The 72,089-nt window shown below is 41.6% G+C and overlaps 3 long non-coding RNA genes across 4 annotated transcripts; 2 read left to right on the plus strand and 1 right to left on the minus strand.

Moving 5' to 3' along the window:
• The first annotated feature begins 27,847 nt into the window (after positions 1-27,847).
• Positions 27,848-36,715, plus strand: LOC127060200 (uncharacterized). The gene is made up of 3 exons (XR_007778921.1): positions 27,848-27,937; positions 31,717-31,770; positions 36,601-36,715. It is a non-coding gene; the product is annotated as an uncharacterized LOC127060200 (long non-coding RNA).
• Positions 36,716-38,828: 2,113 nt separating this feature from the next.
• Positions 38,829-58,142, plus strand: LOC127060177 (uncharacterized). 2 transcript variants are annotated; one of them, XR_007778886.1, is made up of 7 exons: positions 38,829-38,935; positions 41,665-41,793; positions 41,998-42,110; positions 42,760-42,878; positions 50,259-50,456; positions 55,870-56,030; positions 57,245-58,142. It is a non-coding gene; the product is annotated as an uncharacterized LOC127060177 (long non-coding RNA). The 2 variants fall into 2 exon arrangements; XR_007778885.1 differs by having other exon boundaries at positions 42,765-42,878.
• An 8,744-nt stretch (positions 58,143-66,886) lies between these two features.
• Positions 66,887-68,143, minus strand: LOC108962413 (uncharacterized). Its single transcript, XR_001991032.3, has 2 exons — positions 67,680-68,143; positions 66,887-67,489 (listed from the first exon to the last, which is right to left on the minus strand). It is a non-coding gene; the product is annotated as an uncharacterized LOC108962413 (long non-coding RNA).
• Between the last annotated feature and the right edge of the window lie 3,946 nt (positions 68,144-72,089).

Below are 72,089 nucleotides of genomic sequence, written 5' to 3' on the forward strand. Positions count from 1 at the left end.
CTTTAAAGTCCTGAGATCCCATCAGTTTTGGGGAGGAATCTCTGCCAAGGTCGTTGTGTTTGCTGCATCAGTCACTCCCTTTCGTCGGGAGGACCCCGCGGCGCACGGCGGGGCCTCGAGATGCCAATTACTCTGATTTGGAACTTTGTGTACAGCAATTAAAGAGCCAGGTAGCAGCAGGCATGTGTTACCCCGAGATAACACGCTCCTTGGAAGGATCATGAGGCAGGAGGTGAAGTGAGTGCCTCCAGTGACCTGGGGAAGGCATTTATCTCAGCGCTGCACGGGCCTTGGGGGGCATTGCCGCTGTGCACCAGCTATCAGCACTATCAGCTGCTCAGTGATTGATTGCAGCATGTCAAACAGATGTTTAAAACATGTTCAGCCTTGTGCATCATGTGATAATTATGTCTGACTCTGAAGGAGCAGTGTATCAGGTGTGAGGAGATAGGAGCATGAAGTGTTTGGGTTTGGCTTTTTTTTTGTTTTCACTGGGGTATGCATGACTGGCAAAAGTTATCTTGAAAGGGACTTTGAGCTCCAGAGGGCCACAGCTTCAACACACCCAACATCCATAATGCAGGAGAGTGCTCCCATGGAACTGGCTCATCCAGAGCTGCTGTGTATTATTCCTTTTTTTCACAAATGCAGGCGTGTGAGAGCGTGTGTTTGCACACCCAGAGCGATCTCCAGGGTGTTGATTTTTAACCCATGATTATTTTTACCCCCAGCCCACTGCTGTGAATTGGTTCATTTTTCAGATGACTGACAGGGAACATTTCTCCAGGGGCACAGAGCAGCCTGGCACTGTCCCTGGGACGAGGGTTGGCTGCTCAGCACAGCCCTGGCAGACAAAGGGCTTTGTGCTGCCTGCTCTGCCCACAGGCACCGCATCACACCCAGGAGAAAGGTCTATCTTTAATCTAGGCTGCTTGGGAAATCAAAGGGGGGGGATATAAAACAAGAGCAGTGACTGATTTCCGTAGGAGATCACTTTCCTGTTTCATTTGATAGAATGAGCAGCAGAATCAAAGCAAGGTTAGAAGCCCCGTGTACCTTTTTTTTCCCCAGCAGTTTTTGTGATGTCAGTTCACAAGGTGTTATAATAATGGAACACATGTGCAATAACGATTTTAGAAATTTTCCTTATTATTTTTACCTTACAATAATTTACATCTAGCTGCTCTGACAAGGTGTGTGCTCTCTGAGTCATCAGGCTTGTAGTTAAACACTGAAGCTGATTGATTCTGCAGCTGTTTGTTTCTTTGCATTCTTTTGATCTCTGCTAAAAATAGCCCCAGTGCCTTCATAAGGACTAAATTTCAAAGGTATGGTGGGATGTTGCTTCAGCATTGGATTTGAAGAGCCAATAATGAACAGCAAAAATCTTGTCTGTGCTCAGAGGAAAGAGCAGTGAGAGGAAGGCAGGAGCTGTGGAAGAGTCCTCAAGCTTGGCTGGGCTGCCAAGTGCTTTAGCAAGGAGGGAAATGTTGTGCCCTTCGCTGGCAATGCCTCCCTACAAGGCAAATGTGCTTCTCTCTTGTGTTTCAAACTAGTGAATTATTTTCCCCCCTTTTATTTTTCTTCTTTAAAATGAGGTTAAGGTGGCAGTGCAGGATCTCAGCTTATTCTGTGCTGGCTTTCTTTGCACTTCAGTGGAATCCACATGGGATGGTGATATCCAGCTCTGCATTGCTGCTATTTCTCACTTTAATGACCCTGGTAAATCTTTAATGATTGCCATCACTGTCAGAAGGGCACAAAGGGCCCTCATCTGTCTTGATGCAACCTAAGAAAATATGCTCACAGATGTCAGTTAAAATAATGGCATTGCTGGTCGGTCGCTTGGATTTTTATGGGTACCCACCTCTTCCTGCAAAAAGCAGCACAGAAATCCCACTCCTAATCATTATAATAACTTAAAAAACCCTAAATGTCTATGTCTTAGGGTTTGGAGGTTTTTTATTAACTAGGACAGTACATTCCAGACAGAAAGAATTGAGACAGGCACTTCAGAGGAATGGGCCTCCTCATTTCTGTATTCCAGAGCAGCCAAGATATAAGATCTTATTTTAAATTAGGCATTTCCAAGTGGGAGATTTTCATCCAAAACTTGGTTGAAAGTCCATGTTAGAAGAATCCATTTCACATTAGAACAAAGCTCTTTGCAGCACTCAAGCATTGTTTCATCAGGAGTGATTCCCCTATCATACCATAGCCTTTAAGACATAATTCTCTGAAATTATGGGGTGTGCTGCCAACCCTGAGAGTCAGAAACTGGATATACACATCTCCTGCTCTCATTAGCAGCACTTGCCTGCCTAATTCACTGAGCAGCACAGAGGAGATGGAGCCCCATGGGTCAGCAGCAATGGATTCAATGAGGTCTTCACCTTCTAAAAATGTCATTAGTGGAGTAAGAGCTGGCTGTGGGCCCTGGTGTTTGCTACAGCCCTCTGGAGAGCATAAATCTGACACAGAGGTGCTCAGGATTGCCTGGGGAAGCTCCCACCCATTTCCAGTGCCTACCACTCTGGTTCACTCCATTTCTCCTATGCCACCAGCTCATCCAAGTGTAGGGACAGACACTGAGCCCTTTCCATCTGTCAGCACCCTTCTCAAAATTAAATGTTCATGCTAAGCCAACTCACGTCTTTAAATAAGTTCAGTTCCCACCAGAAGTTGTCCCCACATAGTTTTTCATGCCTGGTTCAGTTGCAAGGCTCAGCTGGGTTTGCAGTTTGATCTGAACAAGCAGAAGGTTTTTCTGGTCATCTCTAAAGCAGGGACTTGGTGGCACTTCTGCTTAGTGGTGATGGAGTGGAGGATCAGATTAATCTGTTTCCTGAAGCTGTGCATTTTTTTTTCCTTATTATAATGTACTCAACTACGTATTAAATTAAATTTTTCTTGCTTTCCACAGAAATTGCAAGGCACTCTCTCTCTGAACCTGATCAGTAAAATGTGTGTGTATTTAAGAACTCTCCTTCTTGGGCTGTTGTTCAAAACAAAAAACTTGAGAATTTTTCTGCTGTATGTGGTAGTTTATATTTGAATCCATTTAACATCCAGAGCATGAGATTAGGAAATTGTGGATGACCTAGAAAACCACAATGTAATCTTATTTAGAAAACTAAAGAAGTTTTCAAGCTCTAATAAATCATTATTTTATTCATAAGCCATATATTCATAGCAGATTTTTATTACACTTCTATGCTCACCTAACTTTGTAGTCTCTTTTGATTTTGTTTTTGTCTGCAGTTATTTTGCACTTCTAAGACATTTGATCTGTGTTTTCCTTTAGACCTCTGCCTCTTTGTATAGATTACTAGAAAGGAGCTCAATTACAATTTTGTCTCTGATGTGGATATTTCTTTATTGAAGGTTGTACAAAGGCATCCTTTCTCAAGCTCCATTTCAAACAGGCCTTCAAATATAAACTATAAAAAAATAAAAATAAATAAATAGCTAATCTGAGCAGGCCAAGACATGCTTAATTTCAACTTTCATGGCTGTGTGCTTGGTACAATGACAGCAGCAAGAGTTCATAATCTTCTGTGCTGCACAATTTGAGCAGTCTCAGGCCTTCCAATATTCTATTTGAGGATTTGATGTTCAGCTCCTTGAAAAAAATATAGGTTCTTGAAGAATGTATCACAGCACTGGGTTCAGTTGTAATTTGAGGGTGCAGAATTCCTCTGTTAAATATGCATTTTCCCCCCTTGAATATGGGATTTCCCGTTGGCATTTTGTGTTTTCCTCCTGCAAACAAACACAGCACAGAACTTTACAGTCTGGGATGAGGCCATGTGAGAGTGTTCTGCTGGGAATACATTATTTACATGTGTTAATATAAACGATGCAATGGTTCCTCAGATAAAATTTTCACTTAAATGTATTTTAACCCACTTTGGCAGATATGGATTTATAGAAAGACTGTTCACCCTACACTTACAGCACTTACTGTGATTGCTGGGTGAGTTCTGTGAGAATTTATGAGCAACGATATTAATTACCTGAGTTATGCATTTTATTAGGTACAATTTTCCAGCCATATAATTCTTGGAATCTGAAAGACAAAAATTGACCTACTTGGGGTTTATTCCACAGTCAAGGCTAGAGATTTTTAGTCTTTCTCTGTAGGCATATTTTTAAGTAATGATGTAATAGTTTGAATCCATTTCCATGTTGTGTTGTAATCTTTTCTTGATGCTATTTTGTCTTCAAACGTCTCTGAGATGAAAATTCAATTGATTTACTGCTGCTGGTTTAGGAAGAGAGAGATGCACAGCTGAGTTTCCCTGATGATCTAAAGACTAGATAAGAATATTTTTAGTTAAAGAAGGCTTGGATTTCAAGTTGCTAAACATAAAAATCTTTGAAAGTATTTGAACATTGATGGACTTGATGCTAAGGAGGTATTTCAGAGGCAGCTGGTATTTGTGTTTGAAGTTATGTCCTGACTGCTCTGCAGGATACAGGACTGATCTCTATAGACCTCTAACCTCAAAGGAACAATCTTGCTGCTAATATTTCCTTACTGAGATGGATGGAAAGCAAAACAAAAAACGTTGTGTCTTCCCAACCTCAGAGTGGCAGGGGATGATGGGAGCTGAGCTGTGCTGGTGGGAACAGGAATTGCCACACTTGGCAGGAAATGGCACCATTTTTCAAAGTATCAAATCCAGATCTGGCTGACAAAGTGAACGAGCTAAATGGTTGTTGGGCATGGGGGAGAGGATGCTTCAATAGAACACAGACTGAAGAGGAGCCAAATGTCATTTGTAAGCTGTGGGCTGAAGGTGCCTGGTGAGCCCAAAATCCCCCACACCCTGAGACCTCCATGGGGCCCAGGAAAAGACCCAGATGCTGCAGCCACCTCCCCAGCTGCCAACCCAAGCCCATGATTCTCCTCTAAGTTATAGTTCTTTATGTATCTTAGCTGTGTCATTTGAACTGAAGGTAGTGAGGGTCATGCCCACTTGCACAGGAGATGGATTTGGTTTTTCTGGTCATCTCTAAAGCAGGGACTTGGTGGCACTTCTGCTTAGCAGAAGCATCTTAGTAAGCATTAGTTCTGAAGAGAAGAGTGAAATTATCCTAATTACATTCTTTATTGTTTGGTTTGTGGGGTTCTAAATCAAGAAATATGTTAGGTCTTTCCTCTTTTCCCCCAGGTCTTGTTAATTGTTGGTTTTGTGCTTCCTAGAGGATAATTGCTGTTCTTGCTGCTCTTTTTTGTTAAAACAAGAAAAACTTTTCAGTATCTCACCTTGAAGACAGCTTGGGGAAATTTTTCCTTTTGATCTTCATTCATTTTTTTGCCCTTATGTAAACTTGAATTTATACTCCCTCTCTTGCTGGCAATCTGCCATGTCCTTCTGAGTTCTCATTTATTTGTCTCTCTTTCCCTGCTATCTTCTGTTTCCTTTCTCAGTAAAATTAACAAGCTCTTCCTTACACCCCAGCTCTGAATTTGATCCACTGACTGATCCAAATATGCTGCTTGTTTCTGCATTTTCTTTGTGTCTGGAGATAATTCTGATTTAGCACTGCAATTACCATTACAGCTGATTAGAAAATCAAATTTTTTCATTCGGAATGTTTCAAAAAAAGCAAGTTTCTAAAAATGCTTCCATTGAACATTGTAGGAATGTTCCCATTTTCTCTGTGAAAGACTGCAAGCAAATGTTGGGAGTTTTTTTAGCATTTTGTTGAGACTGGCACAAATGAAAAAAACCTACATTAGCTGGATTTTTTTAATTACAGAAGTCATAAGAATGTGGTCTCATACACTGAAATACCTTGTTTGTATATGTATTTTTTATGGTGCTGAAAGAAGTGACTGCAATTTAGAAGCCAGTATTATATTCTATGCTATCACAATGAGTGAGAGTAGTGTGTCTTGCTTACCACAGAGTGATTTTGGTTTTCCTAAAGAAATATGTCACATAAACTCATGTAAATAATGTCCTGCTCCTGTACTTCTGCTTTTAACAGTGACTCACTGGCCCTGCCAGACCTTACATTGTAGACCCCAAATACAGAGCAGTCTTTGAAAACACTGCATTTAAAATCTGCCTTGAAATTTGAAATCAGGAAGGATTTTGTTAGTCTAGATCCCTGCAGTGGTAGCAATGAAATAATGGCAATCATCTGGTGATCTGGCAGAGGGAGGAGGAAGTCCAAAGAGGAATTTGGTGTCAAACCCTGCTGGTGGTGCCAGAGCAAAGTCAGGAGAGGAGGGCACCTCATTCCTCCTGCTCACACCACACATTGCTCCTGTGACAGAAATAGCAGTGCTGCTCTCCCTGAGTCACCTGGGCATGTTCACTCTGTGCAGAAGATATGAAGGGTGATTATTGCCCCAGCTGATGAGAAGGAAGCCTTGCTGGGCCTGTGTTTGCTGAGTGCCCTGGCTGAGCAGAGAGATCTAAGCCAGAGCTCATGCACCTGAGCCTGATCTAAGCCTGGGGGATGAAAGCACTGATTTGATCATGAACCAGCCCTGGCACAGAGATAAACTCTGAAGAAAAAAACCCCAGGCCTAACAGCCTTGTACACTCTTCCTTTCTGTCTCTGATTCAAGCACATTTATGTGCACATTATGCAAACTGCCCTTACTGGTGCTGTTATTGAAACCTCTGTTTGCTGTTTCCATAAAATTTAATACATGTGGGAGTCCTCATAGCACAAACCCTGCCATGGTCAGCCCTCAGATGATGTTTTGTCTCCTCCTGGCCTTTGTCACATTCAGAAAGCTGTGCAAATATCCATCAGTTCTCACAGCAGAGGGAGGAATTTCTGGCCTCTTTCGCAGATGGGAAAATGAGGCAGGGTGGGAAAGGACCTGCTGAAGGTCATGTGCCCAGCAGTGTCAGAAACTGCATCAGAGCTCATGGCTCTTAAATGCCAGCTGGGTTTTGGGCTTTGTTTTTTGTTCTGTTTTTCTCCTTCAAAGTCAGGGTGGTTTTGGATGAGGTAGGTTGAAGTGACTGAGTTATCTTTAAAATAAATAACTGGGCATTCTGCTGTGCACTCGATACCAATTCATATTGGGTCATCCTGCTCCTTAATTTTTTCCAGTAGCCCAATATTGTGCATTTAGCCTTCATGCTGCAGTGGACTTTGTAACCAAACATTTCAGTGGGTTGTCCATGTCCTGGAACAGTGCAGTTCCAAAAGAATCCCGTGAAGAACTCCAGACATTCCAGTTTGGATCTGGAGAGCCCTGGGTGCTGCTTTCAGCTTTCCCTCAGATGTCCTGTGTGACCTCAGGGAAATTATTTATTGGCTCCTGTCTTGTTTCTCATATCTAAAAAAGGGCAATAATGATTCTCTCCTTTTGAGGGCCTGGGTGAGGGTATCAGATACTCTGACCAAGGGGTGAGTAACTAAAAAAATTCATTTAGAGTTCTTCAAGGAAAATAAGCCAGGAAGTGAAGAATATACTGCACAATATAATGACAGCACCTGTCAATGTCTGCTGTTTTCCCTCACTTTTATGTCACCCCACAGAGAATTGTGAAGACTTACCTCTACTTTATCTCCATTCAGGATGTTCTGGACCTCTGCTTGCATACTGGTATGTGACCCTTTAATGCTGAAGTTTTGAATTAATTACCATCTCTTTTTATTTTTTTTTAATGCAATTCAGACTGCTGAAATCCGCTTCTGTAGTGCAGCAACAAAAGCAAGATCTGCCAAATTATTCAAAAATAATTAGAACAGATGGCAAAATATGGCAACTCAAAGCTCCCAGAAACATTTAACATCCTGATTACATTTCACAGAATAAATGTTGACTGAGATAAGTGCAGTAAGGCACGTTTTATAACTGCATTGACAGTTTTTGTTTCCCACAGACAGAATTATGGTTTAGTTACATTAGTAGAGACACTGTGATGTAAATTTAAGGCAAATTAGGAATATACAAGTGGTAGCACCTGTATTCTTTATTTTCCAATTGTTTGCATGACCACCAAGAGAGAAGTAATCTGTCACAATTGTTCTTTTATGTGTTTTTTGGTTGTGTTTTGGGTTTTCTCCCCTGCTGAAATTAATTTTAGTTCTTTCAGTCCAAAAACCTGATGGAAATGTCTGGCCAAGTGAGTCTACCTGTAATGAGAAGGCTTGTGAGGAGCTGAATCACACCCTGCAATCTGAAGGAGCTCTTTGGTCCCTTTTCAGAGCTTTCCAACCTCCTGCTGTGAGGCGAAAGTCGATCAGCACCTGTGAAGAGGCTCTCCATCACTGCATGGCCAGAAATGGCCTTTTCCCTCCCAATTTGGGGGGCATTTCAGCTTGCCAGGAGTTAAAAGCTATAAAATAGTAGGAGGAGGGGAAGAAAAAGGGGTTTTTTTGTCATTTTAATGGCTTTAAAGCTCACTTCTGTAACTTTTTCAGGCTCACAGGGTGAGGTAGTGGTAAGGGTGAATGGTAAGTGAAAATGAGAAAGTGGAAGATGAGGTTTTTACTTCATGGCTAACTTTTAGGAACTGCAATTTTAGGGAAAGTAGATGACCCAAGATCCACCACAGAGGGGATTGGTGCAGTCAGCAACAGACAGATTCCATTCGTTTCAGTACGCTTTCAATCAGGGAGTGCAGAAGAAAGCCCACTGTATTTGTGGGATAGATGTAGGTGGAAAGATAAATTCTGCTTACTGCTGACTCCTGTTTGTAGAGTTGAAGAAATCAGGCCATCACCAACATTTCAACCTCAGAGACAGATTTCTGCTGTGAAGCCCCAGAGGCAAAGAAGAGGGGGGAAAAAAGAGTCAGAAATCAGCAGTTCAAAAATTGTTATGAGATCTCTGGTGTTTTGAAGAGATGGGCTGTGGAAAGCTGACACCATGGATGGAGACATCATCTACTTCCTTCTCATGATGGAAGCACTGAAAGTAGAGATTTCAGCACTTTGTTCTCTTTTTAAGGTGTCAGGAATCTTGAGTGTTGTTGATAAGTTGAATTCTGTAAGCTTAGTAAGCAGTTTAATTTCTCACCTTGATGCAAATAGATAACGTGAACCAAAGGGCTCAGGTGAACATTATCAACCTAAAGTTCAGACCTTCAGTGATGGAAGAGGTGGCAGTAATCAAATTTATGCAAATTTATGGAGGGGAGGAGAAGAAAATTTTAATTAATCTCAAGTTTTTCTCGTATTCTGGTGGCACTGGCACATTTGGGCTGATTCCTGAGGTGCTGTGCTGCTCCAGAGCTACCCTTTCCTGGAAAAAAGCCGTTTGGAAATGAAAAGTTGTCCAAAGGAAAGTTGTTGCAGGAATCTGTCACTTTGGGTGATATTTTTGGCCAGAAAATTTAGTTCATTTTGGCCTGGAAATGAACGTGGAGTGAGATGGGAACAAGGGAGAGTTAAATTTTCCTTAGGGGTGTTTCAAGGAGCTGCTTTGGACTCCGTGCACCTCCCCAGGAACTGCAGAGTGTGCACGTGGTAAATACAGTGCTAAATGCAGAAGAGCTGCTTGCAGGGATGGAGCAGCCAAGCTGATTTTGGCAGGGCAGGAAAGAACACATTTTGGGGTGTCAGAGGCCCCTGTGCTCCCAGTTTGCTCTGAATCCAGAACAGCTGGAAGCATAACCCAGATCCTCCCCGTGGCAGGCAGGTGCTTTATCACCAGAAAATCAAAAGCTGCTCTGTTGCTGTGAGATGACCTCTTGGTCAAATGTCAAAACTTTGAAATATTTTCTTAAGATGGCATCTTTCTCCTCTGACATTCTGGAAGATGTGGAGGCCAAAAAGAGCTGCTTGGGGCTGATTGTTTCATGGATTGACAGTTTGTGAAGGCACCTTTGGTGTCCCCCTGTACAACCACACACCTGGGAGGCGGCACAGGAGCTTTCAAAGCTCTCTGCTCCCCCGGCAGCAAAATCAGAGGGGTAAAGGTGGAAGCCTGGACTCAAACTGGAGCACACTGAGTAACTCAAGTAATGAACTGATTTCAGAAGCAAATACTTTAATGGAGAGCATATAATAGTACCTGAGCCTAATTTCTAGACTCTTGATTAGGAGGAGATTAGGAAATCTCTTGTGTTTTGAAGAGCTGGGTTGCAGGAAACTTGACACCATGGATAGATGCACAGCTACTTCCTTCTCATGATGTGAACAGACAGAGGAGATTATGGCAAATTATTATTATTTTTTTTTAAGGTTTCAGGAGCCTTAAATGTTGTTGGTAAATTGGATTCTATAAGCTTAATTAATAGTCATTACAAAATGTAGGGTTGGTTCTCTGAGGGACTGAGAGGCACCAAGGGAGAAACTGCACACCTTGGAGCTGCAGCAAGATTAACCTGACTGCATTGCATTTCCCTGTTATTTAACTTGAGGTGAGTAAATTGATGCTGAAATTGTACAATATGTGTGGCAGGAAAACTGACACCACTAATTGCATTTAAGGTTTGCAGTGTAACAGCTTGGTTACACTGAGCTTGGTCCCAGGGGTGAGTTTCAGGCTCTGGAGACACCATGGCTTGCTGTACACACAAAGAATGCTGTCAGGTTGGGTTATTATTGTTTTATGGTGTTTAATTATTGTGTTATCATGAAAACTGATCAAATTGTTTCCTAGAGTGAGTCAAGACAGCTGCCAAAGTAACATCACTTTTACATTTCACCAAGTCACCATAATAAAACTGCCTTGCCCTAAATACCTTTAAAGAGCAGCGAAAGGAAATTGAACTTCCAGAGAAGAGAGCAAGTGCAGGGTCCAAACAGGACAGGATTTTGTGCTGCTAAGTGGATTATACCTCTCTCAGGGTACTCCAGATTTTACAGACTCAAATCTGAATTTCACATATGGCCTCAGCCCTAGGCCAGGGTCCTACTTGAATTATTCCAGACTTGTACATAGAAAGCCGTGCTCCAAACATGAATCCAATTACCAGCTGCAGTCAGGCAATTGAATGGCTACAGAAAAAATAATCTGAGACACTGGGGGCTGGGAGGGAAGGGAAGCAGGGGGAGGAGTGGGGAGAGGACTGTGATTTGTGTGGTAATCAAGAGGAGAAGGTCAATTGTAATAGAACAGCCTGGTTTAGGAGACAAAGCTAATGCAGGGTGCCTTCCACTCTGTTGAGGGATGCTATCAATAGATCTGCTGCTTTCATTACAAAAGATGTCACTAACTGACAAGATGAATGTAGGCAGGGGAAGAAGGGCTTCTGATGGATCAGGTGATTAAAACCTAGACAATTAGCAAACGCCAGGCTTTTGACCTGGACAGGAGCTCCCAGGAAGGGAGGAGTGGAGAAGGTGCAGCAGTGCACACACACAGGCAGCTGCCTCTCACTGATGACACTGAATGGGATTTTCTGCCTCTCTTCTCCCACTGGGAGCCCCTGAATAGGAACCCCAAAATGCCTGCTGTCCCCAGACAGTAGTGGGTTTGCTAACAGCTTGATTGCAGTTTAAACAGCCAGCACTCTGCTTTTCTGGAGGCAGCAGGACTAGGAATTATCACCTATTGCAGCCTTTGAAGGGTGGCTGTGGCTACTCAGAGCCTGGTTTGAAGTGTCAGGGCACCCATGCACCCATTTAACATTTCCCTGCTCATTTGCTGACAGCAGCCCAGGCAGCTGACACCCACATTCCTCGAAAATTGCTTTACTTTTTTATCCCTTCTGCATCTCAGAAGATGAGGGCTTTTGAAAAATCTGAGGGCATGTTTTCTGCTAGGATTGCAAAATAGCAGTTAAGCCTTCAAGTGCATTCCCCCAGCCTACAGGTCAGCCTATAAATCAGAAAGAAAAAGGGTTTGGATATTTATGTTTGTTTTACTGCTGTTTGCATAATATCATATGTTATTCTTGAGATATGGCAAATCAGCTTATGCTTTCATCAGTTTAAAATACTGGCACTTATCAATTACAAGAATTGATTGTCACAAAGCTTGTAGAATACTGAATTTATGCTTGACAGAAATGCTATGGATTTCTTCAACTGCTTCTGAGCCTTTAATGGTGTCTTTTATAATAAAAGGTGCTGAGATGCAGCCCTTAAGGAGAACATAGAAAAACCTGCAGGCTTTGTTGGAAACATCTACGATTTCATTTCAAAAAAAAGAAAGAAAAAAAAAAACCCAACCCAGATTTTGAAAAATTGGGGCATCAGAAGTTATGAGGAGATGTCAGGAGCTATTTATTCCATAAAAGCTTATGGTGTTAATGTATCCATCAGTGCTGATAAATCCATCATGGCTTAATCTGTTGTGCTCAGTGTGGTAACAGGACAAGGAGCAGCCATCTGCTTACCGTATTTGATTGCTGTTCCTCTGCACAAATACAGTCCTGCTTCCAGCACTTAAGAGTGATTAGCTGTAACTTATGGAGCTCGCTGTGACATTCCCACTGAGTAATTACTGGGGAAAGCAATCGAGAGAGCGTCTGAACACGGGGGGGAAATGGTTAGCAACTACATTTGTGACAAGTTTAAGGTCTAACAAATCTCCCCCCACACGTGTGCCCATAAGGGAAAGGAAAAAGGGCAGAGCACAATCTGTAAAGGACGGGGATGTCTGCTACAGATATTTTCCAAAGCATTCTCTGCAGAAGCTTGAAAAGCCTGATTTCCTATCCCTCCAAGCCCCCGAGGCAAAACAGTCCTTGATTAAAAAAGGGGGGGAAAAATTTAATTGCTCTTTCTCTCACATTCCTAGCTTGGTAATTTGTTTTTCCAGTAGTTGCACAGGATCAGGGATGGGGGCTTTGGGCTCAGACTCCCTCATCAGGAGGTGGTGGGGGCTGAAGCACAGGCATGACAGAAGCTTCTGTCCCCCTGATTAATAGTTTATTTCATTTAGTGTGTTAGAAGGGGCTAGCTCTCCAAAGCCTGTCTTGAAATTACTGGTTTGGAGAGATCTGATCCCAAAACTGAAGCTTCCTGCAATCCCTACCCTGTCCTTGAACTTCACTCGCCCAAATGTTTGTTTGTAGAGGGGCAGATTGAATGTGCACTGAAAGAGAGTTGATTTAGAGCACAGACTAAGATATTCGGAACAACTCCAACCCCAGTTTTGTCCTATTTTAAGTTCTTAAGGGGGATTTGAGGTTTTCTTAGAACTACTTATGGTATTTCAAGCAATTTTCTTTTTGATGAGCTTTAGCTATTACCCTTCTACTTTTGTAGTATTTTATTACCTTCTTTCCCTCTGACCATAGATCCCAACTCTTCCCTTTTCCCCACATCCTCTCACTCTGAGAGGGAATTAAAATGAAACTTCATATTGGCTCCACTGGGCTTCCCACCAAAAAGAAAAGGCTTGACTGTGACTTTAGATCTGCATTGGCCTGACACAGAAATTAATTTCTCTGAAATAATGTAGCTTTTTGAAGGGGACATGGGAGAGATTCTACATGTCCTACAACTGATGTGAGTGTATTTTACCTGCCCTGATAATGGCCAGCTGTACCTCAGGATTGTGTTCTCAGCAGTCACTTACAGACTTCTCCTTCTGGGGAAGGAGGAACATCAACCAAACTTCAGAGCTCTTAGAGCTGCAGCTGTTTTTTTGGCTTTTGGAGAAGAAAACCTGTTCATTGTGCAGCTCTCCCCTTGCAAAGTGACTTGAACTTGATGGTCAAGATTCTCCCTGGTGCACTTGGGCTGTGAGCCAAATCTGGGTGACTGGCTGAGAAAGCAAAGACATTTTTGTATAGTTGTGGACTAATTATTTTTTTGTAATATTTTTTTTTGTAATTTTTTTGAAATATTTTTTTGTAATTTTTTTGAAAATTTGAAAATTTCAGAGCACAGCCTGTGTAAGGTCCTCCTTAATAACACAAAATACTGCCCAAAGCTCCTCATCCTGTACTGAACCCTGAGCATCCCTAATCCAAAAAACCCCATGCTTTGCCCTGACTAGAGCAGGGACTGAGGGGTTTGGGGGCCAGGCAGCAGATCCCAGAAAGGCATAAGAAATGTAGCACATGTTCAGACTGGGACAAAAGGCAACATGAAGGTGGCAGTGAATTTTGCCAGGAGAAAATTGATGGAGTTCTTCAAAATAGAGGAAACACTTGTGAAAGAAATCTTCCCTTCCTCACTTTATCTTCTGGAAGGGTTTGTGATCCCAAGTCTTATTCTGCCTTCTGGCCAGCTCTTTTCATCCTGAGTCGAATTGGGATGGGACAATTTTCTTTCCATGCCATAACTTGTTGCAGCACTAATTACATCTTTGCTTTGAAGCTGGAGTCACCAGTAGAGAGTGATTGGGCTCTTCCTTACCTTGAATGAGAAGTGGTGACTTTTGTTTGCTGCTGCTGCTGACTGGATTTGTGCCAGAGTCATACAGCAAATTGAATATTATATATCTCCCATATAACCCTGGCTAATTTAGCTCCAAAGTAATTGCTTCTGGAGTAATTGATTTACATCTATAGCCAATATTTCTGCGTGTCTTTTGTTGTTTTAATTATCTAATGATCTGATTGTGCAAGCAATACAGGATAAAGACTTCATGTTTCTTTCATTTTGCATTGCAGAAAGTCAACAATTTGAAAAGCAGAGGTTTGCAGTCCAAATTGCACAGGAACTTTTAACCTGGACATCTCTCTGACCTGTACAACTCAACGCTAATGATGTTTTTATGTACAAATATTAATTGTAAGAAGCATTCTGCATTGTGTTGCGAGGAAATACTTCATTCCCTCATTTTATATGTGCTATAGGACTTGCTTTTTGTCAAGGAATAAATTTATAGCTTATAAGCAAGACTGAGAAAAGACTGCCTGTGGGTTTTAGTTGGGTTATTTTATTAGAATTTTTTTTTTTCTTTTCCCAAGTATGGTAATGTTTTGATGTTGTTTGTGCCTGCTTTTGAAGGCTGATTACAGCATTTGAGGATATAGGATGCAATCACTCCTTAGCTAATTACTTTAGCTAGTTCTTTATTAATTTGCAATGCAACCTCTTCCAATCCAGCAAGTCACTGTCTATGCCATGCCAACGACAGTGAAAAGTGAAGCAGAAAGAGCTTAGGAGCTCTGGAAGGATGGGAGGTGAATTTTATTCCATCATTGCTGGCTGAGGATTTGTCAGGGGAAGGTTTCCTGCTTGCCATCAGAGGGGGACTGGAGGGTAGGAACCCAGCTGCAGGTCACTCACCAGAAATGGGGTCAGTCTGAAGATGAGAGGAAGGAATATTGATAATGCCTTTGTAGAAACCTCAGAATGAAGACCAGAAATCCATGGCATGGAGGAATAGAAGGTATGAAGGAGGAGACTTGGGATGAGAAATGGGTGGTGCTGATAACAAAAAAAAATTATGAAATGCATGAACAGAAAGCAAACCTCTGTGCTATCAAAGGGTTTGAAGAGAGTATGGACCCTTAAACACCCCATCAATAACCTTATCTGAAATAATCTAAATTCTCACTGTGTCAGGATTCATTGGAATCAAACACTTCTCAAAGGAATGGGGGAGGCATTTGCTCCTGTCAATATCCTAAATAATCTTTCTTATGTTGCTGCAAGGGGAAAATGAGAATAGAATGCTGAGAATTCTCCACCATTAGAGGATGTTTGCAGGAAAAATTAAGCATGAGGTTGTCAGAATCGCTGAATTTCATCAGATTCTTTCAGCTCATGTTTTGGTTAAAGAAGAGATTTGATATTATTTCACCCTTTGTGCCCTTCTCCCTCTCTCTCTTGCTGCAGGATTTTTGCTGTACCAATATTGGACTTTTCAAAATGTTTCCCAGAGATGTTCCATTGCCTTGCTGCTGTTTAATTTCTTTTAAGTAGGTGCTTTTAAGTTACTTTACTACCACCAGAACTTCCCTCTTTATCCAATACAGTTCCCCTGCCTGGTGATTACAACCATATTGTCACCTATTTTATTGATGCTGAATTAATCATAGTTTTTAGTGATGAGGATTATTATTATTTTGGCAAACACTAACTTTTTGTACTGTTTTCCATTGTTCTATATTGTTCACATTTTTTATAACCTTTACAAACTCTGCTTCCTGGGCTGTAAAATCCATGAAATGTGGAGATTGAAATAGAGTCATGTAGTGCTTGGAAAAAAAAAAGTTATTCTCATTTTATAGCCATTTGTTAGGTAATCAATTTAAAGGTCTTCTATACTGACCTTTAAATGTGTAGGTGTAATTCCTATACGCATTAATAGGATTTACATTTCCTGTTCACTGGAGCCCATATTCTTTAATTTGCTTCTCTTTCTTTCTAGACACAGGTAAAAAGAATTGTGTAGATAAAATACTACTGCATATTTACAATTATTTTCAACATTTGATTTTAACAACTTTGTCTTCAAAGGAGGAAGAGGAATAAAACCATAATAGCATTGTTTTTATTGCACCTCTTTCCTGATAATACAGCAATGGTTATTTCATAGCTAATACATTTAGAGGGACATAAATCTGACTCTCAGTATTGATCACCCACTCCAGAGAAAAAGACTCAGTGGATTAAAATTCTGAAGTGGGAGCTCAGGCTCACCCCTGAGGGAGTCTGAGCTTTACCACCCAGGTAAATTAGAAGGTGGCAGATTAAGAAGAAAAGTGAGGCAGGAAGCATCCAGAGAATGGTGGGCAAGCAAAGAACCTGCAAGCTAAACCTGTGGGCATACTGGAAACAAACCCCACGAGGTTCAAGAAGAAAAAAAAACCTTTGGAACACATTCTTAAAGAGAATTACTCCCCCCCTCCAGCAAGTTGGCTTGTTGGACATGTCTCTGCTGTCTTGAATTTGTGCTGAAATTGGCCCTGACATCTGGAAGCTACTGCAGTACCTAGAGTTTGGGATTTAAAAAAAAAAAGAGCAAAATCATGGTTTAGTCATGTTTTTCTGTAGTGGGAAAAATCTTTTGTGTTTGAGCTGCATAGGCAGGAGTTTCCTGAGGCAGATTGAATTTTGGCAGATATTTGAGATAGTGTGTGTGGCAGTAAACAGCACAGTGAAACTTAGGTGGTGTTAAAATTGTACAGAGAGAATGTTCAGGCTTCAGCAGCTTCATCAGAAATGAAATGTAACAACTGCAGGGATTTCCACAGACTCTGTTTAGTAAAATACACTTGTAATGTTCACCAGAACCTAGAACACAAAGTCACTGAAAGTTTTGTAGTGTAACAACTCCACAGTTATTCTCAAGCAATTTCACTCGATATCGTAAATGATTATTTAAAAGTAACTTTTCTTTTGGTGCACAGCAAAAAAAAAAAAAAAAAAAAAAAGAAAAAAAAAAAAAGAATGCATTTTCTAGCTGGTTTTCCATCCTTGCCTGAGAGCTTGACTGATTATTTCTTTCATCAGAGGTCATCTGTTCTTCTAAAAATGAAACCTGTGTGGCCACTGTTTGTTCAGTTGTTGCATATTAGCTCCTCAGTGGTTAAAAAGATCTGAACAAATAAGAGGGCTTACCCTACATTATATTACCCTTTATTAGTAGGAAATTGAAGTCTAGAGATTATTATTAAGCTTCAGCCACTGAAGGCTACCCAGGCTTGGATAAAGGCCCCTGGAGCTGACCCTTGATCAAGCTGCATTAGGAGGGTTTTACCCTGGCTGCTAATTCAATAAACAGTGCTGATGGTATTATTCCTCCTCAGAGGCATTCCATGACATCAGCTCCCCGTGGCACCCAGGGACAAAGGGAATCAGGTTCCTCCTGGTGACTCCAGCCTCTGGCCTGGGCCATCCTGCCCCGTTGTGTTGGACCACGGCTGGATGGCGTGTTGGGAGCTTCTCATTGAAGTTTGGGCAGAGCAGGGACAAGGTTTCCATTAAAATAGGAACTTTTGTGGGTTTTTGCTTTCCAAGTGCAAAAAAGGCAATTGAATTTCTGCCTTGGTGTGCCAGGAAATACAGGAGGAAACAGCTTGATGAGTCTGAGAAGCACAGAGATCTAAAGAGAGGGTGTTTGGGTAACTTTGGGGCCTTTCCAGTGCTTAACTCAGATTTTTACTAAGAATGTGTCTCTACAGACACATTGCTTCACTTCAAGGTAGGAAAAAGGTTAAGGTAAAGAACTCTTTAATTTTTTCAGTCTTTCATATGGAAATTTCAATCGAAGGGCAAAATCTCTCTGCCAACATCACCTAAAAGTAAATAAATTCCAAGAAGAATATTTATTCTTTTCTGGGAAAACAGTCACCTCTTCTTTAAACAGACAGAGTTCACTGGAAACAAAATAGAGATGGAACTGGGGTTTATTTTGTTTTTCTGATTTTGTCTGTGTGAAGGAAGTCCTGAGGTTTACACAGAGCTGTGGTGAGATCAAAAGGTCCAACCTGGATAACAGAAATTCTTGTCACTCAGGAGGACATAAAGGATCCCCTCATCCCTGTACTATGGACTGCACTGCCTCCCAGTCCTGAGTGTTGAGAACATAAGAGCAACAGCCAGAAAAATCAAAATAAACACTCAATTTTTCTTCCCAACAGAATCTGGGGGGTTTTTATCTTTGGTGCAGTGTGCTCTTGGAGAAAACACATGGGCCAGGGCCTTGGTTCTCCAACTCCAGCTCCAAGAAGAAAGAAAGAAAGGCAAAGAAATAAGAAAATACTAATTTAGCTAATTAAGAAAGTGCCATTACTTGTTTTTGTTTGGTTGTTTCACAAATCAAGTGTCTTATGACTTAAATGAATCTTTTTTGAATTAGAGTATTTTCAAATTTGAAAACTATTAAGTTCAAATAGGAAAATTTCTAACCATGAAAAAAATCTGCTTCCAGTTTTTTTGGGCAATTTGAATTATCATCACCATGAAAGAATTTGTTGCAGCTTTTCTTTCCCCATCAATTTTTTTTTTTTTTCAATAGACTTCACTAATTATTTTTCTTGCACTTTGGAAGTAATCAGTTAATGAACACCCTGATCAGCAGGGCACCATCCTGCACCAGGCTCACAAGGAAGTGCCACCGTGTCCCTTCAGGATGTCACTCAAGGATTTTGACCCAAGACTGTCCCAGCTGTTTGTCTGCCCTGTCTTTTCCTCTTTCCCACTGCTGTGAGACCCATCCTAACACCTTTTTTTTTTTTTTTTGCAATAATCCATGCTTAGAAAGAGGGCAGAAGCTCCCTGCCTTCTCTCCCTCTCCCAGAATCTGTATTTTATTAGCCTTTAAATTTAAAGGACCACAAAATGTGTTTTTCAAAGCAGCTGGCACTGCTTAGAAGTCTCAACGTTTCAAACTTCTCTGTGAAAGATGGATTTGTTGGAAAATTACTTACAATCTGTAAATCTTTGTAAAACCAAGATCAGTTCTGAAGTAACACTGTTTATTTTATTGCTCATCTGTGTCATGGTGGCTCTTGATGACACAGAAACCTGAGGTACGAGACAAATACTGTTTGTCAAACCCTATAAATTCCAAGCAGTACTTGAAAATTTTTTATTTGAAGTGTCTTCTACCAGGAAATGAAATCCTGTGATAAGCAAAGCATGTTGCAGAAAATTTAACTGAGATGGATATTTTTATTTTTTGCAGGAGAATGGCTAAAACCAGTAAGCTTCAAGATTTTTAATATTTCTATAGTACTTTTTTTCTTCATTTTTTCTTGCTGTTTTTATAGCATGTAGCTTTATTAAAGATGAAAAATTTCATAATGAAGTTTTAATTCCATAACAGCTAAAGTTTTATTTATTCTAAGCAGACTTTTAATTGTTTGGCAATTTTTTTCCATTTTGCAACAGAAAGTTCTAAAAACTGCATAAAATGCTCTTCTTGGAAGCCTTTATTCACTTGCATTGCTGACACCAACCCTTCCCTGGACACAAAATTACCTCTTTCAAACTTTCATTTGATCATTCACCTTTTTGTTTTCCTCCTTGTTCTTCCAGGCTAATGATTTCCACAGAAAAATCAGCTTTCCTTCACTGATAATGACCAGAACGTGGGATCAGAGGTAGAATTGTGATGATTTTTGTGAGTGCAAGCTGCCCTTTGAACAGCAACTGTCACAATTAGTGATAAAAGTGCCACAAGGCAGGAAATACCTTCTCCAGGGCCATCCCATCCAAACAAGGATCAGCAGTGTCTATTTTTCCCAGCTTAAATCCAAGCCCATCGATTATGTCAGACGAGGACATAAATTCTTGCTGCGTGCCACGGTGTGTCACAGAATAATGTCACACAGTTTATACTGACATCACATAAATGTCAGACTCTGTCACAGTGGAGAAAACAAGTGGCCTTGTCCCAGGGCAGCCTGGATTTTTAATTTTTTTCCCCCTCTCTTTGTTAGAGAAGCAGCCCCCCCTGCTCCTGGTGACCTTGCAGCACGAGTGGAATGTGCATGTGGGGCACATGAGAAATTTGGTGGCCTCTGTGCAAATCTCTGCTGGAAATGCAGCTGCAGCCTGAGCTGGTGTGACTGATGGAATGTTGGGAAGGCAGGATGAAACATAACAAGGCAGTTATGAGGGATGGGAGAGGGTAAATAAATCAAAGCAGAGATATGAAAGCAATCTTTTAACAGTAGCATTTTCAGGGAAAGTGGAGGAGGTGGGGAACTCTGCTGGAGTGGTATTTCTGAGTTTTCTGTTGAGCTGTGCTCCAAGAAATCCTCAGGTGTTAGCATGTGCTCTTTGAAAGAGCTCAGCAGTGCCATGTTCACACATTCAGCACAAAGCAACATGTGCTGTGCATCTCTGGAGTGGGAGAAATCTCTTTCCCTGAGAGTTTCTCATAAGAGCAGCACCTAAAGGAAAGAGGAATTAAAGGGCTGTGCATAAGTAAAGAGATTTTATTCAGTATAAATAGCTTGGTTTGAATGAATAGGTCTGGATGTGGATGCTTCAATTTGAAGGCATCTCTGATTCAGGAGAAATCTCCCTGCAACTCTTCAGAAGTCTTTGATTTACACTTTTGTGGTACTTTAGGTTAAGAACTCCTGTTTAAATGCTGTACTTGAAAAGCACAAGGTGTGGGAAAATGGGTAAGTGCAAAACTCCACATTTATAGCAGTTACCTGAATACATTTTTTACTTGATTGCATATCTCAAAAGCAGCAACAATTCTCACAATATCCTGTACTCTCATGCTGTGTTAGATCAATAAATGTCTTACATTTCCTCCTCTTTTTTAGCTGATTTGAGGACCTACATTCAGATATGACAGACTTAAAACTGTGAGACTTAGCTATAAAATCAGGTGTCTGTTGGTTTCTATATAAAATATAGATCTGCTGATATTTCTCTGGGCTGCATGCAGTGGGTGGTTGGCAGGGCCATTTCAATATCTTCCTTGATGTTTTCTCCTTATCCTTCACATACTGGACTTCTGCTTTTATCTGTTTGGTCCTGTGATGAGATTGGCTTTTGCCATCTGTTCATTTGAGTCTGCTCCCAGCTAAATCATTTGGGGAAAAATTTGGGTTTCCTCACCTTAGACTGTGGGAGAAATTCAAAGAGAGAAACTGCATTAGTTGCATTGCTGTTTATTTCTCTGCAGGGCTGTCCTTACGATTTCTTCTTTACAGAAAATTTTCAGTGATTCCATTATACTCTTTTAGCTCTTTAGTACAATCATGAAAAAAAAAAATTAAATACAAGTGAAAGACTTTCCAGAGAAGATGATTTAGGTTTCCTTTCCAAGATCAAATGTTGACTTTAGCCCAAGGGGCTTAAAAAGGCCTATGGATTTTATGTGACATTTTCAGGTGGGATGATTACCAAGATACTCAAATAACAGGAGAGAGGAAAGGCCTTGATGCATACACTCTGCACAAAAACTAAGAGTGACTTTATGATCATGAGGAAACCCATATGTTATGAGTTACTTTAGTTGCCCGTAACAGTTTGTACATTATTGGCTTCATTTTTTTATTGTGTTGGCCTCGGTGCATTAATACTTCATAGACCTGTAGAGTAAGTGATGATTGACAGATGTTTTAAAGCCCTGATTCAAGAACCTTTTTTTGGCTCATGTTGATGCCTATTCAGGTGAAAGTCAAGTGAGTTAAAGCCCTGCCTTGGATGGAGTGAAGCATGTGCATAAATGCCTCCATGAATCATGATCTGCATAATATTCCCTCAAGGCAAACCAAACACATTCCTTATTTTCTATTTTTTTTTTTTTTAGTGAAAAATGTAGCTCCCCAGACCTTGTCAGTCTGTTTCTGAGTGACTTCTTTGACTTGTACCACAAAAAAAAAAAAACAACCAAAACCTTTCCTGCAAATTACCACCACTGGAAGGAGGACTGAGCAGGAATTTGTGAACAAAACAAGCAGGAGAATTAAAATGGATGACTTCCTAATGAAGTTGCTATGGAAATGTCAATAAGCAGGGATGCAAATTAAATGATCTCGCTGGCACTTTTTGTTTCTGTTGTTCCTTCCTCTCTGGCTGTGGGAAGGAATTACATTCAGGATGTCTTAATGTTGCATCAGTGACTGTCACTTGGCTGTCTTATAAATGGCAATTAGATCAGTAGGATTGCCATGGAAGGGGCAATTTTCTCCCATTAAAGTGAGGGATGGAGGCACAGTGGTTTCCATTCAGAAGATAAACCCCAGAGGGAAGCATGCAGTGCTCTGGGATGGCACGGTGGCAGCCAGCCTTTGTTCTGGCCTGCCAGCCATGCCCAGCCCGGGGTGTTTTAATTGCTGGCAGGGGCTGCCCCTTTGTTTTGGTGTGTTCCCTCTCTCAGCATGCCTCCCATTATGGGTTGTTGGCAGCTCTGAGCAAACTGGGGGTTTCCAGCAGGGATTGCTTTCACCAGAGTCATGAGAGAGTGCACCTTTAATATCATCTGCACTGAGGAGAGCAGGAGTTATCCTTGGCAGAGAGCCAGGGAGCACAAAGTGACATTTCTAATGGCCACTACTGGAACTAAAGGGAGGCTTGAATGGAAGGCTGGGGTGGGAAAAGCCCAGCTCGAGTTTGTTGTTGACAGACAAACACACCTGGTGGGATGGGGACAGAGCTGATGGCGGGGCACAGTGGGAATAAGGAGCTGCTGCATGACAAGTGCAGCTCTCCCAGGGTGACATCAGCCACTCCTTGCCTGTGGACATGACAGGCTGAGCAGATTCTGAAGTGCCACCAGAAGTTCCTGGGGGTTCTTTGACCAGGGAAGAAATTTCTGCTGCTTCACGTATGGAAAACAGCTCATTTCCAGATGTTAGCAAAATCAAAAGAAAAATCTGCAGATGCACAGAGAGCAGAGTTGAAAGACAGATAAAATCAATCTGGCATCCTACCTTCACTGAAAAGGTAAAAAACAAAAAAATTCAGTCTTAAAATTCCAGTTAATCGTTTTACACAACTCAGAGCACTTGCTGCTGAATGCTAAAAGGAATTTCAGGAAAATGAATTGTCTTAAAAGTTTAAGGGATCATATGGGCATTTTAACAAAGTTGAGCCCTAGTCCCTGTGAAGTGAGTGGGGTTTCAAGTGTTGGCCTCTGTGTGACCATGAATTAAATCAAATGGATTCTTCAGTAAAATAGCTCTGCTTTCAGCAATAGCTTAGCTAGCACAGCAGCTTTAAATATTTTTACAAACATTCAATGAGATTTGATTTTGAGAAAAGTAATGCAGTTTCAATTATTTATTTAAAGGTTATTGCCCTTCTGCATTTATTTTTCTCAGCATTCTCAATTTATTGTTTTTTTTAATGCCTGCATTTGTATACAATCAGAGATCAGTGTTAAAACAGCAAGAAATACAGTCAGGATTTTCAATGCAAAGTTTCCAATGCACAGATCCAAGCTGGATCTGCAAAGGCATTTCCCAAATATTAGGAGTGAAGATTGGGTGTGTTCTGGCATATATGAATGCTAAAGCAAATACCAATCACAATCTTCTCCAGTTTCCTCAAACCTTTTAGGAAGTTGTGAGTTAAAAATTGACCTGTCTGTGAATATTTTGGTGAGTGAAATGTACATGAAATGTATTGAGAATCACACTAAGAGGACAGTTTTAGATGCACAGCTCTGCTTTTCCTTGGTGGGGTGGATTAAACCAGGTATTTGATTCAGCAGAGATGTTTTTGTTGACATAGGGTTGGTGCCTCCTTTGTGGAGCTGCAGGACCAGCAGATGTTGAGCTGTTGGGGGTCTGTGAGCTCCTAAAAAAATTGCTGAGAGAAGACCCATTCCCATGACATCCTAAGAATCCTGCATGGACATATTCACCATTGGTTTAGGCTTTGAATTTTAATCAGTGGCAACTTCAGGAAGCCACAAAAAAACCAACCAAACAAACAAAAAAACCCACCCTCCTGAAATACAGGTGTTGATAATAAAATTATGGTTTTGAGACAAGGTGTGAAAGCAATTGCAGGTATGTTCTTATTTTCAAGCAGCTTCATTCTTGCTAGTGAATTCGTTTAGGATCACGTGGTTGTGATTGAAGAGTTCAAAGTCAGAAACCAGGAGGCCAACAAAAAATGAGAAACTGGGGCTTCAGGATAAATGTGGATTTGAGACTGCAGTGGGTTCTTATCCTGTCTCTTCCCTTTGCTTGTGAAATGTCTGAGCATGGCTGGCACTTGGGAAGGCACTGCTGAGAGAGATGATTCAGGGTTTTTTGACCTTATGGCTGGCTCCTTTTGGAAAGGCCAGATGCTGAGACTGGGAGTCCCTGTCTGATGTTTATCTGAGGCACTGAGAGAAAATCCCTTCTTGATTTCCTTGTTCCCTGCAGAAGCTGGGGGAACTCAATTCAGCTTGGTCCCAGGGGAGGAAGGGGAACAATGCCAAATTCCTGCCCAATTTCTGAGCCATCTCCCTGCCAATGGCAAAGAAATGGCTGAAGGTTCTATCCCCAGGCTGCTGGAAAGGGGAAAGAGATCCCTGCCTTTGGGAAGGGAAGGCTGTAAGAGAAGGTTTAGGGATACATTTGTGGGGGAAGAAAAATGGGATGGAAAAACTCATTTGCTGCTGGTGCTTGGGGCAAGATGAATCAGCAAAGGCAAAATTTCACCCCTGGGTTATCTGAATTAATCACCATATCTTAATTGTGACTGTAACAAAGACTGAAAGCCTTCCTTAAGAAGGACAAGCTTCCCTTGCTGGTGCCTGGACTAAGATTCACACAATCCAGCTCTAGGATGTGTTTGAGGTTCAGGGTTCAAGTAATGATGCAGAGCAAAGCTCCATGGTACAAAATTTTGCCTCTGCCACACCTCAACTGTTGGATTGTTTTGAAATTCAGATTGATTTCTGGGACTGCTTTCTAATTACTTGACATTTTTAAGAGTGAACTGAAATATTTAACTCAAGCTTAAGGCAAACATGATTCTTCCTGATGCATGCCTTGGAACTTGGGAGCTCTGTAGGGGGAGATACCATTAATCCACAGTATTTCAGGAAATACAGAGACTGAAAATCTGAATGAAGATATTTTCACTGGTAGAAAACAGACTTGCAGTCACTGAAAAATGGTAATTTACGCTGCAAATTGCCAAAGGCATGCATATGTACCCACTCTCTCTGCAGTAGCATGGCTATTCCAACTGAAATTTGTAATGGATTAGGTAAATTTCTTAATGATGCAGAAACTCCAAGGCATTGAAAATGCTGTGAAAAGTTGGCAGATTGAAAACTCTTAGGAGAGAGATTGTTCAAATTTGGCTCTACGTAACTCACAGCACCAGAAGACAGAAATTTGTTTTCAGGCAAACCAGGTAGAAGTTGCCTTCCTTTGCAATGAAAGCAGAGATCCTTTCTCAGCACACAGAGCAAATTGAAGCTTTGCATGCTTATTTACAGGCTGAAAAGACTTCTGTTTCTATTCTAAGTCTATGAAGTGCTTCAATGTCTGTGAGTAGAAGGGAGCAGGAGAATAATTACCTGGGAAAAGTAACTTGAACCACCTACTCAGAGCACTTGAATTGCATTTCCTGTATTTTCCAGATGTGTGTCTTTCCTTGTGTGTGTTCACTTCTTCCTAAATCAGAAGTAATTTCATTCAGTGAGAGTGTGGGGGGTTTTTGATGACCAAACCCATATTTAAAACAAGAAGAAAAAAACCCACAAACCACCCTCTCTGAAAACAAAACTTTAAGTAATTCCACCTCATAAGCGAGTGGAAATATTATCTGGATTAAATCAGGGCAGCACAAGGAGCTGAACCCATGGGTTCCTCACAACATCCAGGAGCTGCAGAAAAGGAGTCAATAGGAATATTCAGTCTTGGAAAAGCACCTCAGGATTCCAAAAGCTGGGAAGGACCTGAGGGCAGCTAAACCTGTTCATATTTGTAGGACAGGGAAGGGGTGAGGATGCTTTCTCTGTGCTCCATGCACCACGTTCAGCCCATGTCCATCTGCAGAGCAGATCCAGGTTTCAGAAAAAGCCTGTGAGGAGGAGAGAGGAGAAGGGATCTGGTGATTCAGGGAATGGCAGCACAGAGAGCTGATGGCTCCCACAGAGGTCTGAGAGCTCCTGTGGGTGTCTGACTCTCTGTGAAAACAGTGGCAAAGGGGTGTCCTGCTGGTGTGAAGTGATCAGCACAAAATTAGCTGTTGGGGACCAAATGTCAGAGAAAAGCACCAAACCAATTTCTCCTCATTTGAGATTCCTCAGTGTCTCGGATTCAGGTGGAGTTTTTCTGGAAGGAGACCCAAGGAGAATGTCAGTCACAGCCTGATTAGCATGAACTCCTTAAACTAAGGCTTCATCTTTGACAAGTGTGATACAAACTCCTTCTTCCAAGAGTAACCAGAGGACAGGTACCTATAGATGCCATCCATCACCTTCAGATCTACTGACTTCCTTGCAACCTGCCTTCCTAGACTCACTTTGTATTCCTTGACCTTGGCTGGAATTGTTTTTTGGAGTTTGAATTCTGCTGGACAAGTTCTGGCCTGAATAAGAATTTTGTTCTCTTTACATGAAGCTGTGGAGGCCTCATAATTGAAGCAAAAGCTTCAGCCAGATGTGTAGTTTGTGTAAAAAAAAAAAAAAAAAAGGCAATAAAAATTTAGTGCTGATAATTTTTTCCATGCTCTGATGAAGGTAGCAGCTTTCCATGAAAGCTGAACAGAGCTAAATTGAGAATGCAGGAAGGAAAATGATTCTGAAAGCAAGGAGGTTTCTGAAATGGCAAGCTGGGCATGTCACAATGTCACTCCCTTTCTCCTTGGGACAATTTATTTCCTAAAAGTTTGGAGACAGCCTCCTTTATCCACAGTTTGGGTAAATATCTGATGGCAATCTTGCCTTGGGATAGGATTTTGCTGTCATTTTTGCAGTTGGGAAACATCCAGACCATGTAGTAAAAGCCTGATTTGTGGGGTTTGCCTGGTGCTCACCCACTTGGGTTTTGTTTTGGACTGCATTATTTCAGTCTTTAGTTTCAGAGCTCCAGGAGCTTCTGTAGTTCTGGCAATCCTCACATGATCTAATCCATTAAAATTCAGGGCACCCCAGAACAGTGAGGCTGTGGAAATCTGAGCTTGATTAATCTAAACCTCCAGATTGGGTAGGACCCAGAAACAGGATTGCAGTTCTGGGATTTCACGTTTCCTTTGTTCAGGGCCTTGCTCTAAGCAAAGTGATGAGTGGAAAAATTTGTGCCTCTTTTGTGGAGGGCTGAGACAAGTTGTTGCAATGCTGAAAACACAACACAGCTCTCAGCACCCTGCTCTCCAAAATTGCCTGCTAGCAGAAGTTCTCTGGCATTAAATCCTAACTCATAACATTATTCATTCTTTCAGCATTTCCACAAGTTATTGTGTGACACAGGAGTGTGACAGAGGGATGCTGCCAGGCTGGGGGTTTTGGCTGCTTCCTGTCCCAAACCCATCCAGCAGTTGGTGTGACTGGTGCTCTGTCCAGCTCATCTGAATTTCATAAACTCTTTATCCCATCGATAATATAAAAGTGCAGTCAAAATTAAAGTTATTTATTAACAGGGGGAGCTGAAGTGCCCTGCACTAGGACGTGGTGAAATCCAAGCTCTGTCAGCTGCTCAGGTGACTGAATCCTACAGACTTTCCCCAGGTATGTAAATAGGATTGGACAGTTTCAATTTCTTTTCTGAACAGCAAATTGCTGCATTGAAAATGTTTATTTCACATACACACCATGTAATTCTCCCCAAGACCCCGGCCTTTTTAGCTTGCTTCACCTCTCAGCCCCTCTTCTACTTTAAACACTGCCAGAAGTAGTCTGGATAGGAAAGAAAAATTAGTTGGAAAAGGAAAACAAGCATCTGTACACCATCATATACTCCTTCAGTGTGAATACAAGGCACCCGAGCCTTATACAAAGCTGTGAACATTATGTGCCAAATTTGTTGCAGATGTAGGCAGAAGCAAGCAAATATTGAAAAACAGAGAAAAGTCAGTTAAAACAGGCATACCAACTTTTATGAAGAAAATAATTACTATGAATGTGTTCCTTAATATTAAATTTGACACAGATCTTTTTTTTTTTCTGTCTGCTTATGAAGAATTTTGCAGCCAATATTTAGGAGAAAAGTAACACAAGAAGAAGTAGCTCAAATGCCTCCAATGATAGAGGTTTTTTCCAGATGTAATTTTTAAAAATGCATCTTTGCAGACATGAAAAGTCCTGGGGGCTCATTTTGAGAGAAGTGAGTTTCTCAGCATGTTCCAGTTTGCTGTGAGTAGTGAGAGTGGTCAGCTTGATTTTCTTTCTGTGATTAACGTGAGCTTGTTGTGTTATTTTATCAAACAACCTGTGCTAGATATAATTTCTGTACATTAAAAAATTCCTTAGAGGATCTGCTGACTTTAATGAAGAGAAGATTTAATATTACTGTCTGCAGACTGCCCAAATGACTCTTTATTTTTTAACCTAATTTTATTTTAAAATTACTTTTACATGGACCTTAACTCAATGAAAACAAAACAGAAAAACAAGAGGTTTCCCTCCACCTTTTTTTTTTTTTTTTAAATTAGACAGTTCTTATTTTAATGAAGACATTATTAGGGAGAGTTGGGTAGCAACCAGTGGTGAGGAATTAGTGTTTAACTATAAGGTCCTGCTCCTCTGGTTGACTTTTTTGTAACAGATTTGGACATGGAATCTCATGGAATCTGAAGGATGCAAACTCTAGAACAGCTTAAAATGAAACACCATTCATAAGAACAAATGGCAAAAAGTACTTTCAATCATTTTTATCTTTAACAGAGATATTGGCTAACACTTCCTTTTTTCAAACAAACAAAACCAAACAGTTTTGGGGCACAGGAGAAATCTGCTTTTCCCACGAGAAAAGTTAAATATTTTGCCTAATATGGCATGGCTTGTGTCCAAAAGCATGTAAATTTTATAGTGCATGATGGAATTTGTGCTTTGGTACTCCATGAATTCATCTTCCTCTCTTCATCAGGCTTCTCATGTCATGACATAGCTCAGCAAGAAGGGAGGTGATCCTGGTGAAGCCTGGGGAATGCTCACTCAGAATTCCAATATTTAAGGAAAAAAACTCTTCAGACCCTGAATTCTCCAAATTTCCATGCCAATCTTCACTAAACCAAATTTGAGAACAGATTGGTTCTTTCAAAATACCAACATTGGAACATTGATCCTAATTTTAGATATAAAGGTGGGATTTTTTTGGGTTATATGGCTATGAGATAGATGGAAAAATTATGGGATGGCAAGAATGGACCATCCTGGCAGGTAGACTTTGCCTTTCAGTTTGCAGCTTGTACAATTGACCAGAACAAGTTCCAGGAAGATCCATAAATATATTTAGGGGTGTAACCTGGGTCAGTCAAGACAGGTACAGTTTGAGGAACTTGCACTTTTTCCTTTGACAAGATTCCAGTGGTCAGAAAAAATCCGTGCAAGGGATATCTACAGACTCATGGAATTCTCAGTCTGATCTAGAGGGTGAAAATGGGAAAGGCTGGGATTGGCTGGTCTATCCTCAATATATTTAGTGCAAAGTCCACCCAAAAATACAGGGCATGTTAGCAAAATATTCCCTGTGGTTGTGGCTTTGGAAAAGCAGGTATTTCATATTTTCTCCCTTTTATCAAACTCATCAAAGTTGGAGTCACTCCAAGTTTTGGAACTTCCAAACAGTAATTCAAATAAGCAAGGGAAAAAATTAATAAGTGGGGGTTTTGGAGCTTAGAACTTTATGCAGGATGCACATCATATGTTGGAAAAGCAGCTTCCAGTGGAAGTTCAGTAATTCAGAGTATTTTCACATTAAACTACAGATATTCAGCACATGAAGAGTACAGAGAAAAAAAAATCATAATTTGTGCAAAGTGAAGCAAAGATTTCAGTTGGTGCATGATATTCTTTTATTCTCCTCCAAAACCTGTTATCACCTTCCCATTTCAATTCCCTTACAATTAAGGGCATTGACTCCACTAGAAATGACAAAAGTTACTCATTCACTATATTATTCATTTTCAGTAAGTTTGAACTTGTATCTCCAATTACTTTTTTTTTTTCCCCCATATCTTACTTTAAAGGTTTTTAATACTTCTGTTCCCACGTGGGCAGCTAAGAGAGTGGTTGGGACCTTCTGTGTGAACTGGAGAGGATGTGGCCTCTTTTTGGGCATTTCACTTGAGTTCTGTGACAGGAACACCACCCAGTCTTGGGTTGAGACTCAGGATTTTGGAGCTGCAGCTGGCTGCTCCATGTGAAAATAATTCAATGTATTTCTCTGCATATGCAGAACATGTGTAAGTATATACATGCAAACACATATGTATATTCTCATTCATACTCATAAATGCTTTAATTAAAGAACAGACATTCTTTTCTTGTTCTGTGTTTCACTGTTTCCATGCTCAAGAGTGTTAAAGCTTGGAAAAAAAAACCCCAAAAATAGTGATTCTCAAAGCTCTGCTGCAGTAATGGTCTTTTATGAACTAAATAAAAACATCAGGCCTCTCTGTTCCAAATAATTTTATTGCAGTTAACAACTCAGCCAGCTGTCAAATGTGTTGTCACCAAGGCTCCCTCTCTCCCTGTGAATAATGACACCAGTGAGTGCTGGATTTCTGGAGCATCTCAAACATATAGGCACTGTCTCAAAGATGCACAGAAGTTTTTCTCTACCACTTTGGAAGGAATGGTAGCTAAAAAAAAAACCCACCTCTGTTATTTTGTGCAAAAGCTATTTAGTGATGGCAAGGTTTCACAGGCTTCAAATTAGTTTACCTACATCAATTTGCATGAAAAATATGCAAAAAGCATTCCCTGAACATTGTCTGGATGGGGATTTATTTTTCTAACAGCAAATTTTTTCTAATTTTTAATAGTTTGAGTTCCTTCCAGGAATTGGTTCTGGCCTTGACCTCTCCAGTGCCTGCTCCATTCCTTGTGTTTACCAGGAATAACCTCCTTAATGCAAATACTTCCTGAAGCTATGGAGAATTTATAGGGACTTTTATTTGCCTCATGTATAATTCTTAAATTTATAAACTTGACATTTGTAGTGTTTCAGTTATTTCTTTTTTTTCTTTTAAAAGCTGATTGCAATTTATCCACTTGTAAATCTCTGCTTGAACTGTAATGCACTTTTATTGCACCTTTTTCAAGGATTTGCTACAGAAATGCTCTCTGTGCATCAGCTGAATGTGGAAAAGGTATTCAGTATTGTGCCAAAGTTGAGCTCCACATTTTTTATTTGTAAAAACAGTATTTCAGGAATAAGTTCTACATCTAAAAAACATAAAACTGGGAATTGTGACTTAGAAATAGTACAAAGAATTTTGTAACAAATTGCTCCCCAAATTTTATTCTTTAAATAATATATTGGTTCTTTGGAAATTTACCTTTAGGAAACACACCTGGTTGTGATTCATTGTGCCTCCTGGGAAGCAGGGATAGAAATGGTGAGTTTTTGCAAAATTTATTCTTGCTGATAATTTTTTTTCCTTTTATCTCCCCTCTGTCTCCCAAGACATGCTCAGTGCATGGTAAAGTCTATTTTTTCAGAGACCAGATGTAATAATTAAGAACTGAAATAAATTTCAAAAATTCATGAAAAAATAGATGCCAAGTTGACCATGAAATGTCTACCTGTACCCTTATTCTTTTCAACCCATGATATAATATTGCTACTTTATAAATATATATATATATAAATATCCCCAAGTTTCACCCATACAGCTCTAGTATTGCTTTCTACACTAACTGATCAAATGGTATAAACAGGAAGATTATTTTGATGGGAAAAAGAAGTGTAAATCAAATATAATAAGTTTTTGTGTGGTTGCTATAATGTTTTGTTGCCTGTACCATAGGTAGTCCTTTACCTAAGGAAAATTAGGGCTTGAAACTCAATTTCTTAGGTGAGGAGTGATTTATGATTGCAAACATACATTCAAAATAATAAACATTTGGTAAATTTGCACATTCCTCCCTTTGCTATATATAATTATTTCCTGTGTGTAGCATTAGTATCTTGTGAGTAAAAACTTCTCATACCATGTCCTCCTTCAGCATTGCTAAGCTCAGCTGTTGAATGCAATTTTTTGTGTGCTATAAGTTCTTTATCTAAAAGGCTTTATGGCCTTTCTGCTATGGCAGGGAAATTTACAAGTTGCCATTGTTTTACAGTGCAGTAAAAATATGTTGAGAATTACCAGTGTACATATAATGCATTCAGCATACTCAGATCCACAAAAAGCAGCTCCCCAGCTTGCTCTTGGTGAATGAAAAATTACTTGAACATGCAGTTATGCTGGGGTTTGGGTGTTTTCAGGTTTAGTGAGATGATTCTGAGCCTTTAGACACAGAATTCTTTACAAGAGTTTCTGCTCAGCTCTTTGTGGTGATGACCAAGTTCTCTGTAGGTGATGTAAAATAGTTCTAGTAACTCACAGTACAATACAGCATTAAGGATGTGCTTTGCTTCTTAATCTAAAAAAAAATTAAAGAATAAATAATAGTAATAAAAGTAGTAAGAATAATTTTATATATATATTTAAAAATGACTCCACTCCTTTCGAGCTCAGAGTGAGCACTAGGAAAAACTCCAGAAAAGAAAAACAGATCCTACTCTGATGCTTTGGTGTTTTAGGAGGAGTCCTAAAGTCTTTATTCCTTATATTGGTGCCTTGGTAAGACCAAAAGACAGGCAGAGGTACAAAAAAATTTGACAGGTATTAGGAGTCTCAGTTTTCAGGTGGTTTAATATTCAGAGTTTGACATGAAAACAGTGACCAAGCAAGAGAAGAGAGATCCTAACAGCATGTGTGAATATACAAAGATTGCAAATAATCCATTGTTTTACAAGATGGCAAAATTTAATAATTTAATAGGGCAGCACAGTGTTCTGTTCTAAGAAATTTTCCTTTTTATTACTGTGAGGTTTGCAAAACAGGAGAAAAACTGAAGTGTCCAAATTTTCAGTTATGAGAACATTTACTTTCATATATTGAGATTAAGTAAAATTCTCAACTGGAAAGTGCAAAATAAAGCATTTATTTTGAAAAATCTCCTGAGCTAGATGACCCATACCTATCCAGAGAATCACTGGGGGACACTTTAATGTATGAACTTTTCACTTTCCAACATGCTTTTAAAAGGAAAAAAAAAGGGATGGTGGAATGGAGAGGAGCTGGAAGCAAATATGGGAATGCAAACCTGAAGTTTCTGGTTCAGGCTGTGGATTATGTCTATAAATGAGAGATCACTGAGCTGCAGTGTTGGTATCCCAGCTGTTCACCTCCTGATCCTCCAGGCCAGGAGTTGCTGGGGGTTTCCCAGATTTTGCCTGTCCTCACAACCCCCCCAAACCCAGAGTGTCTCTCCATTCTGAGACTGCTTTGTGCTCCTGGGGTGAACCTGGTCTCCTGCTGCATGTCTCCTCAGACCACCTGCAACTCCTTTGGATTCTAACTCAACACCACCTCAGGTTCTTTTGCCAGCAAAAATACTGAGTTCAGCTGCAGCTGCATCAATTAGCTCCTCAAGCCTGCCAGCAGTGACACCAGTGACACTTTTTTGGGTGAATGTTGGACCTACTGGTGAGTCCATAAACGTTATGATCAATCTTCCCTTTCATGTTGCTGTGTTTAAACATTCTTTTACCACCATGGGCTTTGAAGGTGGCAATCCCCTGCCCTTCACTCATTAAAAACACACAAATATTTTGCATCTGTCACAACTGAGCTTCACAGATGTGCAGCAGCTGATCTGTGCAGATGAACAGATTTTTTTTAAATATAAAAAAAATTTATATATTTAATTATATATTTACATATTTCTGTTGCTCAGAGATAATTTTGATTTTGTGGTGCATCAGGACAAGACATACATTGAGGTGCTGGAACAAGTTCTGTGAGGAGCAGCAGAGTCACTTGGGGTTGTTTGGCATAGAGAAAAGGAGGTTCAAGGGAGACCTCACCCTCTCCTTTGGGAGAGAAGTGGGGATCAGATTCTTCTCTCAAGGAAGAAGTGTCAGGATGAGAGGAAACATCCTCAAGCTGCGCTACTGGAGGTTAGGATGGGATATTAGGTTAAAATTTTGTCACCAAGAGAGGGGTCAAGCACTTGAACAGGCTGCCCTGTCAGGGAAACATCCCTGGAGCTGTTCAAAAAGCAGTAGATGCAGTGCTTGCAGACATGACTTAGTGGTGAACTACGAAATATGAAGTTTAGGGTCAGACTTGATGATATTGAAGGTCTGTTTCAACCTAAAATATTCTCTGATCCTATGTAATGGGTATCTTGTGGTCAGTGAGTGTAACTGTGTTGTTGCTATCCTGTGCTTGTCCCCCAGTTATGTCTCTCATCCTGTATCAAGTGTGTGAGCTCTGCCAGGGGGGTTCTCTTCATCCTCCCAGGATACTGAGGTTTGAGCTTTTCTATATTTCAGGTTCTGTGCTGCTTTAGTGTGTGGGTCTGAGCTTCATATCAGGGGATGGTGAGCTCTGTGCCCAGAGCAGGGAGACAAAACAATTCCTGCTCCAGCTGGGCACCAAGGACAAATGAGCCAAATCTCAGCCCAGGAGCACAAACCCCGTGGGCTGGAGAGAGAAAAACAAGCAGGGTGGGAGTGCCTGGGCTAAAGCTGGGCTGGGACAATGAACTGCAAGGTGGGAATGGAGCAGAGCTGATCCCAGGGAGAGACCCCGTGCCCGGCCGTGCATTTTGGGGCCATTTTGGGTCATCTTGGGTGCAGCCCTGGCTGGGCTCTGGTGCTGCCCAAGGTGCATCCATGGAGGCCTTTTAATAAATCCCTGCTTTATTCTTTAACTCCATCTGATCTCTGTTCTAGGTCTGCCTTCACAAGGCATCATGGGCAGGATATGCTTTTATTTGGAGTATTTGCTGATAGTGCCTTCTAAAATATCAAACTCTGCTCTGTTGACTCTTCTGGCCCTACACCAGTCTGTTATTCTGAAAGAGGAGGTGCATTTTTTATTTCAGGGTTTAAGACTCCTTCTAATTTGTAATTTACCCAGGCCAGGCTTGTCTTTCCACTGAGATAAAATAGTTTTAAGCCTCTTTAGAAGGATGAAACCCTCTGCCTATGTCATTGGGGTTTTTTTTGTTTTGGTTTTTGGTTTTTTTAAACAAAATACAGATCTACTAGGATATGCTTGGTAAAAGAATTAAAAATTAATAGACTCTTTTGAACAAACTATTGAAGCTACTTGAACTCTTCCAGCAAAAATTAGGGTTTCATTCAGGTGAAACATGAAATAATTTTGTTCATTCCTCAATGAGCAGTTGAGGATAACTGTGCTGAGAAGGACTCAAAGGCTGTAGGGGGTTATTGGGATGATGGGGAGCACACCCATCAGCCAGATGAGGAAGAAATGGACCTCTGGAGCCCAGAGAAATGGGAGTCATTTCAAGGACTGAGCAGAGGGATTAGAGCTGCAAACACCAGGGGTTTATTGCTGACCCCATGGGCCACTCACCAGGGCAGGGATGACAGGTGGAAAGCAGCACCTGCCTTCAGAGCTTTCCAGGGGTTTGGTGTGGTTTTTTTCAGGTTGACAATGAAATGAAGTAAAATTTTTCTTTTTTTTCCTCCAGCTCTGGGAGACAGAAGAGTGCACATCAGGTGCACTCTTTATCTTGATGATTTCAGGCAATAATTTGTGATGGAAGAAATGCACACCTTAAGTCTTGTTCAGCTTGACTGAGGTTTTTAGTTCAGATCCCTTTTGGGCAGAGCTGGTGCTTGACATTTTCATTAAAAGTAAACACATGCAGCACTACTTGCTGAAGGAGTTGCAAACACCATTCTATTCTATTCTATTCTATTCTATTCTATTCTATTCTATTCTATTCTATTCTATTCTATTCTATTCTATTCTATTCTATTCTATTCTATTCTATTCTATTCTATTCTATTCTATTCTATTCTATTCTATTCTATTCTATTCTATTCTATTCTATTCTCAGGGGGAGGACCAGGCCCTAAAGTGCCTAAATACAGAGGAATGGTGCATGCCAGTGTGTGTGCATGTGTATCCATTTTCCTGTCCATACATTTAGGAATCGTAATGGGAAATATGTCCTGAAGTGGAAACACCAGAGGACTTATTTGTGACCCTGCAGTGATACAACTCTCTCAGTGTCACAGAGATGGTGCTGATTTATACCAGAGTGGAGTCAGAGAGCAGAGTCCCTCAGCACCCAGAGCAGCAGGGGTGGTAAAAACTCAACCTGAGGCTTTTCTCCTTTGCTGTTTGCTTTTTCAGATCTCTGCCATGGATGACTTCTGCCTCTTCTTCCAGCAGGACATGGATGTGGCAGCTGCTGAGGCTCTGCACAAGTGGGAAGGGTGAGCAGCTCTGTGGAGGGCCTGAGCTGACAGAAAACACATCTAATGCAACACAAATCAGGATGGATCCCTTCCCACAGGGTCCTTCCTCTCATGAAACCTGACAGAGAAGCACAACAGAGGCAGCTGGCTTTGCTGCTAATCTCCTGCCTTTCACCTGGGTTTGTGTTTCCTCTGCCCTAATGTCTCCTGTCAGCTTTTGCTGTGTCCATCCTTCCTTTTCTGCTGAGCCTCTACCATCAGGCAGAAGAGGGGATCTAATTTAGGGCTCAGCCATCAACAGAATCTGAATTTGGCAGCATGTCACGAGCATCCTTCAATATGCTGTGTAATTTATAGGGCAATGCATCCATTTTTAAGGCCAGCCCTGAGTCCCAGTATATCAAAAAGCAAAAGAATAGATTGCTGCTGCCACTTATAATAATGTGACCAGAAATACATTGTGTGAGGGGCCTTGTATCTATCAATGAAAGGGTTTTATTTCTCCTTTTAGTGGCTGTGGACCATGTATTTAGTAGAAGTTATGGCTAGGATGGCTTCACTGATAAAGCTCTATTTCATGTAGCACAAAGGGAGAACAAAAGATGTAATAATCTCTGGTGTGTCATGTGGATTCCCATTGTGTGGCATTGACTTCAGGGGACTGAAATTTCTCTAATTAGGGGTGTTTTTCTCTGTCCTGAGTTCCTGGAAGAATCAGAATTCAAAACTCAAGAATACAGCCTGACGTGGGTTGAACATGTTTGATAAAATGGAAGGGATGGAGAAGTTCTGGAGAGAGCTTTAAAATGCACCCATTGCTTTCACTGATATTTTATGGGGAGATTCTTCTCTCTGGGCAGAGCAAAGAGGGAAGTGGACAGGGATTTTCTTTCTGTCCATGGGGAGAGGAGATGGAAGGTGACCTTTGCATTTCCATTCCTTTCCTGTCCTAGTCTGGTGGCAAGCACTGAAGGGGAGAGCATGAGATTAATCCAATTGCTATAAAAACCTTGGCTTTGTTAGTTAATTATTTATTAAATTTTATCTATTCATTGTTTATCTAGTTATTTATCTGATATTCTGAACTGAGGAACTGCAACTACAGCTGAGGATTTTATTACCTGATGGACCTGGCAGGCATAATTTGATTTGGGTATTCATAACCTGAGTGGAGAAAAAGCAGTTTAAAACAAAAATAAAAAAGCATACAGCATAGAGACTCAGAAAAAACCCTAAGAATGTGAGCTACAGACCAGAATAATTGAAATTATAAGGAAAGACAGAAGATGGTTCCTCTCTCTCTGTGTCTCACTGCCTGCAGAGGAATGTCAGATCAGTGCAGAAGCCAGCACAGACACGAAAATGCAGCAGAGATTAAACACCAAATCAGGGCTGGGGGGCATCTGAGCCATCTCATTCCCTGCACAGCAGGTGCCAGAAAGGGAAGGGTTTGCAGGGCAGGAACTGACCATGGTATCAGGGAGCTGCATGCCAGGCTGGAGGACCAGAGTCAAGGTCAGCTCAGAGCTGTGCACTGGTGGGCTGCTGGTGGAGTCTGAGCACCCCCAAACTGCATGGAAACCAGAAAAATCTCCAGCTGTTCTGGGAGTTATTTTCTAGGAGCTTTTCCCTTAACTGATCCTGCTTACTCAGACAATGCCAGTGAAGGTTTTCCATGAGGAAAGGTTCCATGAACTCCAGGGTCCTCTCAGCCTCCTGAGGACCAGCACACAGCTGTGAGGACTGGTCACTTGTGGTGTGTTCACCCTCTTTTCCAGCAGCTCCCAGGGACTTCTGGGATGCCAGGGCTCTGTCTCCAGGGGAGAACAAGTCAGATACTGAGTCTGTGGGTATTGACTTCCTCCCTTCCAGCAGGATGTTGCTGTGTGTTCCATCTGACATTGCTGCAGAGGCAGAGAGTGCAGGGCCAGTGAGGGATGGAGAAGTATCTGGTAGACAATGATTCCTTTGGGATTGTACTGTCTAGAAGATGGAAGAGGGCCAGGGAAGATCAAAGGCACAATGTCTGCTAAAAAACAGTGATTACAGCTGTGTGCATGGTTGGTGTGGGAGGTATTCTGTTTTCTCTTCTGTTTTCTCTTTTGATTTAATTATTAATCTGGTAGGAAATATAGTTTCAGTTCCATTTCAAAGCAGATTTTTATTTTGTGAATTAAAAAATGTTGCAGATTCTTTTTTTTTCCCTCAGAAATAAATGTGGGGATGTATGTAGTTGCAGCTTCACAGGCTGCCATCGTGGCATTGTAAAGGTAAACTCAGTTTCTTGTGCAGTTACATTATAAAATTGTGTGTAAAACTGAAATGGTTCACTGAAAAGGAAACCATAAAATTGTATAAAGATTCATGATCCCTTACTGGTCTTATTTTAACAAGAAACTATAAAAGGAAACATTTATTTTCCATGCTAAAAGTAAAGGTCACTCAGTAGCTTTCAGTTTTCTTTCCTTCTTTCCCCCTTCTTGGCACTCATGCCGGTTCCTGAAAATATTTCATTCTTTTTTTCTTTCATTTCTCCCCTTTCAAGCTCACCATCTTTCACTCTAACAGCTTCTTTCTTCTCTATCCTTATTTCCCAGCAAACCAATATCCTTAGGGGTTCTCCTGCCTTTTATTACAAAGAGTTCATCTCATCTGGCCCCGTGAACTGCAGGGCAGATAAGGAACTATTTTCAGCACTCTAATGTTCTAGAGGTAGTCTGCAAACCACTTCAGAAGGACTCAGTCTTTAGTCATTCCTGAACTTTCTTTTCCTCAGAGCCTCTGTAGCATCTCAGAACAATGGTAGGGAACCAGTGGTCATTTGTAAAAAGTGCCAAGGAAACCTTAAAAATTTTGTGCCAGACTCCAAACACAGGAGGTGCTGACATTTTACTCCTGTGGGGAGACACAGGGTCAAGCAATTCTTATTTTCAAGAAGTCAGATACTCTGATTATTGAATATGTAGAGACTTGATGGACTAGAACTGTGCTCTCCCTTATCTCTGGGGCCTCTCCTGGGTCTGAACACTCCAGGAGTGTTCCCATTCAAAGAGTGCCTTCTGCTCCCTGGCCAAATTCTACTCAGTCAGGTCCTGGATTTACCAAATAATTTTGCCTTTTAATGTACCAAATTTCTGATGGATGTAGGTCATGGCACCTCCAGGGCCCTTCCATGGACTTTATTGCAGATGTTTGCCCTGTGTATTTTCAAGATGTTCTGTGCCATCCTGTACCATAGAAGTTCTCATGGGCTTTTCACCACCTTTTACCACTAAGATTTTTACTTTTCCATGGGCAGAAGAAGTCAGGGAACTACTGACTAATAAGGCATTACAAAAATCTTGAAACTCTACCAGTAGCACAAGATTATTGTTTCCTTTCTCTCTTAAGGTATACTTGCTTTTAGCTGCCTTTCTATTCGTCTTTCTATTTATTGTTCCTAAAAAACCTCTGTAAATAAAACAGTCTTTCTTATATTTCCTAGTCTGGTGAAATTTCCCCCCCTGTTTATTTTTTGGGCAAGAAATCTTTATTTGAAAGCAACACCATATTGACTTTTCTAATTTTCCTTCCCTGCTCTAGTAACTCTAGTTGAGTTTTAGTGGCAGCTACTCCAGAAACCAGACTTGTGACAGCTTCATGGATTTTACTCAGTAATTTATGTTGTGCTTTGTAAAGCTGCAGACCACTGGAGCTACTGCAGGTGCATGTTCTTTTGTTCTTTTCTTCTTTTCCCATTTGGAATTGAAAAGCTCTTCCTTATTTTTAGATCATTTTGGTTAATTTTATTCAAGCTCCCTCTAGTTAATATTCTTATCATCTCTTTCTAAATACCCAAGAATAAAAAATCTTCTATTTATTCCACTGTTTGCTTTTCTTTAATCACTTACTTCTATAAGAGAAATGTTTGGCTGGTAATATAGCAAAAAAGAAAGTATTTTTTTTTCCCCACTGAAAGGACTATAACAAATTTCAGGGTTATTTTAAAATTAGATATTTCAACCATCTCTAGAAAACCTTGAAATAGTGTAATTTTCCCCCTTTAATTAGCTTAAATGTTATGTTTAAAAATGTGACATGAGATAGAAATGAAATTCCAGCAGAATTCTATCTAGGGCAAAGTAGCAGCTGATAAATCTGAATTTCCAGGCAGATTTTCTCCAGAGTGCTTGCAAAGCAGTTGCTGGATTTTCTTCAGTGGGAGCTGTGTGTCACCAGTGTGAGACTGGGACATTTGAAAATGTCTTTTATCTGTGGGAGGTGATGTGCAGGGTTTGGCAGGGCATGGAGAACTCCCCTGGCACTGCCCAGCCCTTTCCTCCTCTCCCAGACACACTCCCAGAGGATGCTTTGCAAGGAGGAACCTTGGCACTGGCAGGGTGCTGGGGGTGCCCTTTTGGGTCCAAAAAAAGGGGAATGTCATGGCTGGTAAACGTTGGGGATGTCAATATTTCTGAACAGAAAACTGCATTTGCTCCCAGAGCTCATGAGGTGTTCAGGGTAACTGTGTGCACACTGAAGGGACACTCCATTGAATTATTAATCTTGATTAATAGAATTATTATGAAAGAAAAGTTCTCTCAGTGCAATCATCCCATTATTTGTTTGATGGGAGAGCCTGTTCTGTGCACAGAACTGGAAATAATGTAGAGGTAAGATCTGAATCTAAGGCTGGGTTTGCAGGAAAGGTTGAGCACCTGCATGGCAATGGATGAGATTTCTCCACATGGGGAGGGTGGGATGCTCCAAGAGGAGGACCAGGCACACAGACTCTCCTCATGCTGCTCTTTCTGCCCCTCCTGCACTGGATGGGGCATTGATGGGATCTGTTTTATGTAAGCCACTCCTCAAAGGCTCCAGTCTTAGGTTCAAGACTAGTTAAACATTTGCAAAAAGTTATGAAAGACTGGACTTACTATAATATAGCTTAGAGCAGAGTAATAAATCCAGTGCTTTTTATAGATCATAGATAATTTATAACATTTATTTATTTTCACAGACCATTTTTAACTCTTCCAAGTAGTGGAAATGTAAGATGTGAGCAATAGCAACACAAGGAATATGCTCCTCAAAACTCACATGGAGTAAATCCAGGAGAGCTGCAGCTCCAAACACTTGAGGAAATTGGGTAGGTGTGCTGAAGCAGAAAGCACTGACAATTTTGGCAACTCCTAAAATGCCACTGAGTGCAGCAGAAGAGAGCAGAGCAGCTTTCTTTCCAGCCAGCATGTCTTCAGTCTCTTTCTTTCTCAGAGCTGCCTTTGTCTACTGGCTATGCAAATCCCCACCCTACATGCCTCCTGAGTTCTCTGCCCTTTTGTGTTTTTCCCAGATACCTCATTATTCCAGGGAGCTTGTGGAAGTGTTTGTGTCTGTTTGTGTGCACAGTGAACAATGCCATGGACTATTCACTGGAGTGATAAATTGTGCTTACTCCCATGTCAGGTACCTCTCATTGACTTCAGTTCCTTTCCTATTGGATGTGTCTTAGATTAACCAGGCATTAGGCATTAATCAAGGAGGTATCTACAAATAAATTTTTCATCATAATGAGCTGTGCAGCTGAATTAATAGTATTTGCACTCTCATTATTTGTCATGATGTATGGGTGTGGTAGCAGTGCAGTGCACCCAGCTTGGCTGTTGGTGTTGCTGTGATCTCAACATATAAGTCAGCAACAAATAAAATGCTCATGTAATTATAGGTCAGGACATTTTTTTTTCCTGCCTGCAGAGTGTATTTCCAGTGTTTTAGACACTGCATTAGAGTTTTCTCATAGTAGATAAATATTTTTTAGTTAATTTCTTGTATAGCATTGATAATAGAGTGGTAGTTCAAGGCACCAATAGAACAAAAGCAGGGTTTGGAAACTTGCTATGATATGGATCTTACAAAACATCTCTTAGCAATAGGTGCAGGTGTTGTATTACACACATGCAGATTTAAAATTTCACTGAATTTTGACTCTGCAAATTTTAAGTCTAACTAGGAATTTAAAAAAACCCTTTTTGCTGCAATTTAGTTTTAAAACTTAGAGTGGCTTTTGAGAGTAACTGGGTTCAAGGCATTTTCATTTGTATTTTTTCTGCCTAAGAACAGGTAAGAGAACTGATGTTCTTCCTAAGATGGCAACTAATGTCTTTTGCAAGGGAATGTAATTTCCTTAATGACTATCTGAATTCTGGAAAAGAAGGATTTCTGTAAAGAACTGGGGTGAGTACAGCCCATAAAATAATTTTCTTGTGGATAGAAGTTTTTTATATATATTTAAAATTAATTGTAATAATTTATACCATTGAAAACGAAATTACTGCAAAAATTACCCAGGATATTTAGATCTTTTTGCTCTCAGTGTGCTGTCATAGATGTACTAGAGTTTTTTAATTATTTTTCATACTGTTTTCATTGAAGCCTCATAGGTAGTAAAAGGTAACCTCTGAAAAGGGATTTGCATTGAATCCTAGAATGGTTTGGATTGGAAGGGTCCTTGAAAGGTAATCTAGCTCCAAACCCTCTGCAGTGAGCAGGGACACCTTCCACTGGATTGGGCTGCTCAAAAAAATCCTGGGCTGGAATATGTCTGCCAAAGTTTATTCTGCCAGCATGGAGAGTGGAGGCATTTGGAAAAGTGAATCCTGATTTCAGAGATGCAGCCTGTTCCAGTTACCCCCTAAATAATGAATAATAAATGACAGCATATGACAAAACTGTCCTCTTTGTGAAAATAAGGGAAAAACAATAACACAGCCATCAAAGCAAAGCCCAAGCAACCATGGAGAGCTCTCCCATGTGCAGGAAAGGGGAGGAAAAGGTGCAGTTGCAGAACAAATTAACTGCAACCACTTTTCCCAGTCTTTGTGTTGCATTATTGGATGCAAGGCAAAACCTGTGGCTCTGTGTTCCTGTGGAGTTGTGTGGCCTCATGACCCATTTCAGAGTTTGAACATTTGCAGCAGTCTGACAGCACTGACCATCTTCAACCTCCTCAGAAATTGCATTTATCCCAGCACAGACATCACAGACAGTCTTTGTGGACATAAAGAAGAGCAATGTGATTGAGGAGAGCTCATCCTGGGACACATTCATGGCAGGATTTCAGTCCCATCGTGGCAGTGAAAGATCTTGGAGCTGTTGCAGATGAAGCAGGAATTCCTAGTGTGAGGCATGGCAATTTGAGGTGTTCTTTGAAAAATATCCCAGCTCTGGATGCATTCAGCAGAAACTGACCTGTGGCACAGGAGGAGATCAGTTGGCATTTCTAATTAGTTCCTGCAAATCCTGAAGCAGCTGGGCTTCCCAGAGCAATGTATGGGCTTTGCAGGATATCACCAAGTTGAAGTTGTCTCTCTGGATATGTAAAGATTAAATGCACAGAAAAGTGCTGTGTGATCAAGTTAGCTCAGCAAACACAGCTAGATACTTTGGGATGTAAATTAATCTCAACTTTCAGAGAGAATAATACGGCCCCTTAAAATTCACTGAATTAATTATCTGACAAATCTTTAGCTAAACACACAGAATGTACTATGCAGATCAGAGATCCCCCTTTCTCCTTGATTGCAGCGCAAAGTGGGAATGCAATGTCTGTTCTGGTTCTTCTGCAGTCATTCTCTGAGACTCTGAGCTGGTAAATTATTTTTTGTGGCACTTGTCAATTGAGGGCACTGGTGGTGTTGGAGCCTCACTGCTGATGGTGTGTTTTTATTCTGTGTGTGCTCGGGCTCTTTTCCTGGTGCACTGTAGCTCCCGTGCCCTCATGCAGCAGAACTGCCCAAATTTGCCCTGCCAGATCTGCTTGATGTGGAATGTGGAGCTCTGGAGCAGCAGGTATGTTCCTGGAATTCTGCTTACAGCAGTAAAAGCTCCAGTTCAGCAGAAGGAATAATAGTCACAATTGTCAGTGAAGTGTTTTGACACTTGTTCCTAAAGCTCCTTCAGAACGTACACAGAGTGGATCATTTATTTTAATGAAATTCTGCCTAACGCAGGCTATTACTCACTCTCCCTCCTCTGATTTCTGTGAAGTGCCAGCTCAGAGGATGCTCTTAATGATGAGCCTGAAGAGGCTGCCTGGGATTTGCAGCTATGAGCTTCTCCCAGCACGTTTGTGTTTTGAGAGAGAGATATTCCTGGAGTGGCAGAAATTCAGAGTGTAGAAGTTCACCAGCAGAGTGAAGCTCTCCCAAGGACATCCTTGTATTTTAGTTTTTTTTTTTTTTTTCAGGGAAAAACTGAAAAAGAGAGGTTTGTCCAATATGTACATCAAGTATGGGTGGGAGAATGACTTCTCCACATTCTTTCTGCATCCTTTGAATCCTCTTGGCTTTGGGAGAGAGCAGTGCCTCGGTTCCTGTGCTGTAGTTCAGCTCTGAGCTGCAGTGTGTGGGCAAGCCTAAGTGTGATAAATTCCTTTATGGCTCAGTCACCACAGCAGCCTGCAGACTTTTATCCACACAAGAACTCCTGCCCTAACAAAAGCAGCGTGCTGTGGTCATTCATACCAAGCAATCCCTCTGTCCATGGATAATAAATATTTGTCCATGCTGGAAAAATCCTGAGTGCAAAAAGCGTGTCCTCACTCTTTTGCCAGGGCATCTGGTCCCTGAAAAAAAATGTCACCTTGCTGAACAGCATTTAAATCAAAGTGAAGTTTAGATTCCAGCTCTGATTCAGATATTTATAAACCTGTCATCTGCATTTCTGTGGAAGGAATGGGTTGACTAATAGCCAAATTGCTCCAGGAAATGCAGAGGAAGACCATTTGGAGGTCAGATAATATTTAATCAGGAAACTTTTCAGCACATCTTTGATGTTCCTATTAATTTTATCTTTTCCCTGATTCATAAATAATATCCATCTGGAGAAACTTAGATGCATTTAGTTATGTTTTATGAAGCAGGAAGTAATCCACTGGTCACACATTTTTAGGAAACCACACTTTGCTTTATCTCCTCTTTCCGTGGAGAGTAGAATACACACGTGGCAAAATCCCCTCCCAGCAATGTCTCTGCTACAACCACAGATTTTTCTTGTATTTCTCTCTTGTTGGATCACCTGAGAATAAACCCAAGCACCAACAAAATTTCCTGTTTACCCTGGATGTCTTGAAATACCACGGCTCTCAGGAATTACCTTGTTGTTTTATTTAAAGGGTATGTACTGCAATTGATTCCAGCGCATCATGACATTTACAAAAGTGCTTTTTGACAGAAGGCTGCTAGTCTAGGTGAGGAAAGAAAGCATCCAGAATTTAAGGTGATTCCTGCTGTTCTGCAGGACATCTGTGTGTGCCAAAGGAGGGAGATGTGGAAGGCACAGGGGAGGGTCAGAGCAGACAGCCCACGGTGGGTGCACGGTCAAGCTCGTGTCCTGCCTTTGGGACAGATGGACACAGGGGTCCCAGAGGTGACACAGTGCCACCCATCCGAGGGGGGTGCCCTAGGTCAAAGCTGTTTCTCACCTCTGATCCCCACCATGAGGTCATGCCTGCCACATGCACAGTGGGAGGGCTCTGGGCACCCTCCAGAGTGTGGATTTGTGTGGGCAATGGCATGGGGTGACTCTGAGGTATTCTGCCACGTGCTGTGGGATGTCATTGTCACAGGGAACCAGCATTTTCCTTCTCTCACCAGAGTTCCTGTGGGAAGTGATGCTGTGATGTCTCATCACAGCTGAATTTATAAATTATTCCAGCCTCTGTAGTTGTTCATCGAGTACTTTGCTAAGATATCCAAACCAAAAAAAGGTAGGAAGTAAATGAAGAGAAGCTGTGATAATTCTCAAAATAAACTGAATAGGGGTTTTATACTTTGGTCTGACATCTTATGCAAGGCATTCTCCTCTTTCTGGTTGGTAGCAGAGGGAAGATTGTAAAAGCTTTTTAGCTTTTACATAAATGCCACTCAGCAATCCATGGCCTGAGGCTGAACTGAGCTACTTCTGAAACAAGAATGATCCACTGGATCAAATAATCTGAAGTTTTCTTTTTTTGTCTTTCCAGTTTAACTATTGTAACTGAAAGATAAATTCCAGATATGTTTCTAAAGTCTTTTGCCATCCCCAGGCATACTTTTTACATTGTACAATTACTAATTCTGTTGCAATTTCAAACCGGTAGGCCTTTAAAAACTCCTATATTGTAAAAATTCTGTGCAAGCAATATTGGGATACTTACACGTGTGATTTTTAAAAATAACTTTCACAGTGTGTAGCTCAGGACCTGTACAATCCTCCCCTGCTGAAGACTTGTAAAAGTACCTGCCCTTTTTCAGATTGCTTTGTTAAAGCAGCAACATTTATCTACATTGAATTTGTGATCCTCTTCTTCCTTCTGCCCTCCTCTACCTAAAATCTACAACATCTCTGACCAGTTTTTGGTCTGATATTACAAGAGGTGTGTCCAGGATATTGTGTTTATTTCTGGGAGAAATAGCTGAACAAAGGGAGAGATCCTATTAATGTCCCAGCAAACAGCATGAGCTCAACCTTTACAAAGTCCACAAAGGAGTTCACAGTGAGAACTGTAGGTACTGTAAAGAACACAGAAAAACATAATCATTTAGACAAATTGCAATTATGTTGGAATGGTACAAATTTAAATATAAGTGGTTTGTGGGGTTAGAGCCACTGTATGCTGTGAGTGCACACAGTGCTTTAAATTTGCTGATGAATAGCAAACAGTGCTCTTTGGGAAAACTGCTCTGTAAAATTGAAATTTAAATGATGGGGGTTTTTTCACTGAAGCCCATTTTTCAATTTTTTATTTTGTTTTTGTTTTTTTTTAGTGGGAGGTGGTTTGCCTGTATTCCCTTCCAGCTTTTCCAGATGATAATTCCCTGCTTCCACCTGGCTCTAGGAGTCATTAGTGGGTGACAGCTCTCTGAGGCATCCATAGAGCTCCTCTGCCCTGCCTGTTTGAACTGCCATGTTTCAGATGTGTTATCAAGACATTGCTATTGTGCAGATACAGATTAGTTCTTGAGACTGATTTTTCTGCTCCACCAGTTCTTTTGTAGCTGCCAGAACTAATTGCTTACATTACATTACCAGTCTGGGCCTCCATCACTCCCTGGATGATGCCATCCATTGGAATACAGCTGCATACTTAAATGCACTTTTTAACTATATTTTACCATTTCTGCTCATGTTTACAACTGACAGAATTGTCCCAGATTTTTTTTCTCTGACCCCCACTACGTGCCAGAAATTATATAACAGCTGAACTGATTCACTTGCCTTTTCTACCTCCAGAATTCCCAGAGTTTTCTGATTTAATGGGAGTTAAAAAAAAGCTATTTATAAATCCTGTGTACAAATAATCTTTCCCTTCTGAGACTGGGTAAAGTTGCTCAGAAGCAACATTCTAGGGACTGCTGATACTTAGCAAACTTAAAGCTTCAGGAGGGCAGAATGAAAATCTGGAAATGCATCAAAGCCCATAAGCCCATCCTTCTTACATTGTAAAAGGGGGGTTGTTGCTTTTTTTTTTTTTTTCCCAGCTGTATTGCATCTCCATTCCAAGACATAAAAACCTCTATATCCGCTGTGCTGTGCTGTGCCACCAGCACTGGCTGTCAATATAGATTCCTGGATGATGCCTGCACATTCAAATACTCATGGTAATTTTAGTTAAAAGTTTTCTTAAAACTCAAGAGACATATTTTGTACAATACTTCCATTCCTTCCTAATATGAATTTAGAATGAAAATTGTATTTTTGCTGAGCAGAAGTAAATAAATGTGTGTATGTTTATGCATTTGGCAAAACCCAAAAATTTTAATACATCTTTTTAGATTTACAGGGTGAAGACATTAATTTTTATCTGTTCTTTCTGTCACTGTTCTTAAATGTTGAAGATTAGCTATTATTAATACTGTTAATAATAATTATGATGCACTTTGACTCCACGTGAATAAAAGAAAGGTTTATAAATGGCATAAGAGTAAGATTGTGCTTTTGGGTGACTGGAGTTTTAAACCCTTCATACTCAAACCAACAAAAAGAGGTGTAACTGATGGGAAGATTCTCTCAAGATTTGTAGCAACTCTTTGAATATTGTTCATTTTTTGAGGGATAACGTTTTCCAACCCAAACAGAGCAATTTTTTTTCCATGAAAATTGATATGGAATAGATTTTAAATGTTAAATGTGACATTTGTTAGTAAGCCCAGTTTTCATCACTGCAGGTTATGTGGACATTTTATTTTGAAGAGAGAACATCACTCTTCCACATGCTAGCCAACAATTGTTAAACAACCTTAAAAGGCACTCAGGGTGATTTGTTCTAGCACTGGCTTCCTTCAGACACATGATGCAGATCAATTAGTGACTGGGCACACACAGCTGAAGGCATTTCACTGCTTTATTTCCTCTGCCTCTGAATCAGCAGACTTTGGAGCATGTACCTGTCATGTGGAACTGAATTTGTACTTGAGCAAGGGTTGAGTCCAAAGTGACAATTTTGGGTAACTCGCTTTTGTTCTTGATATTTTCAGTTCCAAAGGCTTTCAACTCTCTTCATCACTCCTTCAGCTTCTTCTCACCTGCCCCTTTCCTTATTTTGGCTTGTTAGTTGTTATTAAATGAAACCTGATGCTTTTCCTCAATAGCATTACACTTCTCCAAGCTGCAAAACCTTTAGAGAGTTGTGAGGTGAGGCACATCCTAAACTTCTCAGGACATTTTGCAGCCTGGTTCTACATCTCAGCTGGCAGGAGGAGCATTCCCAGACCTGCACAACTTCCAGAGTGGGATGTTGGAAACAGGGTCCAACATAAGAAGGGAGATTGGAAGTTTTATCTCTGCTACAGAGAATATGGGGCCAATGCAGAGGAGGAGAGGGGCTGAGCAGCAGAAAAGCTGCTGAAGTCATGAAGCAAAATAAGCATCACAAGCAAGTAGTACTGTGATTTCCTGCAGACTGTATCTCCTCTCAGATCACTGCAGCCCTTTCCTTCTGGGAGGGGGCAGCAGAATTTATTCCAGTGGTTTCAGAATTTGATTTCTCAAAGGGAGAAAGGAGTGGGGAGGAACACAAACCACTGTGGCTGTATGGGATGCTGATTTAATTTACATTTGTGGTGATTGGATTGCAGTAATTTCCCTGGAGAGCAGCTTCTGAGATAATAATTTCCAAAGACAAGCTTAGCCATGGTGAGCTGAGGACTTCCTGAAACGGGATGGCCTACTGAGAAAAGTCTTTTTAAACTTGTGTGGTTTCAGCCAAATTTAATAGGAATTCAAAGGATAGGAAAGCACAGAGAGACTGTCTTGCAGGCACAGCAAGTTCATTTGTGGAAAAAATTCTGTGCTGGTAAAATTGTTTGCTATAAAATTATCTTTCAGGCAATTACATTCAATATCCTTAAAAAAGACCTGTGGGGAGTTTGGGAGAGATTAATAAAGAGCCTGGTATATTTTCAGTTCTCCATGCCAAGTGTTCAAAAATCTTCACACCCATAAGATCCTTAGAGCACAAGAGTGGGCAGGGTTTAGCCATAATCACATGGCGTGACAGGAGAAGAATCTCAAGTTCTGACTGGTTTTGGTTCCTGTCCCACTTTTGTGCCAATGTTGTCACCTGTCTCCCTACAGAGAAAGAGTTTCAGCCCTTTTTAACCTGGAGGCCTTCAGCCCAGTCCACCATGGATCACCTCAAGAGATATTAGTTATTTTTTGTGAGGAAAAAGAGGGAAAGAGTGAAAACAATGAGTTCCGATTAGATGCTAGGATAAACAAAGAGTGAAGCCAAAACAAAACAAGAAAACCTTTTATCATCTGTCTTTGAGCATGGTAAGTTGGAGCATTTATGGGCCAGGTTTGGGGTATATTTGGGCTGCTTTTTCTGGTTGCTCAACACAAGAGAGCTGCAGACTCTGAAGGCCGAGCATAGTGGGGATTCTGGCTCTGTTGCAAAATCACCTTTGGTGTCTCTATTAATTAGGCAGCAGGGCTGTCATGCTGCCTTAGCCATGATCCATTTGTTAAACTCACTTTGATGCTAAAAATAGTTCCCTCTTGTTAGCTCTGGCTTCCATAGGACAGCTCTTGCTTGATTTGTGATGCTGTGTGAACAGGCAGAAAGGAGCTACTGGACAGGCTGGTAGAAAACCAAGCCAGAAGTGCTTGTAGCAAGGAAGGTGGGGGAAATTTGTGTCACACGAGAGAAAACCCTCAGGGAGACCTTGCTTCACCCCTTCCAAGCTGTTTGCTTCTCCTACATCCACTGCAGAATGATTGCTATCAGCACACATCAACACTTGTCATACCCTTAACCATCAAAAAATACCTCTAATTCACTCTGTAAAAACAGCATTTTTGGTGCTGTACACAAACAGTTTCATTTCAATTATGTCCATTTTAAAAGTGCCCCCTTGAAATTAAAAACATCAGAAGAAACATCAGGAAAACATCTTCTCTTTTCATTCTTCCAGAACTTTTTAAAACAAAGAATTAATGACAAAAAATGAACCTATAAAATATTTCTGTGGTGTTGAATCCATTCCTTTCAAGCTTATACCCCAAAGCAAAACAAATGAAAGTCTTAATATATAAAATTTCCCAGAACACTGTGGGTGAGACTTTCACAGGGTGCAGAAAAGTGAGCATCCAGGAAAGATTGTCAGATCAGCCATCATCCAGAGCTGGCCTTGCTTCTGACCTTTGGTGTAAGCCCTTAAAACCCAAGCTGATTTTGCCATAATGGAAATAAGGAAGAATTGGTGGGAAAATTCTGGAATGGTTGGAAGGGGTTTGTTCAACCAGGGAAGATAGTTTCAAGGCTTTAAAGTTTTCAAAAATGCTTTTGAATGCTTTGGTAACTCAGACCAAAAAAGGACAAATATTGTCCTTCATCCAGCCTGGGCTAGGACAGAATTTCTCAGTGTGGCAAACCCTCAGCTTTCCCTACATACAACCAAACTGGGACCAACCAAGTGGTACCAAACTAGGACCAGGCCAGCACTGTATTTTTGCTCTTGCAGTGTAGAGTTTGAGTCAGGCTGATTTTTAGGACAGCTGATTTCAAGCACAGACTGCACTGGTATGTGGTAAGAGGAGGACTGGTCTTTACAGCATTTTCAGATTGTGTTGCTCAGGAGACCACAGCTATTTGCAGCCCCCAAAAACCTGTAAGAAAAAATAATAATTTGGCAGCCAGTGAAGTCAGGTGCTTTGTTAAGGGCTGACAATTTACCCAGTTTTGCTGTCACAAAGGCAAAGCCAAGATGAACTGGTAGCTCTCCCGAAGAACCTCCTGATAGTGCCAAGCAGAGGTGACAGTGGGATCTCCACAAGACCAAGAGCAGTGACCACGGGGCAGAGCTTGAACAGATTTCTCCTCCAGAGCAGCTCTCTGGATGACCAGGCCATGTAAAAGGCCATGATGTGATTTAAGTGCTGCAGCAGATGGAACTGAAGCCCAGAGAACAGATTCATCCCTTTGGTTGTGCTTGCAGGATCCACGAGCACATCACTTTGGAGAGATCACTGTAATGACATTTCCAGAGTTACTGTTCTGATGGCTGGGGAAAATACTGACACTGGGTGAGAGAAAAGACAGGCAAAAAAAAGGGAAGTGTTAGAATTGAAAAGTGACATAATCACTGTTCTACTTTAGTGTAAATTTCACAGAATTTTTTCCAAGCCTAATTCTAACCTTTGGGAAGAGTCCTCTCAATTTCACCCGGCTGCTCCAAGGAATTTTTACCATGAAAAACACAGTTTTGCTTTAACTGACTTCTGTTTTGTCAACACATTTGTTATGAGGTGTCTGCTGGCCTCAGCATACATAGCATGGAAATGATATATTTAATTGAAAGGATTTATTTCATCAAAAGCTTCATTTGTCTTATTTCTGGAGGTGCACCTAGACAGCCTGGTCTGTCTAGGTTGTTGGAGAGCGATGCTTAACAATTTAAAAAACCTGGCTATAAAGGAAAAAAAAACCCACATCCAATCAATCTCTCTTTGCCATCCTGCTGTCTTTTATGCTCTTGCTGTCACTTAAAAATCTTGAGATGGAGGTGTGACCCTTACTAATACATTCCCATACGTGTCTAACACTTCTTCTTAACAGCCCCAGACTTCCTCCTGCACAGCCGTCCCTGGAAGTGTGGATTTATTCTTTTATGAAATCTTAGAAAAAGGTGCAAACTGAAGTGTAAATAACATTCATCTCACCAAATCGATTGCAATGAGCCTGCTGCTTTTAAGGTGGATTAGAGCTTAGGGGAAAGTTAAAATTTTCTCACTAATGTTATGTAAGGGAGTGCTGAAGTACATGGGCCCCGTGTTAGCAGAGACCGATTTGTCTCAGCTTTTTCTGGTGTGTGGTGAGTGTCATTTGAAATACTTGGCTGTGTGCAAGAATATTTCATATTATAGATGCAAAGTGGGCTACTTTTATGACCCTGTTGCTTTTTGTTACTAATCAATTGTCATACACACAAAAGGAAAGCCATTTGGTGAGAGATGGGCTAGAAACACAAACACTAAAATGAGAAACCCACTCTGACAGCTCAGAGATAATTTCCTGACATGGCAGAGAATGAAGCAATGGTATCTCTTCGCCACAGTGGCCTATCAGACTCTGAATTTATTTTCAGATGGTTTCAGAGCATCTCTCTAGCTGTCAACACATCAAGCCTGTTCCAGAGCCCATTGATGTCAATATGAGCCTTCCCATTCACTCCTCTCAGCTTTGATCATACCCTTGAAAAGTTCAAACCTCCTGAGTGCATTTGGGAGTTTTGTTATGTGTGGGGCTGGATCACTTCTAGTTCCATGTTTATTAGTGCCGTGCCATGGAGATCTATCTAGAAATATACATCTTATTACAAGGAGGTTAAATATAAAAATATTTGGTATCCATTGAAACTTAGAGCTGTTGAAGTTTTTTGCCAGAATTTATGACACAGTCCTAAATCCCTCCCTGTAATTTGTCACTCCAGGACGATGTGCCGCTGACTAAAAATGAACTCGGTGTAAAAATCTGTTGATTGGCAATTTCCAATAGGAAATCTGAAACCCCTGTGACACTGTCTGAGTGATCTGCTGTGGAGAGATGCATCCCACGCTGCAGGCATGTTCAGCTGAATGGGAAATAGGCCAGTATTTATAGAAACTGAGCCTTCCTTCACGGCACCCAGTCTGCCTTTTCTTCCGCATCAAGACGCTTTGCCATTTCCTTCTGGAAAATGGAATTTCCAAGCTGTTGAATAGACCAGGCAATTACAAATAAATCTTGGGGAAATTCAGAAGTCCAAAGCAATTTCAGATAAAAGTTAGAACACAGTAATCGGACTTCAGACAGTTCTAAAAATTGGGGAGAAAAAAATGATCTGTATAGCAGATCAGGATAGCTTTACAAGCAAGATGCATTCTTGAATTTTATTACTGAGCTGTGGGACACATTTTTCCTGGACTTTCTGCCCTCCTGACCTTTATTTTACAGATATAGACACCTGAACAGCGTGCAAACATTGTTTCAGCCTAGCAACACTCTTTGCTGACTACTCCAACCTGGAGTCGTAACCTCACCCTGTAAATGAGGCTGATAATTGAAATCATTGTCAGCAACTTAGTTTCAAGTCAGTTAATTATTCCACTCAGAGCCCTTTTCATTAAAAAATCCACATCCCCTCATTCAGTGCCTAATGAGGATAATTTGGAGATAGGTCCTCATGTATACACATACATAAATTATTGGCATTTTCTTGCTCTAATAAATTAAAATCTCAAATTAAAAAACTATTTAAGGAGTTTTTTGAGAAAAATACAACATATTTAGTGGGTTTGGCCTTTCTGACAGGTGAGCACTTAGGGCAGAAACATCTTTGACTGTGGGCAGCATAAATATATTATTCAAAGTTGTAACAGTGGCAAAACCAGGTCATACTAAGATTAGAAAACATAGTAAAAAAAAATCTCTGTGTGGACTTAAATCAAGGTTTAATTAGAATTGGTCAGCTGCAGGTGACAGGAAAGGAAAGTGACCAAAAGTGTGTTGTCTGATCTGATCATTTGGAGGTGCAGAATGGAGCTGCAAAATTCCAAGGACAAATCAGGTGGTTCAGGATATATAAGTGCAATTGTGGAATATATAGGAAAATATAGAAAGAAATCAGAATACAGATAGTTCTGGTCATGGTTTCTGAAGAAGGAAAAATGAAAGGAAAACAGATCTAGAACAAAACTTCCTGGGATGATGAAATGAATGGATTATCTCACTTATGAAAAGAGAACTTCATTATGAAAATAGCCAGAGGAAAGCTGAGTGTACAGAGGTTGGTAAATGCATTCAGGGCTGAGAGATAATTATCACCAAGGAGGAAGAAAAAGTTAAAAAATAACTATTTATCATGGAGTAATGAATAAATTTAGACTCAAAATTAGAAGGTGTCTAATAATCAGAAAAAGAAAGTTTCTGTTTAGAAAGCCATTTTGAAGGTTTTGTTTAGAAGAGCCATTTTGAACTGGAGTTCTTGAGACTTGGGAGAAGAAATTCTGTTGAAAGGATTTGAAGTTGTTGGGCATGCTGTTTGTTTGGTAATATCCCATTTTCCAAGGTTTCCATCAGTTTCCTCCCTCATTGCTTCTCATTGCTTCCTCCCTCATCCCTCCCCCCCATCCTCAGAACATTTCTCTCCCAATTCCCCTCTGATGCCCTGGAAAAGGTTACAGAGAGATGATATATAAGGATGGAGCTTCCCAGTACTCCCAAACCCCTAATATTTCTGTTATTTTTTAACCCACTTCACACATTGTACCTATCAAATTTGTGGCTGGAGAAGAGTTCTTCTTTCAGACTGGTAGCATTTAGATTTTGCTCCTTTTTGGCTCCTTTCTGTGCTAGGACACAGTAGCCTGCTTAGATGGGGCTTTTATTGAATTTTTTCCTGCTATGTCAGGAAAGTGGCTTATTGGTTTCTTGGCAATAATTCTAGTTTTGGAGATTTTATTGTAGTTTTTAAGTTTGTTAAGGAAGTTAGGAAAGTTTTATGGCTTCTGTCAAGTGAAATAGATGTTATAAAGTGTTCTCCAGCTAAACATCTATGGCTTAGTAGCCAAGGACAGAAAAAAGACTAGATTTTTTCCTGCTGAAATAAATTGAATTGGAGGATTTTAGAAAAATAATTTAAAAACCCTTTTCTTTTCATCCAGACCACCTAATAACCCCCTCTTTCATTATTCCTTTGATCTGTAGAGCTCTGAGCTGGACTGCTTTCAGAGTTTTTTGTATTATTCTGTCTGATGCAAAGATTTTCTACATGGCTCCATTCCAATCTCCAGTGCATGTCTGACAAACTGATTTGAAGATCTACATTTGGTGATAAAAGTCACAAAGCAAAAAGCAAATAGTGAGAGGTAAGAATTTTTCAGTTTGTTTCTTTATGACAAAACTTTGTTTCCTATTCTCTGTGGCACTTGTGATACTTGTTAAGGACAGTGAAATTTCTTGTTGCCAAGGATTCTTTTTTACTAATAGGTTCAAGAAAACTGAAAACAGAAGGAAGGGAATAAGGTCAAAGTGTAAAGAGACTTGTGGTTAACAATTATCTCAGTATTTCCTGGGGAGAGGATGTGAGATTTTCCATCAGTTATTAAGATGGGAAGGCAGGTGCAAGACTCAGATTTGGGTGGAAGTAGTGGGGGTCTCAGGGCAGGAGATTCACACATTTGTGCTGCCTAGAAAGCTGCCTATAAAACTTGTGAACAGAGTTGCTGGAATGATAACAATTTTCTTTTGGGAAATATTAAAATTTTTAACCTGTCACTTCTACAGTGGGATTTTTCTCTGCTTTGCTGAAGGACAAGGAGGCAGAATGCCTTGAATTGAAAAGATTACTTGTCATTCCAGCAAGCAGGACACAGATTTGGGCTACCAGGAATAAAAAAACAGCCTCTGCCTTTGATGTTATTCTTGTTAGAATTTTATGGGAAAGGAGTTTGAGAGTTTGGCACTGATGTCAAGGAAAAGAAATGAATTTTCAATCCAAAGCCAATGAAAGTGGTAGGCCCTGCAGTAGATCCTACAGAGTACATCCTCTTTTAGGAGAGCAATCTGTATGCTTGGTGTGTGCTAGCTCAGAGTGGGGTGCAGTAAAATACAGAAAGCTCTTCTCAAACACCTGGGTTACATTAAGGCAGCTCAGCCAGGAGCTAACAGAACCAAGGAGTTACCAAGGTGAGATCTCCATCCTGGTTCACCAGGAGCTGCTGCTCTTGGAAGCTGTGGTCAGCAAGAGTCCAACAGCTGAGCTGACCAACAGGGCTGGGAACTTCACAAAACTTCTGATCTGGCTGCATTCAGCTGCCAGCTCCTCCTCACCCAAGGGCTTGGTCTGCATTTGTGCTTATATTTACAGATACTTTATATAGATACTTCATCTACAAGCAAGTGTACTTATGTATACTTACTTCATATATATAGAAAGTAAATATATATATATATATATATTATGCTTTACTTTATTTATATTTACTTTGGTCTGGACTTGTGCTTATATTTGTTAGGTGTATTGATATTTTCTGACAGGATACCACACCTAGGAAATAAAACAGATCTTTTCTTCTTCCAGATCAGTAGTGAAGTGTGGAAAGCTGCATTTTTTTGAGGAAGAAACCACATTTTTCTCTGTTCTGTGAGACAGCAGCCAATTGTGCTCAGCAGAGTGTTGAAGCCCAGGAGAAGAGGCAAGCACAGCTCCTTTCTTCATCACCACAAAAAATATTTCTTTTTCAAATCCATATCCTGGTCTAAATCCAGATTGTTACCTAAATCCAGAAGGTTACCAGCTAGAAGTATTTGTCCATATTTTCTGCAGGTTTCCTTCAGGAAAGAGATTTTGGATGTGGAGGCAGTGTTTGGCTGGGACTGCTGCATCCAGGCCAGGCTTTCAGATCCAGCCAGAGCAGCTGTATTTAGAAGATGAAAGGAAGAAACCTTCTGCCAATGCAGATCTGGCACTTACCATTTGTCATTTTTTACAAGCAAGAGAGAATTTCACAAGCCTAATAGTGGGACTCCATTAAAATAACTGAAACTTCTTGCTGAGTGAATGTACCAAATTTTTGAATGCAGGGATTTGTCTTGACCTACTGAATTTATTTATTTTATTGACCATTTTTTCTCTTCTCTTTTATTTTGAAATTTCTGTTTTGGGAATATTTAGCTTCTGCTTTTAAAAACAATATAATTTTAATGACATTTATTTCAGCAGTTGTATTTATTTCTGTTTGAAGATATTTGTTTTTATTAAAAAATGAACTTTTGGTATATGCTGCATACTTTAAGGGAAAAAAGGTATACATATAAAGTTCCTTGGAAAATTATTGATTGTTCAGAAAAATAATTGATCTTTTAGCATTTTGGAGAAGTTTCATGGTGTTGGTTTCCAGGTTTATATTTTTTAAGAGCTTTAAAGGAATTGTCTTTCTAAACCTCAGCTAATTCCTGTTCACTTTAGAGGTTGCTAGCAGGGAAAATAAAATAATATAATGTTACTTCAGAGGTTAAGAATCTTATTTCTTAAAAGATCAGCTTGTTAAAAGCATTGTGTCATTAATATCACAGAAAGGCGTCTCCTTAAGATATTTGGCAGACAGTAAGAGTAAAATCAGCTTTGATTTAAGGTTTTTTTAGATTAAAAAGGCACACTATAAAGAGTAATGATCAAATCAACAACTGGATGTCCTGGACAACTTGTACATTGGCTGATCCATGACAGAAGAACATAACCTGGTGTTGCATTGCTCATCTGTACTGTGGTCACATTTCCATTTCTCAATAAAGGAATAATTTGAGTTAAAATCAGCCATTATCTGTTCAGCCCTCAATGCCTGTGGCTCAACTATAAAATCTCCACAGAGGGCTGCATTTTCTTGGACAGGAGACCACAAACTCGTTTCAGCCAGAGCTCTAAATTGCTGAGGAAAGAGATTCCCACCCCCATGGCCTGGATAGCGTGTGAACAGCCAAAATTGATGAGCAGCCTACGAAACATTTCTGTGTCTCTCCCTTGCTGCTCTCAGCAACTGCCCTAAAACATGGTTTTTAGAGAAGAAAAGAGGTGCAAAGAAGACAAAATGGTTGTGTCTCCACAAAATGAACCCCAGCTGTCCACCTCAGGAATAATCAGGCTTTTTACTCAGGCTGACTTTTTTCCCCCCCTAGCTGGAGATATTAATTTATTGTATTGTAAACAAGTATTAATGTCACAGAACATGGCTGGAACAAAGACTGAGCCAGAGACAACACCCAGGCAGGGTAGGTCTCCTTTAGAGAAGCTCTAATTAATAGTCTCATTACTTTTCAGTCTGGGCTTCTCTGCCTCTTGGAGGGGGAGCAGTGAGGAAGGGAAGGTCTCAGACAAAAAAGTGCTGAAAAGGAGAGGTTTGGCTCTCCTGTGTGTTAGTGATGCATCAGTGTGCCTCGAAATTGATGTTGATGTAGCTAGGAACAGAACCAAAGCCTGGTGCCAGAGGTGGCATATTTATAATGAGACTAAATGAAGGGGCTCATTAGTCTCACAAATGGTGAAGAGCTGCCTGTTCCCTCTCTGATTATCTCTCCTCCATCTCCATTAGGAGGGTGTGCATGCACAGGGGTGGGGAAGAAAAGCAAATATTCTCAGGTTCAGCCTGTGAACTGATCTGCATATCCCCACTGGGAATTAATGAAAGTCCTGGTGACCCCTTCTCCAGGCTTCCCCCACCCCAGATCAATGCAGAATTCCATTCCAAACCTAATGGAAACTAAATGTTATGAATTAAACCTTTATATTTGGGGAAAAAAATAGGAAACAACCCCCAAAATATGCAAGAGTGTTGTGGAGGGAAAAAAGAAAAAATATAAAAGGCTACTATGGAGTTTGTGCTGTTTAATTCAAATATTTGATGATCTGTGGATGTGGGTCAGGTCATAGCATGCAACAAAGACATCCTGGGTGTGATATACCAAAGCAGAAATGAGTTTTGACCCAGAGTGACTGGAGGAGTGTGCAAATGACCCTTGGATACGTCAGGATGGCACTCAAAAAGTAATTGCAAACATTTTTTTTTTCCTTTTACAGTTTTTGTTCTGAGACAAGTCGGGCAAATGCTCCATCCTAATCCCAACACTGAGCAAATAGTAAAAGCAGCCTTTGCTGCTGGTGCTGGGAGAAAACATTCAATTAAGTTGCTGCAGTGGCTTAGTGACAGCAGCCTTTCACCTCTGGAAACCCAGCCTCTGGTTATCTGTCTCGGGTCACTAAAGAAAATGAGTTGATGTTCTCAGGCTAAGCCCCAGGGCACATTTTGCTCAGAATCACCAAACCACAGGATAATTTGGAGCTTTTGTCCCTGTGTACTTAGGAAAGGTCTAGGCCTGGAAAAAAAAAAGCTGAAATTCAAGATTAGAATGTGTTGAGAAGCAAGCAGCTTCCCAGAAAATTAAAATGCTGACATTCCCAGCAGTTGAATTGACATTAGATAACTAACATGTCAAAGCCTAAAGAAAACTACAGGCAACACAATGATGTATGAATTTGAAGCCCAGATGTTGGGAACAGAAGGGAGGGATCATAAATGGTGGAAAAATCAGGTGGAGAGGGATTTTAAGCAGCTAGAGGAGTAAAGTTTGGCCGCCCCCAGGACCAGAGTGATGGTGTTTGCAGCACTTGCACTGGTGCTGGAATCTCTACCTCAGCCTGTAGGATACAGGGCCACACCTTAATCCTCCACTTATCCCTGCCTGAGTGGAGAAAAGTGTCAAATGCAGGACTGGGAGGGACAGAAGAGTTACATCCATCAGTCATCACCATCATGCATCATCCCCATGGCTCAGCCCCTTCCAGACTGAGAGAAGGGAGGGATGGGCTGCAGGGATGGCATCCCCAGGCTGCCACTGCTCACAGGGAGCAGCTGGGACTGCTGATGCAAACACCCAGTGAATTTTGAGAAGTGTTTATGATTCCCTGAAGTCCTGCTGGGAGTCTTTTCTTCAAGTGAGCTCATCAAGAATGATCAGTGACTTTCTAGCTGTAAAGTCATGTTTAGAGCACACAAAAGCATGGAACTGGAACAAGGAAACCTTGTTCAAAAGGCAGGAGCTCAGAGATGTGGGGGTGAGGCAGAGCCAGCTGGAGAGCAAATATTCCCAAAATCCTGGGGCATTTCTTCCCTCCAGGCTCACTTTTTACCTCAGCAGCTTTCAGCATCTTTCTGAGCTGCACAAACACTTGCATTGATCCTGTGGGTCTCTGCAAAAGCCACCTTGTTTTGTCACCTCTGACTTTGAGCTCTCTGCCTGCTCCCTGCCACAGACCAGTCCTCATCAAGCTCTCCCAATTTTGTTGCACCTGGCCTCAGTACCCTACACCTGCCAGAAACTTCAGCAGGTGTTACATTTAAAGGGAGATGAGGGGAAAAAGCCTTTTTCCCTCCACAGGTTGCAACTAACAAGCAGCAGCCAGACCTTTTCCAGCTTGGAGCCTTTGTTTCTCCTACTTATTTCTTCATACACTGGTAAGTGCTCAGTGGGCAGGGGGAGTTGCTGACCATGGTTTTGTCTGTATCCAAAACTGACCAAGTTTCCTCTCAATCATCCTGGGTCCTATTCTGTGTTTATTTGTTTCTCCTATCATTTGAGACCCAGAATGTTCTCATTTTCTAGATTGATAAGACACAGAGAGGCAGCCTGGTAGAGCCAGAAGACTGTTAAAAGGATGGGACTGTGTCCCTTGTCTCAATTTACTCACAGAATTGAAATTTAGCAAGCTTTTCTCACTGTAGAATGTCCTTCAAGAGTCTCTGCTTCATTTATTCGATTTTTCAATAGTAGAAGAAAAATCAGTTTATATGTTGGTATATTGCAGTGTGCAGATATAGGCTGGAAAGCAATATAAAACAATCTTGGGATTGCTTTTTATGACATTAAGATTCCCAAATCTTTGTAATTCAATTTTTTCCCCGTGATGTCTGAAAATGTTCTGGTGTTTCCCTTTCCTTGGGGAGTCCAGCCCTCCCTCCCCAAGCTATATACTGCTTTTATTGAAATTAGAGGCCACAGCAGCTTGTTACTCTTAGGGGTGAATTTGAGTGGAATTTTGAAATGAGACACCAGTGTTTTCCAGCCACTCAAATGGCTGAATTTACCCTTTCCCCTGAATGGGAGGTGTGGGAGAAACAGGTTATTAATGCAGTTCCTTGTTAAGCAATTGTAAAGGTGAGCTTTTAAAACTTGCCAGCTCCACTCACATCACACCCCACTTCCCAATGACCTGATTTTGATGTGCAGAGGAAGCACTTTGGCAGAACCTGGCACTGTAGGAAGAGGGGACCTGACTTGAGCATGATTATCATCTTGCCTTACGTTATGACCACAGGTTGTCAGCAAATAGCCTTTAGAGTTTAATTATATGATGGAGTTTGCTGAGAAGTGTGAAAGACAATAGAACAAATAAGTGATGGAAAGCAATTTTCCCACCCCCTCTGCTTTACTCTGGGGCTGCCATAATTAAACTTAAAGTGCTGCTGCTTTGCTGGAAACGAAGTTAGGGAGGTGAATTGTAATTGCAAACACTGTTTGCTCAGTCACTCTTGGCAACAGCACCACGGTAACTCCGCCTTTGTGTCTCCTGTGAGTCCTCCAGATTGACAAAAACATCTTTTCTTATCCAATTTGTTATCACTGACTTCAGAAAGTCATTAAAGAATATCAGTGGAGCAGATTGGGATCTGGATTAAGAAATCAATTATTGCCAGGAAGTGCCTTTGCAGACACTAATTATGCCTTGAGTGACATTTACGGGATTCTTTCAACGGGATGCGTGGTCAGTTTTTAAAGGCACAGGGCACACATCAGTGCCATGTGTGACACCCACTGCTTTTCTGCTGTCTGTGTGCCACCCCATGCTGGAACAGATGTGTGCTGCCATTAACATAAAATATCTACACATTCTGCATCTTCATGTGTGCAAAAATAGTCACTGGCCTGTTGGTTCAGCCAGGAATTCAATGTTGTCCTGGCTCCAGGCAGGCAGGACAGGCTACCCTTAGCAGGATGGCTCCTGTCTCTCATGGCTCTTGTGCAGATTGCCAGAGACAGATAGATTAGGTCTCCCCAGGAAGGAGCTGATAGAAATCCGACAGGTGAATCTGGGTTTAGACATCTGTGAGAGAGAGAAGGGCCACAGGATAAGTAATCCTGCTCTGAGAGATGGGAGCTGCTCCAGAGATCTGTGACAGAAGCAGCCTAGACAAGGATAATTTAATAGGGGGAGCACAGCAATGGGGCAGTGTCAGGGGACTGTCTCAGGCAAGGTGGGGACAGGGCTTGTTGGCACTTCTTGCTTTATCTCTGACTGATAAACACTGTCAGTGTCATTGTCTGTGGAGACAAACACTGGATCTCTCTGCTTCATGTGGCCTCAGCTGGGGACATTATTAAAGCTTAAGTTAAATTGCATCCTGTCCCCATCCTCCCCTCTGTCAAATCTTGCTCAGGGAAATATTTGATGGGTGTATTTGTGTTTTATGAGCCCTTCCCACATCTAAAATGGACAATAACTTAATAACTGCCTTTACTGTAGGCAAAACCTCTTTGAAGAGAATGCTCAGCAGCTCCCCTGCCCCATGCAAACCCCCCCCCCAAAAAAAAAAAACCCACCAAAACCCCCAAAACAACAACAAAAAAAACCACCCCAAACCAACAAAACATCCAAACACCCAAAGCCAAGATTGTGAAATCATGGTAAAAAATGTAAGAAACTGGAGAAGGAAGCTCAGTAAAGAAAGATATAAAGGAATTGTGGATTATGTCAGGGTAGATGCAATCAGTATAATTTGTGTAAGAATTAAGGATTTCCAGCATTCTTTTATGTGGCCAACATCAAAATGACCTACAATAATTGTTTGGGAGACTTGTACAGAAAAATTTAAGTCAATAATTTCTAACTCTTTAGGACTCAAATCCCAAGTTTTTGCATTTGCTTTAGCTGCATTGCTGATAGTTAACTGTAAGAGCATTTATGGCATAAATCACAGGCAGGTTTATATTTCTTATGGTGCATGTAAACCATCCTGAAAAGTCATGTCATACATTTTATTTATTTGACCCAATTTCTAACACTGTGCACTGAAAAGCACTTTTAGTGGTCTATGACTAAAAATCAGACTCTCAGGTAATCAACACAGAGACAGAAATGCTGCTTAGAGCAGTTTAGAATATTGAATTTAAGGTCTATCTCTATCAATAAGATATGGACCTGAAATTTAGCTGTCTGAAGATAGATTATCCATCACATAAGTGCCAGATAGAAGGGAAAAGGCCTCATTTTAGTTCTGTAAAAATTTGAAATGAATAAAACACCAGTGAATAGTTTCCTCTGTGTAGTGGCTCCCCTAACCAAGCATGGTGAGTACTGCTTAATAAAAATTCCCAACTTTCTCAGCCTGTCTTTGCAGGGAAGTTTCCTGTCCATGCTTTCCAGCTATGATTCAAGATTTAACCATGGAGGGGCTCCTCAAACCTCTTTATCTCTGGTAAGTTATGATAAGTTTTACATATCCTTCAATATAGATAAATATTCCTCCTGGATTTGTAAGTGAAAATTACAGTCAAGTTCTGAATGAAATCAAATTAACCCTTGAATGTTTCTAATCTATCATAAATGGTATTTTTGCCCCAAACCACAAGTAAGAATCAGGGATGTAGGGCCATTCCTCATCAATTCTCAACCTCAAGAAATCCTGCATCTTGCCTTTGGGATAAATTTTTAGTTCAGTGCCTCCCCTTGATTGTGATTCTGAGACCTGTAATATATGGATGGAGCACATTGCCTCAGAAAAGTGCTGCCAAACTCACAGTGCAAATCCACATAGATCTAAATGTACCTTTAAAAAGAGATAAGTGAGAAAGAATTGTGAAGCCAAAAGAAGGAAATAAATCCCAGGCTGTGTGTCCAAATCAGAGTGGTAGCAAAAGCTTTCATTGCCAGAATTATAAGATGCAGGATTAATGCAGGGTTTGTTTCTCAGGATCTAATGATCTCATTGAAAAGGAGTCACATGGAAGTTTAAAATCCTGAGAAAAGTGGGAATTTGGATAGTTTTTTTCTCTCTCCAGGGTGTTTCTTGATTATCTTGTCACAACTTGCAGAATGCTTGGTGGTGCAAAGGCACAGCTTTGCCTGGCACCAGCACCTCAGGTATTGCAAGTGGGCAAGAACAAAACAAAAGAACAAAACAAAAGTTTGAGACTTTCAGCAGCAAGCCCCACGTTACTGCCATGTCTCAAAACATAAGAAATTTCTGTGAAAGGTGTGATGAAGGGAGAGGACAAATATCCTTCTGCCTGGGAGGGGAATGGTACAGCTGTAATTACTGTTCCTGTGGTAACCATAGCTGTAACAGGTGTGATTAAGTGGTTGTGGCAGAGCAGAGGAGCAGAGGGATTCAGGATGCTTGTGGGCTCTGCAGGGATGTCAAGGTAAGGCTGCTGAGATGGATCCAGGTTCCTTCCTGTGCCAGCAGAGAGGGGGTGAATGAGAGGAATGCCTGCAGCTTCCTGAACTCCAATAGGTTCCATCTCTTGAGAGATGTTTTTCATAGATAAAAAAAAAAAATGTTTGGGGCTCTGCTACAATTTTAGCAGGTGCAGTTTTTCAAGAGAAACCAACAAAAGGAGCAGTTCTAAAGAGGTATAGTATTTCCACTGCCTCCACAAATACTTGAGAATCGGAGGTATAGCAATTTCCTGTGTCAGGAAAATCCACAAATGCCAGAGGTTTATGTCCAGAAAGGAGACAGAAGAGTCCTGCAACTTTACTGGAATAAAAGGAGAGAGTCAACCAGGGCACAAGCCTGTCTGGGCTCTGCCACCAACCTGCTGCTTGAAGCTAGCAGAAACACCAAGACCCATTTCAAGGATGTTAACACCCATACCTTCATCCCTCAAATTGTTTGTAAACACATGAACTTTCCTCTCAATCCTCCTCTTATTATTTCTCACTTTGTCTTTACAAACTCTAGTTACGAACTGAACCCTTTTTAACAACTTGGACTATTTGAAACATCCCTTCCTGACTTTTCCACCTCTGGTCCTGCAAGAGGTATGCCAAGTAAATCCAGAGAATAAAGCAGACACTGTCACTTCTACTAGCCCATTGATCACTAGAGATCCTTGCTCATGGCTGCTGAGAGCTGTTTCCCATCTTCTTCCTCCTGCTGAGAAGTCCAAATCTCCAGGGTTTTAGAGACTTGGTCCCAAGTGTGATCTGTCCACTCATGTCCAGCTCTCCTGGCTGGATGTCATGGACAGCAAAGGCCAGAGGCAGCATCTTTGTGACCGGGCTTCCATTTCAACTAATCCCAAACTAACTCAAGATTTAAAAATAATTAAATCAAATAATAAAATTTAAAATACTCAAATGACCTAAAGTAACCCCTGTAACCTAAAGTAACCTCAATCATGACCTCAAACGACCCCTATGACCCAGAGTAACCCAATCATGACCTCAAACGACCCCTATGACCTAGAGTAACCCCGATCATGACCTCCAATGACCCCAAGTAGGGTCTCAAATGACCTAAAGTAACCCCGGAAGAAACCCAAAAATTCTGAAATGACCTAAAGTAACCCCTGTGACCTCAAACGACCCCTATGACCCAGAGTAACCCTGACTGTGACCTCAAACGACCCCTATGACCTAGAGTAACCTCGATCATGACCTCCAATGACCCCCAAGTAGGGTCTCAAATGACCTAAAGTAACCTCTGGAAAACCAAAAAATTCTGAAATGACCTAAAGTAACCCCTGTGACCTCAAACGACCCCTATGACCCAGAGTAACCCAATCATGACCTCAAATGACCCCTATGACCTAGAGTAACCCTGACTGTGACCTCAAATGACCCCTATGACCTAGAGTAACCCTGACTGTGACCTCAAATGACCCCTATGACCTAGAGTAACCCCGATCATGACCTCAAATGACCCCTGAGACCCCAATTAACCCAGATCAGGGCCTCAACTGATCTCAAGTAACTTGTACCAGTTTGAAAATAATACAGAATGTCTGGCACAGCAGCCCTCAGTGGTGGTGTGACTTCATCCATGCCATGGCACTCCATGGGCAGTCCCCACTCCCCACTGGACTTAGGCACTGGACTTAGGCACTGGCTCCTCAGTTCCCAAATCATCTCATGGGAAGGGGAAGCACAAAGACAACTTGAGACAAGTCTTATTTAGGTTTTTATTTTGTTTTAATTAAAGAGGGAAAAAAAATGCACTTAACTTGTTGAGCTGTTGTACAGCAAATTTATGTTCTGGTGAAGAATTGCTGCTGGTGCACTGCTGCTGTGATGATTGGTACCTGTTGTTCTTCAGCTCTCAGCAGTCCCACAGCAAAAGGCTGATCTGAGAGCCCAGGCATGGAATTCAGTTTTCTGTCTCTGCAGCAGCAATCCCAAAAGCCAATGATGTCCTTTGGGTCTTTGAAACTCCCATTTCTGAGCTGCTCTGTGCTGAGGATGCAGGGCCTCTGGGCCAGCCACCACGGGATGTTTGTGCCACTTGTTCCCAGATAAATTCACTTCAGCTGCCGGGATCCTCCTGAGAGCCCAGAAATGGAAATGGGTTCCACTCCCGCACACCTTGGTGGCATCAGGGTACACGGAGTGCCAGTGCACCAAAGCTGCCCCTTTGTGGGTCAGACGTGCCAGGCCATGGCATCCACACAGCCCAGCAGATCCAATTCTCCTTTCCCTCCATCTGGCTAGCAGCACAGCCCCTCTAATCCTGGTCAAGGTTGGTGTCCTCCTGTAAATGTCTTCCTGAGGTACCTTCAAGAGAATCAGAAAAATAGTATCATTCCTATTGCAGCAGGAGTTCTGTCCATGAGAGACCAGAGCAGCATTGATTCTAGATGAGCTGCTTCTGGCAGATGCTCCTCCTTTCAGTTCACATACCCAGGCTGCTAAGGAGGAGGGGGATTTTCCATCCCAGGTTCCTGAAAGAAAAAACAGAGGTTACCTTGTGGAGTCTATCCTCTCTTCCTGGCTGGGGGACATCTGCTCCTAAAGGCAGAGACTTGGTGGTTCTTCTGGGATGTAAATTCCTTCCTCAAGCTCCTTTCTCAGTTTCTGGTGGCCTTCTTCAATCAAGTTCCAGACATGCTCAGCCAGCTTTGTTTCCATGGAGGAGACATGGGTGCATAACAGGGTCCTTGTAAATTATTAATTTGCTGACCAGTGCTCCCGCCTTGTCCTCTCCTCTCCTCCCCTGCACTGCAGCACCTCCAGCTAACAGGAGGATCTCTCTGGTCCAAGCTGTACCAATCTCACCCCCATCTGCAAGGTGCACTGCTCACCCTTGGGGCTCTTAGGGAAGAATGATCTCCTTGTTCCACTGGGCTCCATCTCCCCTGGTGCACCTGCAGGTTTTCTTTACAAAGGACCCATCCCTTACACTCACCAGAGTCACTGCCAGAGGCTGAGAGCTCCCTGGGCTCTCCTGATCCCCTGGGCATTGAGCACATCCCAGGACAGGGATTCCAGCTGCCTGCCCAGAGTGCTGTTACTGGCTGTGCTGTCCCAGATGTTGAGCAGCCAGGCCAGGATGGACTCATTGGTCTGGGGGTTGAGCTCTCTCCACAGGTGTGGCAGCTCACCCAGGGACACAGCGAGAGTGATGACCTCTGGCTCTGGCTCTTCTGCTGGGTGTGAGGGTCCAGACACCTCCTCATCAGTCACTGCTTGCATGGATTTGCTCTTGGATTTCTTCTTCTGAACGGGGGCAGCTGCTGCTGGCTTGGGCTGCCCTGGCTTGGTGACAGTCTGTGTGGAAGCACTGACTGCCCTTTGGGCTCCTCTTCTGCCTGTGGCAGGCTGTGCAGACTGGTGCCTGCTGACTTTCTCCTTCTCTCCTCCTTGAGAAGATGTTGTGCCACACCAAGCATTTTGTACATGGTGCAGGCTGTACAGAGAAAACAGAGCAGAACTAACAAGATTATGCCATCTTTGACATCCAGAAAGAACTCAATATTTTCCAAAACTGCTGTGTCAGGTCTGAAAGGCTGGAAGAAACCATTCTCTACTCTTACCCCCAAGGTCTGGGTGTGATTGTTGAGGAGGACCCAGATGTAGCAGCCCAGACTAGGGCAAACAAACAAAACTGAATGTATATTATGAATGATGTTCACTGCCTCAGAGGTTAGCATGCAATAGACATAAGAAACCAATAAAGCAATTTTCCTGCCATTCCCTGATCTCAACAGGAGCATTGCAGCAGACAGGTAGTTCCCCCTGTGCAGAAAAATATAGAGAGCAAGGTATGAGACCCAAGTAAGCATGTTGAGCATCATGGTGAATAGGTGCTCTTTTCTAATAGAAAACTGTAATTCTGACTTCTCTCAGGACTGGCCCCACACAGGGTGCTAAAATATGTACTAGTCTGAAAATAAACCAGTGGGAGATTCCAAGTCAGAACTACAATTTAATAGGGAAATTAAAATAAATGCAATAATACAGAAACACTGACAGAGTCAGGATACAACCTGGCACCCTGTTGGTCAGGGTGGTGGCAGCAGTCCTATGAAATGGTGTCTGCAGTCCTCCTGGAGTGACAGATGTGCTTCTGTTGAAGCAGTGGTCCTGTAGAAGGGTTCTGGTCTTCTTCTGATGTAGCTCTTGTCCCCTGGGAATCCTGTAGAAAAGGCTGCTCTGGTGTAACAAAACCCCCAGTTATATCCAGGTAGGTGCATGGCTCCTCCCCCTGGGCGGAGCATCCCACAATGGGATGATGTCATTTAAGAGACATGCAGTGACACTTGATGGCCCATTAACAGCAGACAGCCTCCCAGGGACTGAAGTGACCTCAAGAAACCCCAAATGGCCTCAAGAAACCCTAAATGGCCTCAAGAAACCCCTGTGACCTCAAGCAGCCCCTAGGGCTCTGCACCCTCAGTTCCCAGGGAGGAGCAGCCTGCAGCAGCCCAGGTACCAGAACCAGAACCAGGTCCCAGATCCAGGCTGGCAGGGGCAGGGGTGCCAGGCAGGTTCTCCCACAGCTTCCCTCCCTTTCTGGTCCCTCCATCCATATCTTCTTCCTGAGGAGTTGGCTCCTCAGCAGCAGGATCTGAGCAAGCCAGAGAGCTCATCTGGACCATGGCAGCCCTTCAGTTTGGCTGCACACAGTCAGCACAGAGTCTTAAACTGGGTTCAAAAAACCAAAAGCAATTAATATTGTTCCCAGAGAAAAAGTGTAAAACAACTCAGAGGACACAAGACTGCTCATGTCTCATTCTGCCCCTCCCAGCCCTGTACAATGTGTTTGAAGGGAATGGGCAGAGGCAGCTGTGGGTATAACACATACAGTGCTCATTGCCATCCACACACACCTTCACCAACAGTGCTTGAATCAAATGCACCTGCCCATCCTTCCCACTCAGCAAAAAAACATCTGAACAACTTCTCCCCTTTTGGCACAAAATTCACATCAGACACAGAAGTCCCTGTGCCTGCCAGGAACACTTTGTCCAGCAAGGGCTCCAGTGTGGTGAGCCCGGGTACAACAGCAGATCCTGACACCCTGAACAATCCATTTCTAATGCTCTTTTTTACAAATGGCACACTGATTCCTTCCCAGTCACTGTCCTAGTGGCTGCCCCCTTCCCCCTTCCATATTGTCCTGAGGCTCCCTGTGCTTTTTCCTGTCGGGGGTTGTAAAAACTGTGCCATTATCCTTGCCTGTACATTTTCCTCATCCCTTCTTTCACATCTTTCTGAGATCCCTCTCTAACCTGGCACACTCAGCCACCTCTCCGTCCCCTGCTCGTGGGCTCTCACCCTCCCACAGCCACCAAATTCTTTGCAAAATCACTCACCTTCTAGAGGACCTGAACAAAATCCCTTTGTGTATCAGGCCAGGCTTTGGTGACACATTATCTCTTGCAGGGCACACCAAAGGTGGTCCCTGTGCCATACACCACAGCCTGTCCCTGTCCCTCACAGCCCCACAAGCTCTGTGCAGCACCAGGTCCCTCCACCGTGGTCCCAAAACGTCCTGGGAATTGCTGGGGCTGTAGGAGCAGCACCTCCCTGCTTTCCCTCTCCTGGCTACAAACCACTTGCAGCTGGCTCTCTATTAGCCTGCAGGTTTGGAGCAGAGAGCTTCCCAATCCTCGCTGTTCTTTCCTTACCCATATTTCTGCACATCCCTTGGACAAATCCTTCCCCAAACCAGCGCCTTACTGCCCGCTCTGAGCCTGGGTTGCCGCGGCATTTTCTCTCATCGCGCCCTCTCGGTACCCACTGAGATTCTGGGGAGGCACAGCCTTCCCGAGCAGCCTACCGTGAATAATTCCCCCTTGAACCGACTATTTTACCCCGAAGTTCAGAAGTTCAGGTTTGTGCAGACCCACTTCTCTGTTTCAGGAGCCAAGCTGTCTGGGCTGTGCAGCAAACCTGCTGCCTGAAGCTAGTAGAGACATTAAGATGCATTTCAAAGATGTTAACACCCATATCTTCACCCATCAAATAGTTTTTAAAGACATCAGCTTTCCTCTCACCAGCAAGAATCTCCTGGAGTTTATCGTGTCACCACTTATTTATTTGTGAGCTTATCACAACGTGAGTGGGCTGGAAAGTTAAATGGCAATAAGTTGTTGGTGGCTTATTCAGTTACTTGAACTGGTTATTTGTTTAAAGCTTGTTTGTTTTCAAATAAAACGAGCAAAACCTCTGAGCATCGCAGTCCTTCAACCAAATACATTTATCCGCATGGCATGAGTCTCCTTATCCTTTTGGTTTTATTTATTATTTTGGTGTTTAATGCTTCTCCCGCCCCCCGGGTGCGGAGTTGAGGCAGCGCAGGAGCGCTCCCGAGCGTTCTGCGCGTCTCTAAAGAATTCATGAGAGCAGCCCCGCACAAAGGGGGCACCTCCCGAGGCAGCAGCCCCGTTAATTACCCCGCTGCTTTCCCTGCCATTCATCCCCCGGCGTGCCAGCAAGACAAGGATGCGATGACAGATGGGCGAGCACAAAAGCTGTGAAAAGTCAGCGATGCTCAGAGGTTTTGCAAGTGTGATAATGACCTGGAGATGATCTGATTTTTGTAAAGAGAGGCTTGTTCTGCAATTGTCATCACCACAGTCTCACATCAGAAAAGGCTGGCTGTTTTAAATTTATGCATCTCCTCTGCCTTTCTTGTGTTCTGCCAGTCACTTTTCCCATACTTCTAAACAACACAGAATACAAACACTCATTCTAATTCCCAGTGTGTCCAACAATCAGAGCAGGATGAGTTGGGAACAAGTTTTAGTCCAGATTTTTTCTGCTGACTGTATGAAATTTAATTCCTATTTCTTCTTCTGCAAAACAGGAAAGATTCATCATTCCAGATTATTTTTAAATGAATGGTGATGTACAGGTTGGCAGTAGAAAT

This window comes from Serinus canaria, chromosome 1 (genome assembly GCF_022539315.1).
Source record: "Serinus canaria isolate serCan28SL12 chromosome 1, serCan2020, whole genome shotgun sequence".
NCBI lineage: Eukaryota > Metazoa > Chordata > Aves > Passeriformes > Fringillidae > Serinus > Serinus canaria.